This window comes from Arachis ipaensis, chromosome B2 (assembly GCF_059453495.1).
Source record: "Arachis ipaensis isolate K30076 ecotype BB chromosome B2, ASM5945349v1, whole genome shotgun sequence".
Classification (NCBI taxonomy): domain Eukaryota; kingdom Viridiplantae; phylum Streptophyta; class Magnoliopsida; order Fabales; family Fabaceae; genus Arachis; species Arachis ipaensis.
Genome location: NC_142437.1, coordinates 100324656 through 100396744, shown reverse-complemented (window position 1 = coordinate 100396744; position 72089 = coordinate 100324656). Strand labels below are relative to the sequence as shown.

At 35.0% G+C, this 72089-nt stretch overlaps 4 protein-coding genes, 1 long non-coding RNA gene and 1 other non-coding gene across 10 annotated transcripts; 3 read left to right on the top strand and 3 right to left on the bottom strand.

Moving 5' to 3' along the window:
- Positions 1–9535: 9535 nt before the first annotated feature.
- Positions 9536–9643, bottom strand: LOC148575007 (small nucleolar RNA R71). Its single transcript, XR_015905734.1, has one exon. It is a non-coding gene; the product is annotated as a small nucleolar RNA R71 (small nucleolar RNA).
- Positions 9644–19469: 9826 nt separating this feature from the next.
- On the top strand, positions 19470–22889 carry LOC110268938 (uncharacterized). Its single transcript, XR_002357717.2, has 2 exons — positions 19470–20008; positions 21689–22889. It is a non-coding gene; the product is annotated as an uncharacterized LOC110268938 (long non-coding RNA).
- A 13765-nt stretch (positions 22890–36654) lies between these two features.
- Positions 36655–44478, top strand: LOC107627521 (uncharacterized). Its single transcript, XM_016330351.1, has 5 exons — positions 36655–37423; positions 37853–37976; positions 38076–38325; positions 38416–38532; positions 44236–44478. Exons 1-5 carry the CDS (start codon positions 36655–36657, stop codon positions 44476–44478), a joined length of 1503 nt encoding a protein of 500 aa, XP_016185837.1.
- On the top strand, positions 39317–49016 carry LOC107625564 (protein WHAT'S THIS FACTOR 1, chloroplastic). 2 transcript variants are annotated; one of them, XM_016328235.3, is made up of 3 exons: positions 39317–39748; positions 45719–45822; positions 47318–49016. In XM_016328235.3, the coding sequence occupies exon 3, from the start codon at positions 47347–47349 to the stop codon at positions 48829–48831; it is 1485 nt and encodes a 494-aa protein (XP_016183721.1). In that variant the 5' UTR covers positions 39317–39748; positions 45719–45822; positions 47318–47346; the 3' UTR covers positions 48832–49016. The 2 variants fall into 2 exon arrangements, with proteins under 2 accessions (XP_016183721.1, XP_016183722.1); XM_016328236.3 differs by lacking the exon at positions 39317–39748 and adding an exon at positions 42721–44843.
- An 8915-nt stretch (positions 49017–57931) lies between these two features.
- LOC107625563 (autophagy-related protein 13a) lies at positions 57932–61544 on the bottom strand. Of its 4 annotated transcripts, none has more exons than XM_088503615.1 (5): positions 61258–61544; positions 60835–60913; positions 59384–60705; positions 59116–59297; positions 57932–58555 (listed from the first exon to the last, which is right to left on the bottom strand). In XM_088503615.1, exons 3-5 carry the CDS (start codon positions 60698–60700, stop codon positions 58252–58254), a joined length of 1803 nt encoding a protein of 600 aa, XP_088359741.1. In that variant the 5' UTR covers positions 60701–60705; positions 60835–60913; positions 61258–61544; the 3' UTR covers positions 57932–58251. The 4 variants fall into 4 exon arrangements, with proteins under 4 accessions (XP_088359741.1, XP_088359740.1, XP_016183718.1 ...); XM_088503614.1 differs by having other exon boundaries at positions 60835–60997; positions 61258–61515; XM_016328232.3 differs by having other exon boundaries at positions 59384–60997; positions 61258–61515.
- Positions 61545–63816: 2272 nt separating this feature from the next.
- Positions 63817–69990, bottom strand: LOC148575006 (uncharacterized). The gene is made up of 5 exons (XM_088506011.1): positions 69920–69990; positions 66966–67396; positions 66721–66868; positions 65104–65206; positions 63817–64070 (listed from the first exon to the last, which is right to left on the bottom strand). Exons 1-5 carry the CDS (start codon positions 69988–69990, stop codon positions 64041–64043), a joined length of 783 nt encoding a protein of 260 aa, XP_088362137.1. The 3' UTR covers positions 63817–64040.
- Between the last annotated feature and the right edge of the window lie 2099 nt (positions 69991–72089).

Below are 72089 nucleotides of genomic sequence, written 5' to 3'. Positions count from 1 at the left end.
AGTGTAACATTTGGTAACAAGTCTAGCCTTATACCTTTTAGTATTGCCTTGTGAGTCATGTTTGACCTTAAATACCTATTTACAACCAATTCATTTTAAACCTTTAGAGAACTTGACTAGATCTCAAACTTTATTGTCATCCATTGATTTCAACTCTTCTTTCATAGCATTAAACTATTTTTCAGGATTGTGAGATTTTATGGCTTGCTTAAAAGATAATGGATCCTTATCAATGCTTAAGTCACACTCTTTCTCAAGTGAATAAACCATAAAATCATCTAAAATTGTTAGTCTTTTTTGCCTTACTGACATTCTTAATATTTCTTGTGGTTTATCTATCACTTATTTATTTTGGACTTGTACATCATTATTAGGCTTAACATTTATATGTTCATCTAGTGGGGTTTCGAATATTATATTATTGTCTTGGCATGTTATGTGGTTGTGACACAACAATATGAACAACAACTTGAGAAGAACTATTATGTGTAGGAGTTATTATATGGTTCACTCGAATATCCACCTTTCGTGATTTCTCACTCCCACTAAATTACCATTTTCAAGAAACCTAGCATTTTCAGATTTAATTATTCTCATACTGTGATTAGGACAATAAAATATGTACCCTTTTGATTTATCCGGATAGCCGATGAAGGTAACCACTAATAGTTCTTGCATCAGGCTTTTTTCATATGGATTATATGCTCTTACTTATGTTGGACAGCCCCAAACATAAAGATGCCTTAAGCTGGGTTTCTTTCCTGTCCATAGTTCATATGTGTCTTAAGAACTGCTTTACCAGGAACCCTATTCAGTAGATACACGGCAAATTTTAATGCATACATCCATAAGGATAAAGATAAATTGCTATAATTTATTATGCTCTTAACCATTTTCATAAGAGTACAATTTCGCATTTTAGCTACACCATTTTGCTTTGGTGTACCAGACATTGTATACTGTGCACATATGCGTCGACTTTCAAGAAGCTTTGCAAATGGACCTTGACATTGTCCATTTTCAGTAAATTTTTCATAATATTCTCCACCTCTATCGGACCTCACAACCTTTATTTTTCTATCTAATTTCATGTCTACCTCATTCATGAATATTTCAAGAACATTCACATATTGAAACTTTTCATGCAAAAGATATAAATAATAATAATAATACCAAGAGAAGTCATCAATAAAGTGATAAAATACTTTTCACCATCCCAAGAAGGAAGATCAAATAGACCATAAAGAGTAGTGTGTATCAACTAAAGCAGTTGGCTGCTTCTTGTGGCATGATTTTGGTTTGCTTTCTTTTAATGCAATCTACACATACATTCCAATTAGAAAAATTTAATTTAGGTAAAATCTTATTTTTCATTAACCTTAACATCCTTTCTTTGGATATATGACCAAATCTTTTATGCTATAAGAAAGAAGAATTTTTAATAAGTGCATCACATTAACTACTGGTATTGTTCTCAAGATTAAATAGGAATTCAATAAAACTAACATCAAGATTGAAACGATATAAACCATCTAATAAAGTACCAGAACCATAATAGAAAGCAAGTTTATACAATGAAAAAGTGCCATCTCCAATTTTAAAGTTAACTTACATTGTCCAAATTCGAAAAAGAAGCTAAATTCTAGCACATTCAGAAACATGATGCATTCGCATCTTTAGTAGTTTTTCTTGCATTATTATCTTATTTTCGTAAGTTTAATCACAGTTTCTTCTTCTAATTTAATCACTTTTAAGTATCATTTGCTACTAAGGTGTTCTCTAAGTGTTTTTCAAGATAATACAGGATTAAGAAAGGAAAATCAAGTAGCAAGTGAAGCATAATCAAAGGGCAAGGCCATGGGGAAAAGCATGCAAGACAAGTATGTATCATTCGGAATCATGCAAACCATGTAGCAAGCTAGGCATTTAACACCAGGGGTAGGGTGTTTAATGCCCTATAGCAAGAAGCAGGGGCATGCAACGCCATACATAAGACGTGCAATGCCTTGCATTGAAGCTAGAGTGGCATGCAACACCATAAGAGGGGCGTGCAACACCCTTGGAGGGAAGCAAAGCTAGCGTGCCATGCCAAGTGTAATACCCCGTTAGCCTAAGCCTTACGTCACCCCGTAAAGCGAAGGATAACAAGGTGTCACGATAATTTTAAGGCTCATATAGTAATATATGTGTCACGATAATATATATAGAAAGAAATAGTAATACTAGAAGCCCGATGAAAGAATAAAGCTCAAAGTCGCATAAAGCGGAATTACAATACGTGAAGCGTTCACACACAAAAACTAAAACGCTTAGGCACGGACAGAATAAGACATATATATATATATATAGAACCTTGTAGCTAGCTCCAGGATACACAAGGTAATAATTAAATTAAAAAAGATGTATATGTATAAGTAAGGTGTACCGAAAAAGAGGACTAGTCACAGCCTGCATAATTTAGGCCGGCTAATCAAGCTGAAATACAAAAGAGTTTTGGAAATTTAAAACAGCTTATACAATTTATCTCTCAATTCAAGCCTCTAAGGCCATAAAGTCTAAAATAAAAATGTGAGAGAAAATACTACAACAAATAATCAAAATACAGAGACAACAAAAGATCCTCCGCTCTGTCACCATCCGCAAACTCACCGAGGTGGGTTGCGACCTGCATCTGAAAAACAACAACAATATATGGTATGAGAACTAGAGGTTCTCAGTATGGTAACAATGCCATATATAAGATGTAAGGTTCCGGGATGCCAAAGGCAATCCTTGAACTTCACATCGAAAATTGATATTCAAGCTTAACAAAAATAAATAACTTAAACCATAAACCGTAAACAGGGTTATCTAAACTTAGGGGATTTCTAACTAATACTAATCACACCGTTGTATCCCACAGCCTTTGCCAACCTAACCTCCGTGCGATCCCATCGCCACCGCCTACCGAGCCCCTCAATCCCAGCATAAAACACAAGTAATGCAAACAAGTAAAGTACAAGTAAGATACATGTACAACAAATAGAACAATTAGCAAGTAAACATGTAATTCATTTAGACATAACAGAAATTAAGCAAAGCAATTAAATAGGTAGAAGATGCATATGATGAATGCCTGTCCTATTGGCTCGTGATATCACTTGTTGGTTCATGAATACCAACCCAACACATCCTTTCGGATGTCACCTTTCTGCCACATCTGAGGATATAGCACTTGGCACGCTTTTGTATTGTTCTGAGGATATAGTGCCTGGCACACTCTTGCGGCGGAGAAGGAAAACAACAACAACAACATCTGTTTCATCATAAATCATTCCAGGGATATAGTGCCTAGCACACTTTCAACATCCAACAAGTCCATCAACCTCAAATCATCATTAGTCATCACCATTTTCTCATCTCAATCCACTTTCAATCCTCAAGTCTCAACATTCCAAGGATATAGTGTCTGGAACACTCTCCTTCAATATCCATCAAGCTCATCATAACCATCATCAGTTCTTAATTCCACAAGTTACCATCCATTCACAAGTTCTCAAGCCATTGCCAATAAAACACTTCGCTAGTTCACCCACAACTTCAGAAACCTAAGTCGCCGTCTTCTAAACTCATACAGAAAGTTACCAATTTAGCTCACTAACCTATCTCTATTAGTCTTAATGTCTCATTACTAGTTAGCAATCTTAAATAGTAGATAATGAAGTTTGGAAAGCTAGAAAACCCTTGAAAAGTGAAGAAAAACCATTTTTCAGCAAAATAGGGTGTATGCGTACGCATGCCAAATGTATGCATACGCATACTTAAAATTTTGCCCATCTCGCATACGCATACAAGATTTCGCGTACACATAGGTGCCAAACAGAATGGTACGCTCGCGTATAGGGTGCTCGCATACGCATACCTTCTCAGAATTGCAAAATTCTATAAAGTTGCAGAAATCAGTTTTGAACACCAAACTTCAAACGTTCATAACTTTCTCTCCAAAAATCTATTTTCATCAAACTTTATACCAATTTAAAGATCTTTAAATGAACTTTAGTTGGAGATAAATTTCAATCAATTTCGAAAACAGAGGCTCAAGATATGATCCGTCAAAGTTTACCAAAAACTGGTTTTTACCAAAAGTGACAATTCTCTAGTTTTCCAAAACCAAAACAACTCAAAACATATAAAAACATCATAAAACACTACCTCCTACATAAATTCACCATTTCATAGCATTTCCATCAATTTCAACACCTATTACACTCATTCTCTTCCAACTCTTCCCACCAAAATTCCAACACAATTCCCAACTTCCAAATCAAAATATCAATATTAACCAATTTGCACAATTTAACCATTCATAAACCTCATCCATCCTATGACATCTACAATGCTCATAAGTTACATAATTCAACACCAATATCAATCCTCAACATCATTCATTAATAATAACATCATAATATCATCAAAATCATCATATTCGTCAAAATCATCATACATCATCAATCCACAATTTCAACAATCAATTCAATCCTATCCTAAGGTCTACTAGCCTAACTGTCCAGAAATATTATATATTACATAAAGGAAACTGAAACCATACATTGGCCATTTCTCACATAACTCAAAACACCAAGCTCAAAACCACCAAGCGTCACTCCAACAAACTCCAAAACTCAATCTAACATCATACAACATATCACATCAAACCTAGGGTTCACAAAAATAACTAAACACAAGGGTTTAACGAAACATTACCTTACCCAAAGAGATTAGGGGCAAAACTCAACAATATTCCAATGTTAGATCACCCCTAAACAAATAAAATCACAAAACTTACTCAAAAATCAAACCCAAAAATGCAGAATTATTAGGGCTGGAAACTGGAGCTTGAGTTTCAATTTCTTACCAACAAAGCTTAGCTAGAAACAAAGAGCTCGACAAGAGTTTTGCGTGGCCGCAAATGGCTTGTCAATCGGTGCACCGGAGCTCAAGTTATGGTCACCGGAAGGTTGTTGTGAATAGTGACCAAACCCTCACCTCTCCTCTCTTCTCAATCAGTGCCCCTTTCTTTGTTTTAGGGCAAAATTGAGCTAAAAGGTCATTAAACATACATATATATGTTGGGCCTTGGACCCGATTTGGGTCCGGTCTAACCCGTTAGCGTTTTAGGTCCGTTTGGCCCACTTTGGGCCATGACTTTTAAGATTAGCGCCCGGTTTTCGATTATAAATTATTTTCGTCTTTTCAAAATAATAAATTCAATTTTTTAAAATACGCAGTACCGGACAGACTATAGCCGGTATTGCCTGCTTAAGCACCGGTACGCATTTTTATAAAAATTTTCCGCAAAAGATACATTTTCCAATTTAGAAAAATTCATTGAAATCAAATTTCATCTTTATATTTAAAAAAAAAACATTTCTATATTTTCGAACCTATTCGGGATAATTAAATTATTATTTTATTGAAGCGATGTTATGTGAAAACTCCGGTTCTTACACCATGGAGGGCATGCAACTCCCTGGCAGACACAAAGCTTGGTGTGTAATACCATGATGAGGGCGTGCCACACTGATGAGCGGATAATTTATAAGCTTTTTGACACTGTTTTTAGTATGTTTTTAGTAGGATCTAGCTACTTTTAGGGATGTTTTCATTAGTTTTTATGTTAAATTCACATTTCTGGACTTTACTATGAGTTTGTGTGTTTTACCGTGATTTCAGGTATTTTCTGGCTGAAATTGAGGGACTTGAGCAAAAATCAGATTCAGAGGTTGAAAAAGGACTGCTGATGCTGTTGGATTCTGACCTCCCTGCACTCAAAGTGGATTTTCTGGAGCTACAGAACTCAAAATGGCGCGCTTCCAATTGCGTTGGAAAGTAGACATCCAGGGCTTTCCAGCAATGTATAATAGTCCATACTTTGGCCAAGAATTGACGACGTAAACTGGCGTTCAACGCCAGCCTTCTGCCCAAATCTGGCGTCCAGCGCCAGAAAAGGATACAAAACCAGAGTTGAACGCCCAAACTGGCACAAAAACTGGCGTTCAACTCCACAAATGGTCTCTGCACGTGCAACACTTAAGCTCAACCCAAACACACACCAAGTGGGCCCCGAAAGTGGATTTATACATCAAATACTTACTCATGTAAACCCTAGTAGCTAGTTTATTATAAATAGGACCTCTTACTATTGTATTAGGCATCTTTGAACGCATTGTTCTTAGACCATAGGGGCTGGCCACACGGCCATGCCTGGACCTTCACTTATGTATTTTCATACGGTAGAGTTTCTACACTCCATAGATTAAGGTGTGGAGCTCTGCTGTTCCTCAAAGATTAATGCAAAGTACTACTGTTTTCTATTCAACTCTTCTTACTTCTCTTCTAAGATATCCATTCGCACCCAAGAACGTGATGAAGGTGATGATTATGTGTGACGCTCATCATCCTTCTCCTTTATGAACGCGTGTCTGACAAACACTTCTGTTCTACATGAATTAAGCTAGAATGAATATCTCTTAGATCTCTTAATCAGAATCTTCGTGGCGTAAGCTAGAATGATGGCGGCATTCAAGAGAATCCGAAAAGTCTAAACCTTGTCTGTGGTATTCCGAGTAGGATTCAATGATTGAATGACTGTGACGAGCTCCTAACTCGCGATTGCAGGGCGTTAGTGACAGACGCAAAAGGATAGTAAATCCTATTCCAGCATGATCGAGAACCGACAGATGAATAGCCGTGCCGTGACAGGGTGCGTGAGCATATTATTCACTGAGAGGATAAGATGAAGCCATTGACAAGGGTGATGCCTCCAGACGATTAGCCGTGCCGTGACAGGGCATTGGATCATTTTCCCGAGAGATGACCAAAAGTAGCCATTGACAGTGGTGATGTATCACATAAAGCCAGCCATGGAAAGGAGTAAGACTGATTGGATGAAGATAGCAGGAAAGCAGAGGTTCAGAGGAACGAAAAGCATCTCCATTCGCTTATCTGAAATTCCTACCAACGATTTACATAAGTACCTCTATCCCTATTTTATTATTAATATTCGAAAACCACATAACTGTTTTATATCCGCCTGACTGAGATTTACAAGGTGACCATAGCTTGCTTCATACCAACAATCTCTGTGGGATTCGACCCTTACTCACGTAAGGTATTACTTGGACGACCCAGTGCACTTGCTGGTTAGTTGTATCGAAGTTGTGACAATTATGAATTAAGATCAGAGCACCAAGCTTTGGAGCCATTACCAGGATTTGTTTGAGCCTGGAGATCACAATTTCGTGCACCAAGTTTTTGGCGCCGTTGCCGGGGATTGTTCGAGTTTGGACAACTGACGGTTCATCTTGTTGCTCAGATTAGGTAATTTTCTTTTTGTTTTATTTTCAAAAATTTTTCAAAAATCTTTCAAAAATCTTCTCACCTGTTTTCGAAAAAAAAAATGTTTTCAAAAATATATTTTTCTTCAAAAATTTTAAGAATGAATTCTAGTGTTTCATATAACATGTTTTAGAGCTTGACTGGCCATGAAGCCATGTCTAATTCCCAGGATTTTGATTGAGGACTATGAATTCATTACTTCCTTTTTCCCAAATGTTTTCAAAAAAATTATACAAAAAAATCCAAAAAAATTAGAAAATCATAAAAATCAAAAAAATATTTTTTGTGTTCTTGTTTGAGTCTTGAGTCATGTTATAAGTTTGGTGTCAATTGCATGTGCATCTTGCATTTTTTCGAAAATTTCATGCATTCATGGTGTTCTTCATGATCTTCAAGTTGTTCTTGGTAAGTCTTCTTGTTTGATCTTGATGATTTTTTGTTTTGTGTCCTTTCATGTTTATCATATGCATTCTTGAATTCTTAGTGCGTAAGCATTAAAGAATTCTAAGTTTGGTGTCTTGCATGTTTTCTTTGCATTAAAAATTTTTTCAAAATTGTGTCTATGATGTTCATCTTGACATTCAAAGTGTTCTTGGTGTTCATCTTGACATTCATGGCATTCTTGCATACATTCATGTTTTGATCTAAAAATTTCATGCATTGCATAATTTTCATGTTTTCATAAAAATTCAAAAAATCAAAAAAATATCTTTCCCTTTTTCTCTCATCAAATTCGAAAATTGAGTTGACTTTTTCAAAAATTTTTAAAAATCAAAGTTGTTTCTTATGAGTCAAATCAAATTTTCAATTTGAAAATCTTATCTTTTTCAAAATCTTTTTCAAAAATCAAATCTTTTTCAAATTTCTTAGTTATTTTCGAAAATTCCAAAAATCTTTTTCTTATTTTTATATAAAATTTTCGAAAATAACTAATCAATTAATGTTTTGATTCAAAAATTTGAAGTTTGTTACTTGCTTGTTAAGAAAGATTCAAACTTTAAGTTCTAGAATCATATCTTGTGATTTCTTGTGAATCAAGTCATTAATTGTGATTTTAAAAATCAAATCTTTTTCAAAAACTAATTTCTATCATATCTTTTCAAAAATATCTTCTCATCTTATCTTTTTCAAAAAATTGATTTCAAAATATCTTTTCTAACTTCCTAACTTCTTATCTTTTCAAAATTTGTTTCAACTAACTAACTAACTTTTTGTTTGTTTCTTAACCTTTTCAAAACTACCTAACTAACTCTCTCTCTCCAATTTTCGAAAATATCTTCCCTCTTTTTCAAAAATTTCTTTTTTATTAACTAATTATTTTTATTTTTGATTTAAAAAAAAATTTCGAAAAAAAATACTAACCTTTTTCAAAAACTATTTTCGAAAATCACTAACTCATTTTCAAAAATTGTTTTCGAAAATTCACTTCCCCCTCTCATCTTCTTCTATTTGTTTATTGATATACTAACATCTTTCCTTCAACTCACCAAAAATCCGAACCCCCTCTCTCTCTGAGTTCAGATTTTCTTTTCTTCTCTTCTTCTACTCACACAGGGATCTCTATATTGTGGTATAAAGGATCTCTATTATTATTATTATTTTTCTGTGCCTTCTTCTTTGTCATATGAGCAGGAGCAAGGATAAGAACATTCTTGTGGAAGCAGATCCAGAACCTGAAAGGACTCTGAAGAGAAAATTAAGAGAAGCTAAAATACAACAATCCAGAGATAACCTTTCAGAAATTTTTGAACAGGCAGAGGAGATGGCAGCCGAAAATAATAATAATGTAAGGAAGATGCTTGGTGACTTTACTGCACCTAATTCCAATTTACATGGAAGAAGCATCTCCATTCCTGCCATTGGAGCAAACAACTTTGAGCTGAAACCTCAATTAGTTTCTCTGATGCAGCAGAACTGCAAGTTTCATGGACTTCCATCTGAAGATCCTTTTCAGTTCTTAACTGAATTCTTGTAGATATGTGATACTGTTAAGACTAATGGAGTAGATCCTGAAGTCTACAGGCTCATGCTTTTCCCTTTTGCTGTAAGAGACAGAGCTAGATTATGGTTGGAGTCTCAACCCAAAGACAGCATGAACTCTTGGGATAAGCTGGTCACGGCTTTCTTAGCCAAGTACTTTCCTCCTCAAAAGCTGAGCAAGCTTAGAGCTGATGTTCAAACCTTCAGACAGAAAGAAGGTGAATCCCTCTATGAAGCTTGGGAAAGATACAAACAGTTGACCAAAAAGTGTCCTTCTGACATGCTTTCAGAATGGACCATCCTGGATATATTCTATGATGGTTTATCTGAGCTATCAAAAATGTCACTGGACACTTCTGCAGGTGGATCCATTCACCTAAAGAAAACGCCTGCAGAAGCTCAAGAACTCATTGACATGGTTGCTAATAACTAGTTCATGTACACTTCTGAAAGGAATTCTGTGAGTAATGGGACGCCTATGAAGAAGGGAGTTCTTGAAGTTGATACTCTGAATGCCATATTGGCTCAGAACAAAATATTGACTCAGCAAGTCAATATGATTTCTCAGAGTCTGCATGGAATGCAAGCTGCATCCAACAGTACTCAAGAGGCATCTTCTGAAGAAGAAGCCTATGATCCTGAGAACCCTGCAATAGCAGAGGTAAATTACTTAGGTGAACCTTATGGAAACACCTATAACTCAACATGGAGAAATCATCCAAATTTCTCATGGAAGGATCAAAAGCCCCAACAAGGCTTTAATAATGGTGGAAGAAACAGGTTTAGCAATAGCAAGCCTTTTCCATCATCAACTCAGCAACAGACAGAGAACTCTGAACAAAATGCTTCTAATTTAGCAAATCTAGTCTCTGATCTATCTAAGGCCACTGTAAGTTTCATGAATGAAACAAGGTCTTCCATTAGAAATCTGGAAGCACAAGTGGGCCAGCTGAGTAAAAGGATCACTGAAATCCCTCTTAGTATTCTCCCAAGCAATACAGAAGAGAATCCAAAAGGAGAGTGCAAGGCCATTGACATAAGCGCCATGGCCGAACCTGTGAGGAGAGGAGAGGACGTGAATCCCAAGGAGGAAGACCTCCTGGGACGTCTAGTGATCAATAAGGAGCTTCCCTCTGAGGAACCAAAAGACTCTGAGGCTCATCTAGAGACCATAGAGATTCCATTGAACCTCCTTATGCCCTTCATGAGCTCTGATGAGTATTCCTCTTCTGAAGAGAATGAGGATGTCACTGAAGAGCAAACTGCCAAGTTTCTTGGTGCAATCATGAAGCTGAATGCCAAATTATTTGGCATTGATACTTGGGAAGTTGAACCTCCCTTGTTCATCAATGAACTAAGTGATCTGGATCAACTGACATTGCCTCAGAAGAAACAGGATCCTGAAAAGTTCATAATACCCTGCACCATAGGCACCATGATCTTTAAGGCTCTGTGTGACCTTGGTTCAGGAATAAACCTCATGCCCCTCTCTGTAATAGAGAAACTGGGAATCTATGGGGTGCAAGCTGCTAAAATCTCACTAGAGATGGCAGACAGCTCAAGAAGACAGGCTTATGGACAAGTAGAAGATGTATTAGTAAAGGTTGAGGGCCTTTACATACCTACTGATTTCATAGTCCTGGATACTGGAAAGGAAGAGGATGAATCCATCATCCTAGGAAGACCTTTTCTGGCCACAGCAAGAGCTATGATTGATGTTGACAGAGGTGAAATATTCCTTCAATGGAATGAGAACTTCCTTGTGTTTAAAACTCAAGGATCTCCCTCTGCAACCATGGAGAGGAAGCAGAAAAAGCTTCTCTCCAAGCAGAGTCAACCAGAGCCCCCACAGTCAAACTCTAAGTTTGGTGTTGGGAGGCCACAACCAAACTCTAAGTTTGGTGTTGAACTCCCATATCCAAACTCTAAGTTTGGTATTGGAGAGTCTCAACAAAGCTCTGCACATCTGTGAGGCTCCATGAGAGCCCATTGTCAAGCTATTGACATTAAAGAAGCGCTTGTTGGGAGGAAACCCAATGTTTATCTAATTCTTATTTTTATTGTTTTTCAGGTTTTCTTAGGTTCATGATCATGTGGAGTCACAAAATAAACAAAAAAAATCAAAAACGGAATCAAAAACAGCAGAAGAAAAATCACACCCTGGAGGAGCATCTGTCTGGCGTTCAAACGCCAGAACAGAGCATAGTTCTGGCGCTGAACGCCCAGAATGGGAGCATCCTGGCGCTGAACGCCCAGAACAAGCATGGTTCTGGCGTTCAACGCCAGAAATGGCAGCAAAGGGGCGTTGAACGCCCAAAATGGGCACCAACCTGGCGCTGAACGCCCAGAGTTGTGTGCAAGGGCATTTTGCATGCCTAAATTGGTGCAGGGATGTAAATGCCTTGACACCTCAGGATCTGTGGACCCCACAGGATCCCCACCTACCTCATCATCTCTCTTCCCATTCATGATCATCCCTTCTGTTTTCCATTTACCACTCACATCCATACAACCACTACCTTCAAAATTCAACATCTCTCTCCCACCCAATCCCACCCATATGGCCGAATACACACTCCCATCCATCTCCTCCATATCTTCTTCTTATTCTTCTATTCTTTCTTCTTTTGCTCGAGGGCGAGCAACATTCTAAGTTTGGTGTGGTAAAAGCATAGCTTTTTGTTTTTTCCATAACCATTGATGGCACCTAAGGCCAGAGAAACCTCTAGAAAGAAGAAAAGGAAGACAAAAGCTTCCATCAAGGGTCTATAGCTCAGTGGTAGAACATTTGACTGCAAATCAAGAGATCCCTGAGATACCTTAGGGGTTACATTTTCTTCCACACAATTATTGGAAGCAACTAAGGGTGGAACATCAAGAGCACTCCATCATGCTCCATGAAATAAGAGAAGATCTAAAAGCAATGAAGGAGGAGCAACAAAGGCAAGGAAGAGACATAGAAGAGCTCAAGGACATCACTAAGGTGGACTCATTCCTTGTTCTTACTTTCTCTGTTTTTCATCTTCTATGTTATGTGCTTATCTATGTTTGTGTCTTCATTACATGATCATTAGTAGTTAGTAACTCTGTCTTAAAGTTATGAATGTCCTATGAATCCATCACCTCTCTTAAAATAAAAACTGTTTTAATTCAAAAGAACAAGAAGTACATGAGTTTTGAATTTATCCTTGAACTTAGTTTAATTATATTGATGTGGTGATAATGCTTCTTGTTTTCTGAATGTATGCTTGAATAGTGCATATGTCTTTTGAAGTTGTTGTTTAAGAATGTTAAATATGTTGGCTCTTGAAAGAATGATGACTAGGAGACATGTTATTTGATAATCTGAAAAATCATAAAAATGATTCTTGAAGCAAGAAAAAGCAGCAAAGAGCAAAGCTTGCAAAAAAAAAAAAAAAAGGCGAAAAAAAAAATATAGAAAGAAAAAGCAAGCAGAAAAAGCCAAAAGCTCTTAAAACCAAGAGGCAAGAGCAAAAAGCCAATAACCCTTAAAACCAAAAGGCAAGGGCAAATAAAAAGGATCCCAAGGCTTTGAGCATCAGTGGATAGGAGGGCCTAAAGGAATAAAATCCTGGTCTAAGCGGCTAAACCAAGCTGTCCCTAACCATGTGCTTGTGGCGTGTAGGTGTCAAGTGAAAACTTGAGACTGAGCGGTTAAAGTCAAGGTCCAAAGCAAAAAAAAAAAAAAAAAAGAGTGTGCTTAAGAACCCTGGACACCTCTAATTGGGGACTTTAGCAAAGCTGAGTCACAATCTGAAAAGGTTCACCCAACTATGTGTCTGTGGCATTTATGTATCCGGTGGTAATACTGGAAAACAAAATGCTTAGGGCCACGGCCAAGACTCATAAAGAAGCTGTGTTCAAGAATCATCATGCTGAACTAAGAGAGTCAATAACATTATTCGAAATCTGAAGTTCCTATAGATGCCAATCATTCTGAACCTCAATGGATAAAGTGAGATGCCAAAACTATTCAAGAGGCAAAAAGCTATAAGTCCCGCTCATATGATTGAAGCTCTGTTTCATTGATAGTTTGGAATTTATAGTATATTCTATTCTTTTTATCCTATTTTGATTTTCAGTTGCTTGGGGACAAGCAACAATTTAAGTTTGGTGTTGTGATGAGCGGATAATTTATAAGCTTTTTGACACTGTTTTTAGTATGTTTTTAGTAGGATCTAGCTACTTTTAGGGATTTTTTCATTAGTTTTTATGTTAAATTCACATTTCTGGACTTTACTATAAGTTTGTGTGTTTTTCCGTGATTTCAGGTATTTTCTGGCTGAAATTGAGGGACTTGAGCAAAAATCAGATTCAGAGGTTGAAAAAGGACTGCTGATGCTGTTGGATTCTGACCTCCCTGCACTCAAAGTGGATTTTCTGGAGCTACAGAACTCGAAATGGCGCACTTCCAATTGCGTTGGAAAGTAGACATCCAGGGCTTTCCAGAAATGTATAATAGTCCATACTTTGGCCAAGAATTGACGATGTAAACTGGCGTTCAACGCCAGCCTTCTGCCCAAATCTGGCGTCCAGCGCCAGAAAAGGATACAAAACCAGAGTTGAACGCCCAAACTGGCACAAAAACTGGCGTTCAACTCCACAAATGGTCTCTGCACGTGCAACACTTAAGCTCAGCCCAAACACACACCAAGTGGGCCCCGGAAGTGGATTTATACATCAAATACTTACTCATGTAAACCCTAGTAGCTAGTTTATTATAAATAGGACCTCTTACTATTGTATTAGGCATCTTTGAACGCATTGTTCTTAGACCATAGGGGCTGGCCACACGGCCATGCCTGGACCTTCACTTATGTATTTTCATACGGTAGAGTTTCTACACTCCATAGATTAAGGTGTGGAGCTCTGCTGTTCCTCAAAGATTAATGCAAAGTACTACTGTTTTCTATTCAACTCTTCTTACTTCTCTTCTAAGATATCCATTCGCACCCAAGAACGTGATGAAGGTGATGATTATGTGTGACGCTCATCATCCTTCTCCTTTATGAACGCGTGTCTGACAAACACTTCTGTTCTACATGAATTAAGCTAGAATGAATATCTCTTAGATCTCTTAATCAGAATCTTCGTGGCGTAAGCTAGAATGATGGCGGCATTCAAGAGAATCCGGAAAGTCTAAACCTTGTCTGTGGTATTCCGAGTAGGATTCAATGATTGAATGACTGTGACGAGCTCCTAACTCGCGATTGCAGGGCGTTAGTGACAGACGCAAAAGGATAGTAAATCCTATTCCAGCATGATCGAGAACCGACAGATGAATAGCCGTGCCGTGACAGGGTGCGTGAGCATATTATTCACTGAGAGGATAATATGAAGCCATTGACAAGGGTGATGCCTCCAGACGATTAGCCGTGCCGTGACAGGGCATTGGATCATTTTCCCGAGAGATGACCGAAAGTAGCCATTGACAGTGGTGATGTATCACATAAAGCCAGCCATGGAAAGGAGTGAGACTGATTGGATGAAGATAGCAGGAAAGCAGAGGTTCAGAGGAACGAAAAGCATCTCCATTCGCTTATCTGAAATTCCTACCAACGATTTACATAAGTACCTCTATCCCTATTTTATTATTAATATTCGAAAACCACATAACTGTTTTATATCCGCCTGACTGAGATTTACAAGGTGACTATAGCTTGCTTCATACCAACAATCTCCGTGGGATTCGACCCTTACTCACGTAAGGTATTACTTGGACGACCCAGTGCACTTGCTGGTTAGTTGTATCGAAGTTGTGACAATTATGAATTAAGATCAGAGCACCAAGCTTTGGAGCCATTACCAGGATTTGTTTGAGCCTGGAGATCACAATTTCGTGCACCACACACCCTGAAGGAATTCACTCCCTGGAAGCTGAGACACATGTGAGATGCAACGCCATATAAAGGGTGTGCAACGCCTTGGATGCTTTTGGAAGTAGCGTGTAACGCCCTAATAGGTGTGTAACACTGTCCCATCAAATGAAGGTGGTGTTTAATGCCACTACTTAGCGTTAAATGCCCAAGCCCAAGATCATGCTCAAGTTACATGCCAGTAAGTCCACGTGCAACACCAATGATAATTAACAAGGCCCATTCTAATTTTTGTTTGAAGATTGAAGAAGATTCTGTTGTGATTTTATTTTGACTTGATTTTGTTTTAGAATTTGAATTATTAGAAGTTATCTTAATTATTCTGATTAAGATAAGATTTAGTTTTTGAATTAGAAGAAATCCTAGATTTAAATAAGTAAAGATTCTTCATAGAAAGGACATCAGTTTTTCCTCTGCACAATTTCTTTTAATTATTGTTTTCCATTCTCCATGAGTAACTAATCCTTTTTTCAAAGGGTTAGTAGCTCTGTTTATGTTTCTATGGATTATTAATATAAGTTTTTGTTTATTTTAAAGTATTGCATTGATCTGTTTGATGATTGAGTTATTCGTTTTTCATCCTTAGAGGATTAATAGTATTTAAAGGAATGTTAATCCCATTTTAAATTTATTTATTACTTCGACAGAACTAATATCCAAATTATGCTTGAAAACACTTTCACATGACTTTTTGAATTCAACTAGACATAGTGTTTCAATTAGTGTGCGATAATAAATAATTTTCAATTACTCTAATTTTGAATATGTGACATATAATTCGGATTAGAACGAATTTTGAAAATTGTGTCTTCTCATAAGATTCAATCGGACAGGACTAGCTTGGATACATGACATATAATCTGACCTAAGGACTACTTTTGAATCTTATGAGGAACTGAATCAGATTTGTACTTAATTGATTGATTGACCAAGACATTGGCGGTTGGTTAATTGAGAAGAAACTAAGGAACCAAGACATTGGAAATCAGTTAATTAAAGTTCGTAGTGAAAAGATCTTTGCATGCTTTAGAATAGGTAAACAAGATTTGATTTTTCTAGGGTATAAACATCTCCGAAGCCCTTGATATTCTCTATTATTATTCTTTTTCAATCAACATTTCTACCTCAGAAGCACTGAACTTCTAAGATTCCAAGAAAGACACAACTTTGCCCTCATCAATACCAGGTTTTATCTGATGTAATTAGAAATTTAACTTGATATTTGCATGTTCAATCCTTTAATCCTCGTGAGAATGATATCCACTCACCGTGGTATTACTTGAATGATCCAGTGTACTTGTTAATATCTGTGAGCTTCAATTTTTGCTCATCAAGTTTTTGGCGTCGTTGCCGGGAATTAACTGAGATTGACAAATTTTGGCTTGAATTGAGTAGATTTCATTATATAAACTCACATTTATACACTTAAATAGCATACTTTTGTGATTTCTCTCTAAATTGCACCTAAGTGTGAAAACATGCTATTTTATGCTTGATTTGATTAATTTAATTCTACTTTTATTCCATTCGATGTCGTAATATATTTTGTTGAGTGATTTCAGGTCAATTAGGCAAGAATGGCTTGAGAAAAGTGGAAGGAAAGTATGCAAAATGGGAGAACACAAAAAGAAACAAGGGAGATACACACACTGAAATGTGCGTACGCACAACATTCAGTGCATACGCACAAGTCTGGGAGCATGACTTCATTAAAAAGTCACGTGGCTCGCGATTTGCGGGGGTCTTTTGGCCCAATTTTGGATGCCCAGAGGCTGAATAGAAGCTCTTTCAAGGGGGAAACATTCCAAACCAACACACAATGCATTTTATTTAGTTTTTAGCTTGTTTTGAGTGAGATTTCTAGAGAGATAGGCTCTCTCCTCTCTCTAGGAATTAGGGTTTTAGGTTTAGGTTTCTTCTTAGTTTAGAATTTGATTCTTGCTTTCATTTAGTTTTATCTACAATTCTTGTTATAACTTTATAGTTCTTGTAGTTTTCTTTTATTATTACTCTCTATTTTGATACTTTTTATGTTAATGCACTTTTGTTAATTTAGAGTTTCTTTAATGCAATTTTGATGTTTTATATTTCTTGATGTTTATTTGAGTGATTGTTATTATTTTTTTTGCAATTGGTAGCTATAGATTATTATCATTATTGCAATTTACATTACTTTTCTTTTATGCATATTAGGTGTTTGATAAAATGCCACTTTCAATTTTAGAGTAGAATTTTATATTCTTGGCTTGGGTTGAGTAATTGGAGACTCTTAAATTGTCAAATTCTTTTGTTGATTGGTGATTGAGGACTGCTAGTTGACTTGAATTCCACTAAAGCGAATCTTTGATTAGGACTTACTAGCGTTAATTTTGCTCACTTGACTTTTCTTCATTTGTTAAAGGTTAACTAAGTGAGAGCAAAAGATAACTACCATCACAATTAAGGATGATAATGAAGATAGGAATTTGAATTCTCACTCTTTGCCAAGACCTTTCTTAGTTGTTAGTTTACTTTGTTGCAATATACATTTCTTGTTCATCATTCTCAAAAACACCAAAAATATCTCATAACCAATAATATGGACACTTCCTTGCAATTCCTTGAGAGATGACCCGAGGTTTAAATACTCTCGGTTTTTATTGGTTTGACTTAAGTGACAAACAAAATTAAACTTTGATTGAGGGTTATCTATCGGTTTGGATCTATACTTGCGATGAGATTATTTTGTGAAAATTCCTAACCGACGATTTTCCTATCGTCAAGTTTTTAGCGCCGTTGCCGGGGAATTGTAAATGTGCGCTTTTTATTGGTTATTGTATATATGTTGATATTGTGAATAACTTAATTTTTTGTTCTTTGCTAGTTTTTGTTAGTTTTAGGAGTTTGTTTTCATTATTTCTTATTAGCTTTTGTTTTTATTTTCTCTTGCTATTATGAATTCTCACCACTTTGGATATGAGTTTGGTTCTAACTATGTTGTAGAAAATGGGAATTACAATGAGGATATGCATCAAGAATGGGACAATCAAAGGTGGGAGGAGCCATATGCTTATGATCAACCCTCTTGGCAACAACCTCCTCCGGTTTCATATAGTTACAACCCACCCCCAATGCATACCCATATGACCCCCCTCTTCAACTTTGTTCTCAGCCACCATACTCACAAGTCTCATACCACCAAACACCTCCATATGATCCTAACCCATATCCACCATACCAACAACCATATAAGCCATATGAACCATACATAGAATCACCCCAATTCCAATATTAATACTCCCAAGAACCACCACCTCTATATACACCATCTCTATATTCTCACCAAGATGAACCACCTCCTTATTATGAACCATTTATCCCAAACAATGAATTCTTCTCTCCACCTCAAACACTCATGGATACCACTCTCATTTCAATTCTCCAAGAGCAAAGGAAATTTCATAGCATTCTTCAAGAGCGACATGAAGCTCAAAAGAGGCAAGTAGAATTCATGGCTACCTTGACTAAGGTAATAAGCAACTTAGCCTCACAACGCTTAAGCACTCAAGGCACTCTCATGGTCACATGTAGAGAATCAAATGAAGAACGGAGTATGAAAGAAAGGTTAGAAACTCCGATGGAGAACAAGGAGTGAGATTTTGTATTGAAACAAGTGGAGGAAGCCGAAATAGTTGAAGAGGAAGAAGTAGTTGAAGACTTAGGAGAGTTAAAAGTCCATGGGAATCTAAAGTTGTAGAGCCCTCTGAAGTTGGAGAGGTTGATCAAGAAATTGATTCAATCATTGATGAGTTTTTATCTACACTAATTAATCCCCTAAATGATTTTGTTGAATCCTCTCCCATTGGACATGAAATAGATGTCATAGAAAAATGTACACAACCTCTCATACCCTTGGTAAGTAATGAGGAAAAGATTGGATTGGAAGAGAATTGCCAAGAGGTGGAGGTCATCAAAGAAGAGTATAAGGGAATGGAACTTGTAAGACCATTAGAAACACTTCTCTCCAAGTCATCACCATCCATTCTTTCATTCAAGTGGGTAAATCTCTTATTCTTAAGCTTTATCTTTTCGCTTGAATATGGTTGAAACGGATGATCAACTTAAAACTCTTTGTGGATTTAAGAGCAAAAGAAAAATGGTTAGTGATTAGAAATACAATTTTGGATTCATTGTGGTTGAATGCTAAAAGTCTAATTGCAAGGATAGTGTATTGCTAAATTAGAAGGATCAAGAAAGTTGTTTGGATGAGTGTGAACCCTAAGCACACTCGCACCATCACACCCTTCTAACGTCTCTTCCTTCTCTAACGTCCTTCTTCCTTCTTCCCCTTCCCTCCATTGCTGAACACCGCAACCCATCGCGCCAGTCCACCACCGGCGATCCACCCGGCGCCGCCGTCACCCTTTCTTCTTCTACCTTCTATCTTCTTTCCCTCTCTTTCGTCCCTTCTTGCCCCTTCTCTCTCTGGTCCTATATCTTCCATCCTTCCATCTCTGTCCCAACAGCCGCCGTCACCACCAACCACAACACTCACACTACGATTCTTCTCCCACTTACTCCAATCGAGCTTCACATTCCTTCACCGTTCCATTTCCTCCATTGTCTTTGGAAAATATGAACAGGGCGTGACCCCTGTTTCTTTCACCGTCGCTCCTGCCTCAACCCTGCATCAGCCAGCTTGGCCGGCCGTTCTGCTGTGGCTACACCCCGTCACCCTTCCCCTTCCATCTTTTTGTTCCTTTCTACATTTTCAGGTTTCTCCATTTTTTCCTTTGTTTATTTCTGTTTCGTTAATTATATTACTGCTAGTTAGTTAATTTTGTTTAGCTTAGCTTAGTTAGATTATGCATGTTTAGTTGAATTAGGTGGTTAGGTATTTTGAACTTAGTTGTAGTGGATTTACTAGGTCTGTTGTTGCTACTGCCGGTGTTTGGGAGTGGATTTCCCTTTTATCTGCAATGCAACATTGGCTGATGCCACTTTTTTTTCTCTGATGTGGATTGTTCATTGCTGCTGTATTTTTGTTTCAATTTGAAATTCATTGTTAGATTCAGTTATGTGTAATTGTTGAATTCATATTGCTTGCTTGTTGAATGGTTGTTGAATTCGATGAAAAGGAATGCTGACTGGGTCAATTGTCATTTCCAGTAGAATTGTTGCTGAATTGTTCATTGTGGCTATTTTGGTGCTGTGCTAAGAGTGATGTTAGGCTATTGAGTGCTCATTGCTGTTTTGTTGCTGAATGATGCTGCTTTTCTTGATTTTAACTTGAATTGTCAACTGCTCAAGTTCGTTTATCCACTGTGTTCTTGTTTTAAGTTTGACTACTGCTGATTGCTCAATCAATGTTGGCTTATTTGCTTAATTCATATAAGTTCATATGTAGCTTATGTGTGTTTCATTATTAATGCATTCATATGGAATTTGAATTGATTGATTGAAATTGGAAATTAGGCCAATTTACTGCTGAAATGTTGCCGAATTTTTCCTAACCTTATTTCATTAAGTGACATCGTATTATTTGGTGCAACAAGATTCTATTTAATGGACTTCTGTGTCAATAGAATCCTGTTTGCTAAACGGTTTTGAAAATTTCCTCAAGAACGTCTTTGCAAGTTTTGGTCATGCTTCTAACATTCTTTGCTAGTTTTTAATGCTAATTTACTCCTAACCATTGAGTAGTTTAAATTGACTTTCAAAATTGACCAAAAACTTGGAGTGGAGCCTCTTTGCATGAATTCGCAAATTGAGAAATTTAAACTATGTAGCTAGTGTTATCTATTTTTGTCATGCTTGTTTGCTTCTAGTTACATAGAATCTGAATTTTCTGGTTCTTATTTCAATTTTGCGAATTTCATGCTCAATTGCATTTTGGTGTTTGAATCTTCCTTGATTATTTTGTTCATCAATGCCTTAAACTTTTTAAATGCCAATTGCTTAAATTCTTACCAAGTGACTGTGACTATTATTCTCTTGATTAGTGTGCTCTACATCTAGTTGCATTAATCACTTTGGCATAAGGCATATTCTTGTGTGAAGTTGAATGTGACTTGTTGTTTGTTTTGGAAATTGTTTGAAGTTTTTAGAATTAAGGATCATTCTTCCTATACACTTAACCTTTAACTTTTCTTTTCTTTTTTCAACTAACTATTTTCTTTTTATACGTACATAGCAATAATGCTTCTTTCTTCTCTTTATCTTAGATAAACAAGCAAGTCAAGTGGCTTTTATGTGTTTTATTGATTTGGAGGTTGCTCTTATTTACTTTTACTTGGAATTTCATGCATGCTTCCATCCAATTTTATGTTTCTGCTCACTTCACATATATGCTGTTTTATGACTCAGTTTTTGCTTCTTGCCTGTTTGTTATGTCTCCTTGCTTTGAGTGCCTTTAGATTATGTTCATCTCCCCCATTTCCTTTCTTGTTTTTCAGATGGCTGACAGAAAGGGAAAGGGCAAGGCCACAGGGTCTGAAAAGAGGAAATAGACCTCAGAGTCCACTGAGACATCTGATGCAGTGATGCACCGCTACTTGGTGGGTGCATCCTATGCTGAATTTAGGGGATTTTATCACCCTTTTCCCACATTTACCCACTAAAATAGTATGGTTTCGTGATTGTCTCCTAATTTGTGCTTAAGTGTGAAAACATGTTTTTTAAGCCTTAATTAGCTAAATTTAATTCACCTTTGATTCCATTAGATGCCTTGATGTGTGTGTTAGTAATTTCAGGTTGAAAAGGCTAGGAATTGATCAAAAGAATGAAGAGAAAAGCACGCAAAGCGGAGAAATCATAGAAAATCAAGGATTGGGAGAAATTCACTCCACGCGCACGCGCAGCAGACGCGCACGCGTGGATTGTGACGTCGCATGGCGACGCGTACGCGTACATGGCGCGTACGCGTGGATGGAAAATTGTCAAGCGACGCGTACGCATGACCTACGCGTACGCGTCGATGTTCGCACGTGACCCACTTAAAGTGAATCCGCTGGGGGCGATTTCTGGGCTTCCCAGGCCAAGATCCAACTCATTTCTGATGCTATTTAACCCAAGGAATGAAAAACTAAGATGCTACCCGATCCTAATTGATCCTTGAATTCAAATCCGCATCAGAAATTGACTTAACTAGATACTATATAAATGGGCTCGACAAAAACCTTGTATAGCTTCTTCGATTTCTCGATAAAAAGAAATATGACCAACAGTAGTTCGAATGTATATGCAACGAATTTGTTTTTTTATACTTCTTACTACTATATAATGACCATAAATCTCATGATAGATACCCAACGGTTCATAATGAACTTCGATAGGAGCTTCTCTTGAAGAGGGATCAAGACAGAAGTCACACTAGTTTAGTTTAGTTTAGTTTTAGAGGGAAAGTTAGTTTTAGAGAGAGAAGCTCTTACTTCTCTCTAGAATTAAGATTAGGTTAGATCTAGATTAGAATTTCTTAGATCTAGGTTTAATTCATGCTTTGATTTACTTTTTCTTTTGTAATTCTTCTTCTTCTACCTTTTCTCTCTTTAATTTTGTATTTCATTCTTGTCATTGTTTACTTTTATGTTGATGAACTCTTGCTTCCTCCACTTTCCTTTTAATGCAATTTATGATTCATGTTCCTTTATTGTTGAATTGCTTTGTTGTTGTTTAATTCTTTTACTTTCCTTTTATGCCTTCCAAGTGTTTGATGAAATGTTTGGTTGGATTTTAGTATAGATTTTTCTCCTCTTGGCCTAGGTAGAGTAATTAGTGACTCTTGAGTTATCTAATTCTTTTGTTGATTGATAATTAGAAGTTGCTAATTGATTTGAATTCCACTAAAACTAGTCTTTCCTTTAGGATTTGGTTAGGACTTGTGGAATTAAGTTAATCCATCCACTTGACTTTTCTCCATGGTTAAAGGTTAACTAAGTGGGAGTAATGGACAATTTTCATCACAATTGAGGAGGATAACTAGGATATGATTTTCAATTCTCATACCTTGCCAAGAGCTTTGTTAGTTGTTAGTTTATTTCCTTTACCATTTATATTTCTTGTCTATTATCTCAAAAATTCCAAACATACCTCATAACCAATAACAAGAACACTTTATCGCAATTCATAGGGAGAACGACCCGATGTTTGAATACTTCGGTTTATAATTTTAGGAGTTTGTACTTGTGACAAACAAATTTTTGTATGAAAGGATTATTGTTGGTTTAGAAACTATATTGCAACGAGATTTCATTTGTGAAATTCTAGACCACACAAAAATTCATCCATCAAAATGGCGCCGTTGCCGGGGAGTTGTACATGAGTGCCATGTTGTTGGTTAGTGTAGATATGTGAATATGTACATACTTGCATTTTGCTTGATTGTTTGTGTTAGTTAGGATTACTCTTTGTTTTGTACACTTGATTGTCATGAGCTCTTTGTCTCTTTCCTTGAATGACGCGTTTTTTATCCGATCCGAGTTTAGCTAGATATGATCCGAAAATAGAAAGAACTTTGCTTCATCTTAGAAAAGCTCGGAGACGGTTAGCCTTTGGAGGTGGTGAAAAGGTTTCTACCAATTCACCTACCATATCCAAAGTTGATTCTGAATCGGCATTCGAGGAAGGCACTGTTTACTCTTCCAAAGATACCACTAATAACTCTTCCATTGATCTAGGTACGGACACCATGGCCGCCCCAAGGCGAGTCACTCTCAAGGAAGCCGGTGCTCCAGATTTTGTTCTTCAACCCACTCACATTCGTCATCCGGTCTTGAATGCTAACTTTGACCTTAAAACGGCTTTAATCAATCTTCTTCCCAAATATCAAGGACTTTCAAGGTGTATGCTCTATTACTAGGCGGAAAGGCTCTAGTGAAGTTGCGGTTCGGTTGTATGCTTTTCCTTTCTCTCTTTAAGGTAGAGCTAAGGAGTGGTTCTATTCTTTGCCAAGTGAGATTGTTGGTGATTGGGACTTGCCTAGAAGAGAGTTCTTAGACAAATTCTTTCCTGCGGCGGTGACCGATAAGTTGCGGAAAGAAATCTCATGCATCGTCCAAGGTGAATTGGAAACTTTATATGAATATTGGGAGCAGTTCCGAAAGCTTCTTGACTCATGCCCCAACCATATGATTGATACTCTTGTGTTAATAAGCTATTTTTGTCAAGGGATGAAACTACAAGACAAGATCTTCCTAGATGCTTCAAGCAATGGATCTTTAACAAAATATAGAACGGCGGAGGAGGCTTGGCAATTGATCTCCGACTTGGCCGAGTCCACCTTGCATGCTAGACAAAGGAGCAATCACCCTAGAGCCGTTTATGAGGTCTCTTCTAGTGGTGAAACCGCCACCCTTACCAAAACCTTGTGTGAGATGACAAGTCTTCTAAAGCAACTCCAAGTGAATCAACAACAACCTCCATCCCATCAACAACCGCCACCACCTCCTCAACACCAACAAAGTCAACAATTAGTCCCCCAAAGAGTATGCGGTATTTGCTCATGCTACTCCCACTATACGGATGAATGCCCAAACCTCCAAGATGATAACACCTTGGCGGCTACCCATAACTTTTATGATCGCCCCTTCTATGACCGCCCTAATCAAGGATACTATTCACAAGGAGGCAATTACAACCAAGGGAGTAACAACTTTAATCAAAGTTGGAAGGACAATTCCAACCAAGGTTGGCGGGACAATTATCAACAAGGAGGTAGGGACAATGGAGGAAACCAAAAGTGGGAGCAATGCACAATTCTCATCACAATTGAGGAGGATAACTAGGATAGGATTTCCAATTCTCATACCTTGCCAGGAGTTTTGTTAGTTGTTAGTTTATTTCCTTTGCCATATATATTTCTTGTCTATTATCTCAAAAACCCCAAATATACCTCATAACAAATGACAAGAACAATTTATTGCAATTCCTAGGGAGAACGACCCGAGGTTTGAATACTTCGGTTTATAATTTTAGGGGTTTATACTTGTAACAAACAAATTTTTGTATGAAAGGATTATTGTTGGTTTAGAAACTATATTGCAACGAGATTTCATTTGTGAAATTCTAGACCACACAAAAATTCATCCATTAAAATGACACCGTTGTCGGGGAGTTGTACATGAGTGCCATGCTGTTGGTTAGTGTAGATATGTGAATATGTACATACTTGAATTTCGCTAGATTGTTTGTGTTAGTTAGGATTACTCTTTGTTTTGTACACTTGATTGTCATGAACTCTTTTTCTCTTTCCTTGAATGATGCGTTCTTTACCCGATCCGAGTTTAGCTAGATATGATCCGGAAATAGAAAGAACTTTACTTCATCTTAGACAAGCTCGGAGACGGTTAGCCTTTGGAGGTGGTGAAAAGGTTCCTACCAATTCACCTACCATATCCGAAGTTGATTCCGAATCGTCATTCGAGGAAGGCACTGTTTACTCTTCCTTAGATACCACTAATAACTCTTCCATTGATCTAGGTACGGACACCATGGCCGCCCCAAGGTGAATCACTATCAAGGAAGCTGGTGCTCCAGATTTTGTTCTTCAACCCACTCACATTCGTCATCCGGACTTGAATGCTAACTTTGAGCTTAAAACGGCTTTAATCAATCTTCTTCTCAAATATCAAGGACTTCCCGCTCAAGATCCTATTAGACATCTTAAGGACTTTCAAGGTGTATGCTCTACTACTAGGCGGGAAGGCTCTAGTGAAGTTGCGGTTTGGTTGTATGCTTTTCCTTTCTCTCTTGAAGGGAGAGCTAAGGAGTGGTTCTATTCTTTGCCAAGTGAGATTGTTGGTGATTGGGACTTGCTTAGAAGAGAGTTCTTAGACAATTTTTTTTCCTGCGGCGGTGACCGATAAGTTGCAAAAAGAAATCCCATGCATCGTCCAAGGTGAATTGGAAACTTTATATGAATATTGGGAGCGGTTCTGAAAGCTTCTTGACTCATGCCCCAACCATATGATTGACACTCTTGTGTTAATAAGCTATTTTTGTCAAGGGATGAAACCACAAGACAAGATCCTCCTAGATGCTTCAAGCAATGGATCTTTAACAAAATATAGAACGGCGGAGGAGGCTTGGCAATTGATCCCCGACTTGGCCGAGTCCACCTTGCATACTAGACGAAGAAGCAATCACCCTAGAGCCGTTGATGAGGTCTCTTCTAGTGGTGAGACCGCCACCCTTACCAAAACCTTGTGTGAGATGACAAGTCTTCTAAAGCAACTCCAAGTGAATCAACAACAACCTTCATCCCATCAACAACCGCCACCACCTCCTCAACACCAACAAAGTCAACAATTAGTCCCCCAAAGAGTATGCAGTATTTGCTCATGCTACTCCTACTACACGGATGAATGCCCAAACCTCCAAGAAGATAACACCTTGGCGGCTACCCATAACTTTTATGATCGCCCCTTCTATGACCGCCCTAATCAAGGATACTATTCACAAGGAGGCAATTACAACCAAGGGAGTAACAACTTTAATCAAGGTTGGAAGGACAATTCCAACCAAGGTTGGCGGGACAATTATCAACAAGGAGGTAGGGACAATGGAGGAAACCAAAAGTGGGAGTAATGGACAATTTCCATCACAATTGAGGAGGATAACTAGGATAGGATTTCCAATTCTCATACCTTGTCAAGAGCTTTGTTAGTTATTAGTTTATTTTCTTTGCCATTTATATTTCTTGTCTATTATCTCAAAAACCCCAAACATACCTCATAACCAATAACAAGAACACTTTATCGCAATTCCTAGGGAGAACGACCCGAGTTTTGAATACTTCGGTTTATAATTTTAGGAGATTGTACTTGTGACAAACAAATTTTTGTATGAAAGGATTATTGTTGGTTTAGAAACTATATTGTAACGAGATTTCATTTGTGAAATTCTAGACCACACAAAAATCTATCCATCAAAATGGCACCATTGCCAGGGAGTTGTACATGAGTGCCATGTTGTTGCTTAGTGTAGATATGTGAATATGTACATACTTGCATTTTGCTTGATTTTTGTGTTAGTTAGAATTACTTTGTTTTGTACACTTGATTGTCATGAGCTCTTTGTCTCTTTCCTTGAATGACGCGTTCTTTACCCGATCCGAGTTTAGCTAGATATGATCCGGAAATAGAAAGAACTTTGCTTCATCTTAGACAAGCTCGGAGACGGTTAGCCTTTGGAGGTGGTGAAAAGGTTCCAACCAATTCACCTATCATATCCGAAGTTGATTCCGAATCGTCATTCGAGGAAGGCATTGTTTAATCTTCCTTAGATACCATTAATAACTCTTCCATTGATCTAGGTATGGACACCATGGCCGCCCCAAGGCGAGTTACTCTGAAAGAAGCCGGTGCTCCGGATTTTGTTCTTCAACCCACTCACATTCGTCATCCGGACTTGAATGCTAACTTTGAGCTTAAAACGGCTTTAATCAATCTTCTTCCCAGATATCAAGGACTTCCCGCTCAAGATCCTTTTAGACACCTTAAGGACTTTCAAGGTGTATGCTCTACTACTAGGCGGGAAGGCTCTAGTGAAGTTGCGGTTTGGTTGTATGCTTTTCCTTTCTCTCTTGAAGGGAGAGCTAAGGAGTGGTTCTATTCTTTGCCAAGTGAGATTGTTGGTGATTTGGACTTGCTTAGAAGAGAGTTCTTAGACAAATTCTTTCCTGCGGCGGTTACCGATAAGTTGCGGAAAGAAATCTCATGCATCGTCCAAGGTGAATTGGAAACTTTATATGAATATTGGGAGCGGTTCCGAAAGCTTCTTAACTCATGCCCCAACCATATGATTGACACTCTTGTGTTAATAAGCTATTTTTGTCAAGGGATGAAACCACAAGACAAGATCCTCCTAGATGCTTCAAGCAATGGATCTTTAACAAAATATAGAACGGCGAAGGAGGCTTGGCAATTGATCTCCGACTTGACCGAGTCCACCTTGCATGCTAGACAAAGGAGCAATCACCTTAGAGCCGTTAATGAGGTCTCTTCTAGTGGTGAGACCGCCACCCTTACCAAAACCTTGTGTGAGATGACAAGTCTTCTAAAGTAACTCCAAGTGAATCAACAACAACATCCATCCCATCAACAACCGCCACCACCTCCTCAACACCAACAAAGTCAACAATTAGTCCCCAAAGAGTATGCGGTATTTGCTCATGCTACTCCTACTACACGGATGAATGCCCAAACCTCCAAGAAGATAACACCTTGGCGGCTACCCATAACTTTTATGATCGCCCCTTCTATGACCGCCCTAATCAAGGATACTATTCACAAGGAGGCAATTACAACCAAGGGAGTAACAACTTTAATCAAGGTTGGAAGGACAATTCCAACCAAGGTTGGCGGGACAATTATCAACAAGGAGGTAGGGACGATAGAGGAAACCAAAAGTGGGAGCAATGGACAATTCTCATCACAATTGAAGAGGACAACTAGGATAGGATTTCCAATTCTCATACATTGTCAAGAGCTTTGTTAGTTGTTAGTTTATTTCCTTTGCCATTTATATTTCTTGTCTATTATCTCAAAAACCCCAAACATACCTCATAACCAATAACAAGAACACTTTATCGCAATTCCTAGGGAGAACGACCCGAGGTTTGAATACTTCGATTTATAATTTTAGGGGTTTGTACTTGTGACAAACAAATTTTTGTATGAAAGGACTATTGTTGGTTTAGAAGCTATATTGAAACGAGATTTCATTTGTGAAATTCTAGACTACACAAAAATCCATTCATCATGCAGCATTTTATGAGAGGCAGATAGGTGGGAGAGACAGACTGGACCAGAGTACACCTCCCACCGACACATAAAAGTTCAACAACCTATATTCAGAGCAGAAATTTAAAATTTTCCTAAAGAGGAACTTGCATGTTGAGAGGATACTCCAAATCCCGGAGGAGCTAAGCATATATACTGATGACAGAATTATTCAGCAGGGTTGGAGGTTCCTAGGTCGGGAACTCCCGACAGTGAATTCATCGTGAGTCAAGGAATTTTATGCTAACTATTACACTGGGGCCCTCGATGCAGTTCACTTGAGAGGCAAGAAGATTTTGGTTACTGAGGAGGCTATTAAGTATGCCCTCTACTTTCTGCCTGGACCGAGCGGGAAAGATGCATTTGAAGAGGCAGAAAGTGAGAGGAAGATGAAGACTTTTGATTGGGATAGAGTACTGGCAGCGATTGCCAAGCTTGAGATTCAATGGATATTTGGTTCTGACAAGACGACTCCTCAGGGGATTCTTATTCGCTCTTTGACCAATGAGGCCCGTATTTGGCAGCAGCTTCTGTCCAACTACGTGATGTCGAGCACTCATGAGACCAGGATTACTGCGGATATGGCGGTCATGGTCTAGTGTGTCTTGGATGGTAGAGAGCTGTACCTTCCAAGACATATCAGACGATACATGGGGCGGGGTCACTATGTTGGCAACCTTGCCTTTCCGTGCTTGATCACTCAGCTAGCCACGGAGGCTAAGGTTATTTGGATGGCCACAGATGAGAGACCGATAGTCGCCGGCCACAAGAAGGAAATTCCACATGGCGACTAGGCTAGACTTGAGTTTACACTTAGACGATGAGGCAGACAGTAGCCAGCACCTTCTACAGAGGCAGGACCTTTAGCCTCAGCTCCTTCAGCTTCAGCACCTTCAGACTCAGCAGCACCACCAGCATTCTTACAACCACTCTACCGCCTGATCCACCAGCTATCTGACAACATATCCCATTCGGAGCGCCGCTCCATACGACACTATGAGCACTTGAGAAGGATCATCCTCTCCGATGGTACTGACATCCCACCTGAGCCGAACACTCCATCTGAGCATTCTGATGTGGAGGAGGCCCAACATGATGAGCTGGAGGAGGCACGAGACCCACCAGCTGGCGGTGGAGGTGATGCTAGTGATGACTCTTTCCATTTTGCCTAATTCTAAGTATCGAGGACGGTGCTGATTTTAAGCGTGGGGAGGTCGTCTGACTTCAGCAATATATTTTAGGTGAAAACTTTCATTTCCAAACACTTGCAGTCTAGTTTTATTATTGTGCTTTTTAGTTGCTTTGTACATATTTTATCCTTTTGAAAACTTTGTACTTAGTTTATTGCACTTTCTTAGTTCGTTACATCTTTTAACTTTGCTTGTACATAACCTAGTATTATATTATAATGATGCATGTCTTTACATTTTCTTTCAATTTTGGCTTGTATATATGCTCTCTAGCTTTAGTTATGATTGTAACTTGGATGATGTGATGATTGTACCTAATTGATTTCCTATATATTTGATGATTTGGGTTGACTTAAATTAAAAAATGAACTTAGGATTTTTTTTACTTTTTCAATCCAATCACATTATATATATATAGAATAAGTGTAATAAAATTTCCAAGAAACTTCCTTTTATATAGGACATTGAAATTCAAATTAATTTGAGTTGAAATTCTTCATGGAAACTTTTCATGATTTATACATTGTGGAATATAGTTTTTGAGCAAAAAATACACAATATGTGAGTTTTGAGCCTAATTGTTTGGTTATATCATATTAACTACTATTTCATTCTTGTGTGTGCTATTCTCTTTCTATGATTTCAATCTTTGATTTGTTTGATTCTTTATGTCCATTATTTTGTGCATGAATGCATTTATATGATTGAGATCTTTATTTCATTTGAGCTCACTTACCCAAATGACTTTACCCTTTTATCCACCATTGTTAGCAAATTTTGAGCCTATTTTAATCATCCTTTGTTCTTTATTTTAGCACATTACTACCCCTAAGTAGAAAACAATAAATGTCCTTAATTTAGATTTTTTTTTATTAGCTTAAACTAGTGAGAGTGTGTATCATTTAAGTGTGGAGAAGTTTGGAGACATTGGTAGAGATAAAAGTGTATTTTGAGTTTTCATTGAAGATCTTGGGAATTGGGTACATACTCATGCATTGAATGTTTAAACCATATGCATTAATGCTCTTGTGTATATTTTATTTTGAGAAAAAAAAGAAAAAAAAAGAAAAAGAAAAAGAAAAAAAAAGTAATAAAAAGGGGACAAAATGCCTAAAGTAAAGTAACAATAACAATGCATATGTGTTGTGATTAAAAATGGAATGTATGAGTGTGTGAAAAAGTGAATAATGGGTAGCTAGTTTTGAATGAGAGTTAAATAGGTTGTCATAGGTTAGGTGGGAAGTTTAAGTTAATCGAAGATTCAAATTCTAGTCCACTTGACCAAATACAATCTTACCTTGACCCTAACTCCATTACAACCTTTGAAAAGTCCTCATGATATTTGTATACATGCATTGAATAATTGTTGATTGTTAGATAAAAAACAAATCTTGAAAAATATGATTAGAAGAGAATTGAGTGGATTGACCTTAAACACTTGAGTGACTAGAGTATATATACACATCTGGTGAGGGTTCAATTGCTCAATTCCATATTTTCATCTATGACCATGATTATCTTGTAAGTTTGTAAATTCTTTTGGATGACTCAATTCAATTGTGAATTTGGTTTGGTTATGATTATTTTGGCCCTTGATTGTATATATATGTTTTCTTGGAATTGGATTTATTTTGACTAAACTTATATATAGATAGATGGTTAGTGTTAACTAGATTAGTTGCATTTAGGTAGATAGTTTGCATTTAGATATATTGCATTGAATAATTATACACCTTTCTTATATCTTTCTTGAGTTTAGTATGAGAACATGCTATTGTTTAAGTGTGCGTGTGGGGTTGCGATAAATCCACATTTCATGATATTTATTTGCTTCAATTGGGTGGATTTTATTACATTTTTCTACATTTATTCAATAAAATAGCATGGTTTTATAAATTCATCCTAAAATGTGCTTAAGAGTAAAAATATACTTTTTAGGTCTTAAATTTGCTAATTTTAATTCACTTTAATTCCATTCATGCCTTGATGTGTTTGATGAAGTGATTTTAGGTTTCCAAGGCAAGTATGGATTGAAAGAGTGAAGAGAAAGCATGCAAAAGTGAAGAATTCATGAAGAAATTAAGTTTGGAGTGTTTTACAGCCATGTGTATGCACAAGCTTTGATGTGTGAGCACGCTCGTATTTTTCTACAACCATGCGTACGCATGATCAGGCATGCGTATGCACGAATGTGATCACGTGCCTCATTAAAGAAAACACGTTGGGGGCGATTTCTGGACCTGCCAAAGACCAATCCAACTCATTTATGAAGCTATTAGAGACCAAATTCAAGAAGGATGAAGGGAGGGCAATTAATTTTAGTTTAGAACATGTTTTAGGTCATATTCTAGAGAGAGAAGTTCTCTCTCTTCTCTCTAGAATTAGGGTAGATTAGATTAAATTCCTCTTAGGTTTAGGTTTTAATTCTTGTCTTGATTTAGTTTTTCTTGCAATTTCTTGTTACTACATTTTTGTTCTCTTAGTTTTACTTGCTATTTCCTTTATTTAGTCATTTTTAGTTTATGAACACTCTTGTTAATTTCAATCTCCATTTAATGCAATTTGATGTTTCTTTATTTATTGTTGCTTAATTGATTCGCTATTATTGTTATTTTGCATTTGGTAGTTTTGGATTTTATATTTCTTGCTATTTTAATATGCTTTTCTTTTATACCTTCCAAGTATTTGATAAAATACTTGGTTGAATTTTAGAGTAGAATTTTGTGTTCTTAGTTTGGGTTGAGTAATTGGAGACTCTTGAATTGTCAAATTAAAGCTAATCTTTGATTAGGACTTGTGGCCTTGAGTTAATTTTGCTCGCTTGACTTTTCTTCAATCGTTAGAGGATGACTAAGTGACAGCAAAAGATAATTACCATCACAATTGAGGATGATAATGAGGATAGGAATTCCAATTCTTACCTCTTGCCAAGACCTTTCTTAGTTGTTAGCTTACTTTCTTGTTATTTACATTTCTTATTCATCACTCTAAAAACCCCCCCGAAAATTCTCATAACCAATAATATGCACACTTCCCTGCAATTCCTTGAGAGACAACTCGAGGTATAAATACTCTCAGTTTTTATTAGTTTGCATTGTGACAAAAAAATTAAACTTTGATTAAGGGTTGATTGTTGGTTTGGATTAATACTTGCAACGTGATTATTTTGTGAAAATTCCTAACCGACGAATTCTCTATCGTCAAGTTTTTGGCCCCTAAATTGCGAGCCACGTGACTTTTTAATAAAGTCACGCTCTCAGCCTTGTGCACACGCACAGGGTTGTGCGCATACGCATACTTTAGTGTGTGTATCTCCCTTGTTTCTTCTTGTGTAATCCCATTTTGTATGCTTTCCTTCGACTTTTTCCAAGCCATTCTTGCCTAATTGACTTGAAATCACTCAACAAAATATATCATGGCATCAAATGCAATAAAATGGAATTAAATTAATCAAATCAAGTACAAAATAACATGTTTTCACATTTAGCTGCAATTTAGAGAGAAATCACAAAAGTATGCTATTTAAGTTTATAAATGTGAGTTTATATAATGAAATCCACTCAATTCAAGGCAAAATTTACCATCAAATATGAATTCATCAATTTTATTCATTAAATTTTGTGTCTCACAGTTAGCTTGGTTTAGTTGGATTTCTTGGCTTGTTTTGTAGCTTGGTTTGTTTGAATTTTAGTGTCAATTGTATATTTTTGAGGTATAATAAATTTTGGGGTTGGAATATTATGTTAAATGTCCTGTTTGGTACCCTCAAAGTCCTTAAAATTTTGTGCACATTGTGTCCTGTGAGTGCGCACACTTTGCTCCATTGACCCGTGCGTACGCACGCACCTGTGCCTATGCACACATGCAAAAATTGGGCCAGCCTGAGTACACGGCTAAACTGCTGCATACGCATCATTCAATTATTGGACCAAGATACGTGCGTGGTCCATTTCTGCGTACGTGAATGGCCAAGGCAGAGAGCACCCCTCGCGTACTTATAGTTCGCGTACATGAGCCTTTTGAAAAAAAAAGATATGTGTGCATACTGTCACGGTAAATTTTAGAAGGTTAGATTTAACAGTGTTTGTATAATTTTTTGGAGTATTTGAGAATGCTCTAGATGGTTTCAAAATATTCTAGAATGTCCTAAAAGGTCTCGGGATACTCTAGAAGGTTCTAGAAGACTCTTGAAGGTCATAGAGTATTCTAGAAGAGTGTGGATGTCTATAAGAGTATGAAGAGTAGTATGGAAGAATCTAGAAGTATTTAGAAAGTTGTAGTAGGATAGATATTTGTAATGAAGGTTCTAGATAATTAATCTGGACCGATTAGATTTAACCCTAACCATCCATTAAGGAGGTGGATGGTTATAAATAGGAGGTGAGAGTTAGTGTGAGTATGTGTGAATCATTTGTAACAAACACTTGAGTAATAAAGTGTTCTTTCCACCAAAGCTTCCTTTCTCTTGTGTGTTCTTTTGTATTCTTAGCTTTCTTGCTAAGTATTGAGGGTTAGACTGACTTGGTCTTAACTCAAGAGGTTGAGTAAGTCCGAGTGCCGGCACAGTTGCATTGGAGTATGTCCAAGGCCGTGACAGTTTGGCATCAGAGGCTGGTTCGAGAGGGAGCACAAGTGGTTTGTGGGCATGGCTTCTAGTGTAACCATGGAGCATGTTGAGTCTCAAAGGGGAAGGAATGCTATTCCTTCTCAATGGGGAAGCAAGAAGGTCTGTTCTTCAAGTGAGCCTAGAGGTAAAGACTCTAACTTCTTAGAAGAGAGAGTTTCTGTGTTGGAGAATGTTCTATCCTCTATGGATGAGCATTTCCAAAGGATAGAACATGATAAGGAGACCCTCGAGGCTCACGTGTTAGGAGAACTAGCTGCTTTCAAAGAAAGCATGCTTCAAATTGAAGAGAAGCTTGAGAATGCCTTGAAACTATTTGAGGAAGTTCCAGTTTGGTTTGAGGAGGCAAAATCTCGACCAACCATTATATGGGAGACGACAAAGATTGATCTCCCCAAGCCAAAGGAGTTCAAGGGCGTGAGGGACGCTTGAGAGGTGTAGAACTTCCTATGGCAAATAGAGAGGTACTTTGAAGGCCAAGGGGTGGTCGAAGAAGCAATAAAGGTACGCACTGCAGCTCTCTACCTTTCTGATAATGCAACTTTGTGGTGGAGGAAAAAATGCGTAGATATAGAGAAGGGTACTTGCAACATAGCCACATGGGAAGATTTCAAAAGGGAATTGAAAAGACAATTCTTCCCTGAGAATGTGGTTTATGAAGCAAGGAAGAAGTTGAGGGAGTTGAAGCATAAGAGTACAATTAGCGAATACGTAAAGGAGTTCACTACTCTCACGCTTCAAATCCCCAACTTAGCATCAGAGGATGCATTGTTCTTCTTCATTGATGGACTCCAACCATGGGCAAAGCAAGAACTACAAAGAAGAAATGTTAAGGATGTCGATGAGGCCATCGTGGTGGCCGAATCACTCACTGAGTATCATAAGAGAGACTCTAAACCCAAGTCTTCCTCTAAGCCTAGTTCTACTAAAGGTGGCAGAGACAAGGGGAAGAGTTTCTCAACCAAGAAGGAAGGAAAATACTCTTCAAAAAAAGAGTACGAGGAAAAGAAGAAGGCTTTTGTGCCCAAAGGAGGATGCTTCGTGTGCAAGGGACCACACCAAATGAAGGACTGTCCCAAGCTAGGGACTCTGGCATCTATCGCCGATGAACGAGAGGCCCAAACTCAAGTAAATGAGTGTGTTGGATCTATCCAACTCATGAATGTTGTGAAGGGCAAAGAGGCAAGCACCACAGAAAAGAAAGGCTTGATGTATGTCAAGGCCTTTATCAATGAAAAACCCATCATGGCTATGATCGACATTGGTGCTACATACAACTTCATCACGCCTGATCAAGCAAAGAGGTTTGGGTTGAAGATCACCGAAAAGAATGGTTGGTTCAAACCCGTGAATACTAAGGGTGAACCCCTTAAGGGAGTAGCGAAAGGGGTTGAGATGACTATTGGTTCTTGGAAGGGTCTTGTAGATTTCTCAGTAGCACCCATGGACGATTTCAAAATAGTCATTGGGCTTGATGTGCAAAGGAAGGAAAATATAATACATATGTCATACTATGACATAGTATGCGTCATGGAGAAAGGGTTTCCATGCATGGTCCCTACAGTCTCTAAAGCTGAAGGACCACCGATGCTTTCTGCTATGCAACTCAAGAAAGGGTTTAAGAAAGGAGAGATTACATATTTGACTCTATTACAAGAGGAGTCAACATCTGGAAGAGAAGACGTTCCTCCCGAAATCAAGGAAGTCCTTGAAGAAAATAAGGATGTGATACCTCCCAAGTTGCCAAAATAACTACCACCTAGGAGGAAGGTAGACCACAAGATTGAGTTGGAGTCAGGAGCAAAGTCACCTGCCTCAACACCTTATAGATGGCACCGCCAGAACTTGAGGAGTTAAAGAAGCAACTCAAGGATTTGCTAGATGCTGGGTTCATCCGTCCATCGAAGACACCTTATGGCGCACCAGTCTTGTTCCAAAAGAAGCATGATTGTTCGTTGAGACTATGCATCGAATATCGAGCACTTAACAAGGGATACTCCGCCAAGGCTACACCATTAACTGATCTTCTCAAGAAAAATCACTCTTGGGAATGGTCAAAGGAGTGTCAAAAGGCTTTTGATGAGTTGAAGGCTGCTATCACAGAAGGACCAGTACTAGCACTACCCGACTACTCAAAGGTGTTTGAAGTCCACACTAATGCTTCTGACTACGCTATTGGAGGAGTTTTGATGCAAGAAGGACATCCTATTGCCTTTGAGAGTCGCAAGTTGAATGATACAGAGAGGCGATACACTGTCCAAGAGAAAGAGATGACCGCAATGGTACATTGTCTGAGAACTTGGCGTCACTACTTGCTTAGTTCACACTTCATCGTCAAGACAGACAATGTGGCTACAAGCTACTTCCAAACTCAAAAGAATTTAAGCCCCAAACAAGCTAGGTGGCAAGATTTCTTAGCTGAGTTTGATTTCGAATTTGAATACAAGGCTGGCAAGACAAATGTGGTAGCAGATGCGCTGAGCCGCAAGGCTGAGTTGGTAGGCATTTCCATGGTCGAAGGAGATATTGTGCATACCATCAAGAAAGGGTTGCATCATGATCCATTAGCCAAGAAGTTGGTGGAGTTGGCTAGAGAAGGTAAGACCAAAAGATTTTGGCTAGAAGACGACCTTCTTTACACTAAAGGGAGAAAATTATATGTCCCTAAATGGAAACATCTAAGAAGAAAATTAGTAAGAGAATGCCACAACACCAAGTGGGCTGGTCATTAAGGTCAGCGAAGGACCTTGGCACTCATTGAGTCTTCTTATTATTGGCCTCAAATGAGAGATGAAGTGGAGAGCTATGTGAAGACTTGTCTTGTGTGCCAACAAGATAAGATTGAAAACAAGACACCAAGTGGGTTGTTGGAACCTCTGCCTCCATCAGAGCGACCGTGGGAAAGTGTCTCTCTAGATTTCATCTCTGCCTTACCGAAGTCCGAGGGGTTTGGATCTATTCTCGTGGTAGTGAATCGATTTTCACAGTATGCTACTTTTATACATGCCCCTACTGACTGCACTGCAGAGGAAGCAACACGACTATTCTTCAAGAATGTGGTGAAGTACTGGGGATTGCCTAAGAGCCTCATTAGTGATCGAGATCCACGCTTCACAGGACGACTATGGATAGAGATGTTCAAACTCCTTGGGTCAGAGCTTCATTTTTCAACAAGCTTCCATCCTCAAACCGATGGGCAGACTGAGAGAGTGAATGCCTTACTCTAGTGTTACTTGAGGCATTTTGTAAGCGCTAATGAGAAGGACTGGACAAAAATTCTCGACATTGCTCAGTTCTCATACAATTTGCAAAGGAGCGAGTCCACGGAGAAGAGTCCATTCGAGATTGTGATTGGACAACAGCCACTTACACCTCACTCTCTTTCTTCCTCTTACTCAGGGAAGAGCCCTGGAGCTTATCATATGATTAAGTCTTGGGAAGAACAAGCAGATGTCACTCGTTCTTACCTTGACAAAGCTGAAAAGAGGATGAAGAAATGGGCAGATAAGAAGAGGAGGCATGCAAGCTATCAAGTGGGAGACAAGGTAATGATTAAACTTCTTTCACAACAATTCAAAGCTTTTCGCAAGGTTCATAAGGGCTTAATCCGCAAATACGAAGGGCCATTTGAGATCATTGGACGTGTTGGGGAGGTTGCTTACAAAGTACAACTCCCTCCCTCTATGAAGATCCACCCGGTCTTCCATGTGAGTATGCTTAAACCATATCATGAAGACCAAGATGAACCGAGTAGAGGTGACTCGAGTCATGCTCCGCCTGTTGTGATTAGATCCTTTGATAAAGAAATCGAAAAGATCTTAGCTAATCGCGTCGTGCGACGAAGAGGGGTACCACCAAGTATCCAATACTTGATCAAGTGGAAAGGGCTCCCGATAACTGAATCTAGTTGGGAAGCTCGTGAAGATCTGTGACAATTTCAAGAACACCTAGAGCGCTATCATGAACATAACACAACGAGGACGTTTGCGCATTAGGTGGGGGAGAATGTCACGGTGAATTTTAGAAGGTTAGATTTAACAGTGTTTGTATAATTTTCTGGAGTTTTTGAGAATGTTCTAGATGATTCTGGAACGTTCTAGAATGTCCTAGAAGGTCTCGAAATACTTTAGAAGGTTTTAGAAGACTCTGAAAGGTCATAGAGTATTCTAGAAGAGTGTGGATGTATATAGGAGTATGAAGAGTAGTATAGAAGAATCTAGAAGTATTTAGAAAGTTGTAGTAGAATAGATATTTGTAATGAAGGTTCTAGATAATTAATCTAGACCGTTGAATAGATTTAATCCTAACCATCTATTAAGGAGGTGAATGACTATAAATAGGAGGTGAGAGTTAGTGTGAGTATGTGTGAATCATTTGTAACAAACACTTGAGTAATAAAGGGGTTCTTTTCACCAAAACTTCCTTTTTTCTGTGTGTTCTCTTATATTTTTAACTTTCTTGCTAAGTATTGAGAGTTATAATGACTTAGTTTTAACTCAAAATGTTCGAGTGCCGACACAGTAACATTAGAGTGTGTCCTAGACCGTAACAACACGCACATAGCTCTGTGCGCATGCATACATTTCAAATTATCCTCCTATTGTGCGTACGCACAGAGTTCGTACTGAGCGTGGATTTTGAAACAGAGCCTAACGCGCGTTCAGCCCTTATCACTCTTTTTGGCTTCTTCGTCTATCATAACGACCACAACACCACCCTCCATCCAGTCCCGCCCGGCAACCCTGCTGCCGCCGGCGACCACCGCACCACCCACCATTTCTCCTTTCTCCTTCCCTTTCTTCCATTACCGCGTCTTCGTGCCTCTACTCTGCGCCCGGCCCCAGCTCGCGTTCTTAACTGCTCCGGCAACACAGCGCCGCCACAACCTCACCCACCTTCCCCTATCCCAACCCTTCAACGCAGGTTCCAGTTTCTCTCCCCTGCAACCCGTTCTTTCTTTAATTGCATTTTAATTGCATCTTAATTTTAATTTTAGCAATTAGGATAGGTTTAGATTGATCAATTGTTAGTTAATTGGATTGCAATTGTCTGCTTTCTGATTTTTCTGGGTATTGGCTGCTTAGGCTGAGCTCAATTTCTCTGTTTGCATATTGTGCACGCCACGTGTTCAATAAAATGTCTGAGTGAGTTTTTTTGTTTAATTCATATATTTGGCCACCATTTGTCTTAAATTCTGTCCTCTAATTTGCTTATCAGATATGCACTAACTAAAATATTTATTATCTTTGGATATTTAAATATTTTAAATACTATATATACACTAACAATCTTGCTAATTTAATATAAGAACAATTAATCCATCTTTGGATGTGATTCTTAAATTTCTTACAGAAACAAACACTATATTTTTACATTATCGGATTTGACTTTTTTGTTGGTTAATAAATCTACTCTAAATACACGAAAACGAATTGCACCGCTAGAATAGTCAGACAATATTTATTTGATTTATACAAACTTGAATAAATTAATTTATGAATAATCATAAATTTCATAACAATTTAAAACAGTAATAGAAGATTTTGAAATTTATAATTATTACAACATAAGAGCATAACTCAAAACATACTTGAATCCATGTTAGAGTTTTCAGATATTGTTCTTGGTTTATTGTTCTTTGATGTGGTTCTGATTCAGGGACCCGTAGGTTATGGACACACCACGCTTCCACGGTTGACTTTTGTATTATGGACACACCACGCTTAATAACAAATTGAACTATTTTGCCATCTCCCAATAAGTTTCTGTTTCTGAGTATTTTCTCCTCTTTTCTTTCTACCTTTTCACTTTTTTATTGATGGCACCAAAAAAAATTATTGTTGTTGAGCAGAGATGTTTTTCTTCTTTTGTCACGTCTTTCTTCAAAAAAAATATATAACTTCTATTTTTTTTGTTCTGAAAAGAAAGGGGAAGGACACTTTTTATTATATTATTTAAAAATTTCACTAATTCTATTTTTTATTGAGTAACAACCATAGTATTTAACTCATTATAATAAAAATTAATTTTATTAATTACACGAACCACATTATTATTTTAGTAAAATAACTTATACCTTACACAACCAGATCTGCTACTGAATTGTCTACGGTTATATAATATTTGGGATGGGTTGACATAGGTTGAATAAGATCTCCAGCGAGGTCCTTGCATTACTCCTCAATATGGTGCATTCTTCTACTGTGTTAGTTTTATACTTTTATTAAGGCTTGGGCTCAAGTTGGCTTACTGGACTTCTGTGGAGAAACTTTTTATCGTTTAGGACTTTAGGATTTGATTGTTTGGCTGGATTAGGCATCGGAACTGAACCTGTCTCCGTCTCTGGGATGTTCCTCCAAGAAAAGAGGGGATTAGTCACGCCCCGTATGTTTTTTTTTTGGTCAGTGGATTGGACAACTCTTAATCTTAGGTACACAATACACCCACACACTCCTCACACTTTTACCATATTTTTTTCCTCAATTGCAACCTCTAGGGTTTGAACCCTAGACCTTTGAAGTGGAGAGGGGGAGATATGCCATGTGAGCTAAAGCTCATTAGCCATGCCTCGTATGGTTAGGTGTTAATTTTCGTTTTTCATTTTTTGATTTGTTGTCTTTCCCTCTGGGCCTCAGGCCCTCCATCATATCACAAAAAAGAAAGCTAGGTCTATACATTTGACTCAAAAGAGAAATAAGCAAGGGTCCGAGGTTTCAATCTCGCCTTGTGCATGCACCAACTTATTGACCAGCGACAAATCTTTAAATGAAGTTTAGTATCGCGACGGATTAGTCCTTGATTTGTCGAGTTGGAAAATACTGTGAAAAACTAAAAAAAAAGATACAATACATGATTAATATACTAGTGCATAACTAATCTTTTGCACGGTTTAAATTATCTTAATCAGCAAAAATAATTAAATTTGAAGAAAAATATTAAAAGAATAAAAAATATATATAAAGTTATAAACCTTATTTTCATATGGTACCATGTAAATAATCTTTTTAGAAAGCTTTTTAATAATATTTCACGCTAAAAATTTTCAAAATCCATACCAGAAACAAACTAAAAGAAAAATAAAAAATAAGTTGTATTTCCTGTTATTGTCTCTGTGTCCTTCTTATCAGGAGAGACATAAAATACACTAATTTAATATCTTTGGACACAAAATCTCTGTTCATGTTTTATTCTGCCAAACATAATTTTATATCTCAGTGTTCCGTGTCTGTAAACAAACGCAGCCCTAGTGATGCGGCGAACTACGGGGATTCGCCCAATTATAAAAGGCTCCCCTTTTTCATTTCACTTTCGCTCCTTTTCCATTTCACTTTTATCATTCTTTGTCTAACTTCTCTCTCAATTCAACGTCTCTCCACTCTCCATCTCTCAACTCTTCCAATTTCATCAACATGTAATTCTTCTTTGTTTTTAGTTTTATTTAGTATTTATGTTATGTTTATTTATTTATTCAGTTTATAAAATATTATTAATTAAATAATTAGATTAGTTTATTAATTATTATAAAAGTAAATATTAGAACTAGTTAGATTAGTATTATATGAATAGTTAGATTATTGTTTTGTGAATCGTTAGATTAGTGTTATAATATTAATTATTATAGAAATAAATATTTTAAAATACTTTATAATTTTAGAGTTAATAGTAATATATATAGTAATTTTTAATTACTATAGAAATAGATATTTTTAGAGTAGATTATAATATATAGAAATAGACATTTATAATAAAATTATTTGTGATTTTAAATTAAATTTAGAGTGTATTTAGAGTAGTATTTGCATATTATTAGCATTATTATTATGTATGTGATCTTTGTTATTAATGTAATATGATAATAGATTATAAATTAAGTATATTAATAAATTATTAATTATGGCATATTATATTAGAATATGTTATAAATAAATTATGCATTGACAAGATTATTTTTATATTTCTAAAGTTTTATATAGATTGTACGGATGAAGCAGAACTTGCTAAGAGATTATGAGCAGAACATGTATAGGCTAGATGGAGATAATCATATTGTTGGGAGGTTTTGACACATGGTATAAAATTGAGTCCTGAAAAAAGTGATGAATTTTTGTCCACTTTAAGCTTGAATTTGGAGTGCTTTTAGCATGCCTCATTAATATCTTCAAGAGTAATTTTCTAGACATGGAAGAGAGCAACATAATCCCTTAGATTCAAGTTAAAAACCTAAAAAAAAGGTGAAGAGTGATGGTTACCTTTGCTGGTATTTGTATGTAAGAACAAGAAAAACCAAGAAAGAACAAGGAATTGGACTTAGAAGGCTTGAATCCTTAGAGAACCAACCAAGAACTATGGAAGAACACCTTGAATGCTTGCTGGAAAATATATGAACTTAGCTGAAATGCACTCTTTCTTCTCTCTTAATTCTCACTAAACTTGTCAAATTTTACTTAGTGAGTTTGCTTAAATAAAAGGCTGAAGTAAACATGCAATTATGATGGTAAAAGAGTGCTGAAAATTTCATAGTCAAGGGATGAAGAATGAGAGAAGAAGGGGAATGAAAATAAGGAAGTTTAGTCAGCACTTGCGTGTTTAGTTTATATATCCACAGTTAGTTACTCAAGGTTAAAGAGAGGGATTTGGCCACTCTAGGGAGAGAGTGGACCGTGTTACTTGGAAAAGAAGAAAGAGAATTTGGAGTCTCTAGGAAGTGTTTGCAGAATACTAGGCTGGGGTTCGCCTTGAATTAAATTTTATCACGTGGTAAAATAATGAATAGTTGAGATTTATTCTTGAAAGAATAAATCAAGGAGTGCCTAAGTTTAGTCCTAGAATATAATTACCAAGGTGGTAATTATATTTATTACTGATTTCATGGTCTTCGGGGCGTTGACTTTTTTCAACGCGCGCAAAGCCGTCACTAAAAGCAAATCCCGGCTAAAAAACTATCTAGTGAGAAAAAAACGGACAAAAAATGAGTAAGAACAGGTCTCTACTAAATCAAATTTGACCAGAGGGATTTATTGTCCTAGTAAAGCAAATTTGACTCATTTATGACCATATTTTATTTATTTTTGTTTTTTTTTTTTACCTGGACCCGCCTCACTAAATCATGATGAGCTATGGTTTTGGGTTTCGTGGAATAAGTCGCAAAATAGCCGAAAATTCTAATTTACCAAAAGTCGGGTCTTTACATTCTACCATCGTTAAAAAAAATTTTGCCATCAAAATTTCAGCTATATCTAAGGAGTTAAAGGGACATCTAGGCCATACAGTATAGTTAAAGGTTCTTAGTTATTATACACTCACCTTGAGATCCGGTCTTAGAGACATTGGCAGTAGTTGCGGTAAAACTTTTCGCTGTTGTTGGGCCTAGAGGTCCTATCTACAATTCTCTTATAGCAATCTTTTGTTAGGTGTCCTTCCTTGCTGCAGTAGTAACAGATATTTGGGCTAAACCGGCAAGGCCTATCGCCATGATCTTTTCCACACTTTGGGCAGATGAGGCCATCCCGATTTTGGTGAGGTTGTTCTCCTTGTTCATGCCCCAAGTCATGATTATTGTTGCTGCCATTGAAATGAGCAGAAAAGTCATCGCCTTGTTGGTTCCAGTGCTGTTGCTGACCGTTAGCTTTGAAGTCCTTACCTTGAGGAGATAAACTCGATCGAAACTTGGTTGTGTAGCCTCTCGACGACTTGCTCATGTCACCGTTAACTTCTTCGAAGATTCATTTACTAGCTGACTCTTATTGACTAGTTTAGCGAAGTTCCTGATCTCAATTGGACCGACAAAAGCCAGAAGCTCCTCTCTGAATCTCCCTTCAAACTTAATACACTTCCATTCTTCAAGTTCGGTGGGGACTCCCGGACGGGCCTTAGAGAAGCGACACAGATCCTTAGACTCGCGAGTGTACTCAGCAACCAATATATTCCCTGTCTTAGCTGCAGCAGCTCAAGCTCGTTTGCACTACGGGCCGATTGAGGAAAATATTTCTTATAGAATGCTGTCCTAAAGTAGGCCCAGGTAACCTCAGCATCTCCTTATCTTGGTAATTGTTGCGCTCTGTGCCACAAGTACTGCGTGTCTCCTTTCAACAAGTATGTTGCAACTCCACATATTGTCCTTCGGAAACTTGTTGTTCCCGAAGAGACATCTCCATGTCTCAGAACCAATCGTCAGCTTTAGTAGGACTAGTAGTCCCAGTGAATTGAGGTGGATTGACTTTTAAAAAAGTAGTCAGGGTCATAGGTCTATCTTTTTCAGATGCTTCAGTGCCATGTCTATTATCATTACTATTGCCAGTGCCAGTACCATTTCCATTCTGACATTCAAGACGCTCTACAGCCCGGTTTGTTTCGGCTATTGAGTCATGCATGGTCATAGCCATAGAATTCATGGTTTCTAACAGAGCAGCCGGATCTAACGCCGGCTTGGTATTCGGACTTATTCGCCGATGGTCACGTCTGTTTGCAGCCATTAGGGTCCTATTAGCATAAAACAATTAAGTTTAGGTGTTAGTATTCTAAAAAATGAATACTCACAGACTATCATGCAAAATGTATTATCAGAGATATCCTAATAACATAGAAAAACACAAATAGAGAATGCAGTGAAACATGGTCAATTTATTTCAGGATCTATCAAAGACGAACTACTATGATACTATTTATAATGACCCAACTTCTAGCACATGACTTTGACAAATAATAGTTTGGCAAAATTAGTTCATATTCTATGCATGAAGGACTTATGATATTATGCTTTTGAAAGTTCTAGTTATAATTATCTTTTATGGAAAGTTTTAAAAACAAGTTTCAAATTAGTTATTTTTAGAAATTAAGAGTCTTAACTAATGTTATCCTTAAGCTTTAGCTAACGTAATTTTTATTCGTCATTAGTCCCAGACAAAAAGGAACACATGAAGAAAGGAAGGAAGACAAGCATGGCGAGGGAGATGAGAAAGCAAATGTCGCGGTGATGATACCCAAAGGAACTTTGCAAGGTTCTTTCTTGTTCACTTCCATTATTATCTTTTGCATATGATGCTTTGGTCTTCTGAAGTCTCTGTCTTTGTCATTAACTTGTCTGTTTCTAATTCTCCATAATAGCCACCGTACGGTTATGAAGTAGCTTATGATTATCCACTCTTGTTTGTCGATAGTTCCTCAATTATGAATTTGATTGCTTTGAAATCATTCCTGGTAGTTCATTCGTTAATGAATTTATTCCAAACCATAAATTAGGCCACTCTGAGAATCATTTTCCACTATCATTTGCTTCACTCCTTCCCTAGTTCCGCATTGACCGGGAGATTGGGGATCTTCTTGCAGCACCCAATCCTGTGGGGAAAGCTGAGTTTCTTTTTGCTGTTCTCTTTGATTCTCTTTTTCCTAAACACTTTTCATATTTTATTCTTTTAAACTCTTCAAATATTAATTCGAAAGAATCTTTTGATGTTCCATTCCTGTGATTTCCATTCATGCGGCAGCTGCTGTCTGATGCAGTTTCAGACCGTTTAAGAAGATAGTGCAATGATACATTGAAGCTCTGCAATTTGAAACCCTAAGTCTTGAGTATCCAACCGTGCTAAGTTCATACTAAAAAAAAGCCACCCGTGGAGAACACATGAAATACAAAATACACATAAAAAATGAGTTAAACAACACATGTATTCATACACAAATACATGGCGGTCGATTTGGTAACTGATGTTTATTGTGCACATAGCATTTTTTGTCGAGTATTTTGAGTTCGATCATTCTTATGTGTTTGATGTAAAGTTATTTGCATTTTATCTTTTCATTTTGGTATAGTAGCTATCCTGTTCTTCACTGTGCTACCACAGTACTTTTTGCTGGCTTGGATTGATGAATTCTTGGTTTTATGTGAGTCCTTCTCTATTTGATGCATTCCTGACTAGTATATTGCATATATTGATTTTTAACTTCTTGGTAATTATAAGATTACCAGAAAAGTTGAATGGCCATAGGATTATTGCATAAGATTTCCACTTCAAATGTCAGAATTTCTAATAGCAAGTTTCTTGAGGCAGTTATGCAAAAGCATAATATCATTGGAAAGAAACTAGTCTCTATGTTAATAAGGATTTCTACTTAGAAGAGCCCTGAAATGTAAAACTTTACTCTTAATCTGCAGAATTGACAGGTTGTGCTTTTAGGATATGATTGATTGATTATTCACCAAAGATTTGCCAATGTTATGATCCTTCATGTTACTGTAACTCTGAATTTAAGGAGTGAAGTCCTTACTTTATGTATTTCTAATTTCTGTTGTCAAATCCTTGTTAAGTAGAAATACATTTCATTCTAATTAAGTATTCTGTGCCAAATTGTCAAGAAGCCTCCAAGAAGTTAAAGATTTTAGGAAACCAAGGGTCGTTTTGTGTAAATTAGTTCAGTCAAACACTTGGACCTTGGTATTTTATCTCAGGAAGTTTTTTCTTCTTGGTTCTTATTTGATTTTTTTCTCATTTTCAGGTTAAGTGTGAGTGGTTGAAACAATAAAAATGGCATTGTGCCTTCCTTGTCAATTCAGTAATAACAAACTAGTCAGTGACTTAGGTTCCAGCTTTCTTTCCGGGACATCTTCTTTGTCCTGTTCCACCTTCAGAAAACAAAAGGAACATAATAATGACCTCAGCAACATCTCGATTTCGATTTATTGCTCCTCAGTCAAACATGTACGTGACACTGGTCTTGATAGGCGTGTTCTTTTGAAGAATAAAACTCGGTTTGTTCAAAAGCTGAAAACCTTACTTCTTTCTAAACCAAAACATTATCTTCCTGTTCACATTCTCTCTAAATGCTGGTCTTATCTTACTCTTTCTACGCCTCACTCCATACTTGCTATGATCCATCGGTACCCTTCTATATTTGAACTCTTCACTATACCATGGCCACCTAAGCCACTCAATGCAACAAAGTTATATCCTCAACTATGTGTGCGTCTAACTCCAGCTGCTGCTGCTCTTTCTGCTGAGGAACTCACTCTTCAATCCTCCATTTCCACCACTTTGGCAACCAAACTCCAGAAGCTTCTTATGTTATCATCTCACTACCGGTTACTCCTATCAAAGTTGGTTCACCTTGCTCCAGATCTTGGTCTTCCTCCTAATTTTAGATCCCGTTTGTGCAACGATTTTCCAGATAAATTCAAGACTGTTGAAACTTCCTATGGCCGTGCACTTGAGCTTGTATCTTGGGACTCAAACTTGGCAAAGCCTTTACCACCTCTTGCATTTCGTTCTCCTGATTTAATAGTTGATCGGCCTTTAAAGTTCAAACAACTAAGACTTAGAAAAGGGCTTAACATAAAGAGACGTCACCAGAGTTTCTTGCTAAAATTTGAAGAAATTCCGGAATTGTGCCCTTATAGGAACCCTGTTGATTCTTTAGCTAAGGTATCATTGGAAGCAGAAAAGAGATCTTGTTCTGTAGTAAGAGAGGTTCTTGGGATGATGATTGAAAAGAGTACTTTAATAGACCACTTGACCCATTTCAGAAAGGAATTCGGTCTCCCAAACAAGTTGAGAGCAATGATTATAAGACATCCGGAATTGTTTTATGTGAGTTTGAAAGGGCAGCGGCACTCCGTTTTCTTGGTAGAGGGGTTTGGTGAGAAGGGTGAGTTATTGGAGAAGGATGAGATATTGTTCTTACGCAATAAATGGAGGGACTTAGTTAGGGAATCAAAGAGAATGAGACGAGAACGAAGAAGGGGCAGGATTGACAAGTTTCTTGGTGGTTTCAGTGATACTGATGAAAATAGTGAGGACGACATTGATGTTGATTATGATGACAATTTTGATATTGATAATTTTGAAGATGGTTATGATGATGGTTTTGAGGAAATATTTGAAGACTTGGATTTTGAGGCTAAGCATGATGACCATAGTGGTTTGCTTGCCCAAAATATGAATGGTGAATTTTGGACGGCAGGACATTTTCCTATTCAAACTGGGGTCGATGAAGAACAAGTGCAACCTTGGTAGGAATATTTAAGTTATAAAAGGCTATGGTCCATGGATTCTACCTTGCATGTCCCATATTACAATTGGAAGTACCTGCTTTGTACTTGACTTTTCGCTTTAGTTTTTACAGTATCATTCACTGTAAAATTATGGATATAATACAAATCAAATCAAAGCAAATCAAATATTGGTTCCAAGCTTTTATACATGCCTTTGTTTCTACTGCTAGAAGTAGGTAATAGAATGGCTTTTATAAGTATTGGGTTTTGGACTACTTTTTCAGTCTGATTCTGTTTCTCAATTCTGATAATTTTGATAGTTGTTCAAACCGGACAAGCCTTCGGTTAGCAGTTGAACTGATTATTGAAATTGGTCATTGAGTACCAAAAAGTAGCGATATATATCATTAAAAAGTGATTGTTGGCGTGCCTGCACTTGCAATGTACCAATGAATGTAATATTCAAAATAAATAAATAAATAAATCAATGCAATGTTAGTATGTTACGATTAATAATGTTTGTTCATTTATGTATGATACTAGTGTTTTTACCTGAATAAGAAAATTTTAAAATTATGTCGTTTTTGTCATGACATTATAAATTATAAACAATTTATAAAATTGAACTATTTTTACAAAAAGGTCATAAAAGATAAAAGTTTTCGTCGACTAAATTTTAAAAGAACAGGATTTCAGTAGATCAAAAAAATTAAATAATAAATTTTTCAGTTATTATTTTTATGTGAAAGAGTTTATTTTTTTATTAATAATTAATTTTAACACTTATTATGAAAAAATTTAATGTATATACTTTTACATTTAATTAGGTGTTAAGTATATTACATAAATAAAAATAATTAATTTTAATACTTGTTATTTAAAAATAATATTTTTTATATAAAAATATAATTAGATATTAGTATAAAAAATTTTATATTAATAATTATAAAATTAACTCAAAATTAATTTTTTTTTGAAACATTTGAATCTTGATTCTAATTAATCACAACATTAGTATTCTCTATAAATTATATGTAATAAATATTTAAAGGAAGAAAAGTGAAAATTCAATTAGAAAGATAAATGGTAAAAATTTAAAATTAAATAAAAAATATATATAATAATATATATTTTAATGTGAATAATATTGTGTGATTATTTTTTAATTATATTTAATTATAAATTTATTGTATTCTTTATAGTTTTATAAATTTATTTGAATGATATTATTTTATTAATTTTATTTTTCTGTAACACAGAAAGAAATAAAAAATAAAAGAAAAAAGAGAAAGATAAAAAAGAAGAGAGAGGGAATTTCTTAGTTTTAAAGAAAAAATTTTATTTTAATTGTAATGAAAGAATATTTTATGACACATTTTGGTTTGTCAAATTAATAATATAAAGGTGGAAATTCGAGTGTAGTTAACTTCATGTGAAATTGATAGTTGAGAGTCGTTAAATAATTTGACAGATTTGACTAAATTATCATCTAATGACTCTTAACTATCAACCTCACATGAAGTTAACTGTACCTGAATTTTTGCCTAATATAAAATATAAGTTTTATGTAGAGTGGAAAAGATAAAGAAAAATAGAGAAGGAAATAGAGGTAGATAAGAGAATGGAAAAAAGAATTTATTAATTTTGAAAAAAAATATTTTATCTCAATTTTAATGAAAGTATTATGGAATATATTTTGAAAGTTAAATAATTAGTAATATAATAATATAATTATATTTTAATTTTAATTAAAATTAGAGAATATTATATTATATATTTTAATTATTAAATTTATAATTAGTTATTAATAATGATATAAAAAAGAGATAGAGTAAGTGAGTGAAGGAATGAGAGAAATAGAAAAAATGAAAAGAAAGGAGGAGAGATGAGAACTCTTTAATTTTAGAAAGAAAAATTTGATTTCAATTGTAATGAGAAAGAGACATGTAATATATTTTAATTGTAAGATTAGTAATATATAATAGATTATAAAATTGATACCATTGGAGTTGGGAGGATGGAACTAATGAATGGCAGAAAGGGCAAATGGATGAAGAATCCATTGTTGGTTTATGAGAAGCTGAAAAGATGCAAATGGCGGAAAGACCACCCGTTTGTCCTTTCAATTTGAATTTATGATTGTTGGACGGTAGTAATTACAACATTATTAATTTATTATTATTATTTTTATTTTTTAAAATTATTTTATGCCATTGACAAAAAAAAAACAAAAAAATCCACTTGGTTTAAAGTTATTAAATTTTAAGTATAAAAATATGTTATTTTTTCTGATTATATTAGCAAAAAAAAAAATTAAATCGAATCTTTAAAATTATTTTTGAGAATATATATTTAACAATGGAATAATTTTGTCTAATTTTAAAATATTTTTAAGATATTTTTGTCATTTGATAATGCGAAAAACACGAGTCTTTACTTTAATATTAAATATTTGATTAACATTTCAATTACAAAAAGAAAGAAAAGGTCATTTTGGACAAGCTAATTAAATTGGTAAAGTAATTAAGAGCAAGTGGCAATAGCCACTTTTTTTAAATAAAGACAGACAAAAAAGTGTTGTGATAAGATTTTATGTGGATGTCCATTTTTAATATAGCTTAGTTTATCAATGATGACTTTATTTATTGTAGTTTGAAAAATGTCATCATGTACACCTATAAATAGACGCTTATATAGAGGCTTAAACCTCTGAATAAAAACACACAGCAACAATAAACATTCTCTTCTTTCTTTCTACACTATTAATATCTCTCTCTTTATATTTCTTTATTTTATTTGTTACCTCTTCCTTATTTATTTATTTAGTTATTTTATAACACGTTATCAGTACGAAACTCTAACGAAATTTTAGCAAGATTCTAGGTAACAAATTTTTATTATGTCGAAACTCTCTCATCTTGAATATAATGCTTTTGATATATTTGAAAATAATTATTTATCATGGATGTTAGATGCTAAAATCCATCTTGATTCAATGGATCTTGGAGATACCATTAAGGCTGAAAATAATACATCCCAGAAGGATATAGCCAAAGCCATGATTTTTCTTTGCCGTCGTCTTGACGTATGATTGAAAAATGAATATATCACATTAAAAGATCTTGCAGATCTATGGAAAGACTTTAAAGAAAGGTATAATCATCAAAAGACGGTGATACTTCCTCAAGCCCGATATGTTAGAGAAAACTTTCTCGATCTTCCATGTCTTGAATGTGCTCCTGTAGCAACAGTATCGAGAAAAAGAAATTAAAAATATTTTGAGTTAATTTCTTGCCCTCTTGTTGCTGAACGCAACAATGAGCTACTTTTGAGAAATCATGAAGCGCGTCCAATTGGCGCCGCCCCATTTCCTGAAGCAAATGCGGCAAATTATAACCCCAAAAGAGGTAAATGGCAAGATTTTGATAACAAGAAAAATTATGGAAGGAAAAGAAATTATGTTCATAAGAAAGGATCTCACCAGAAGTGGGATAAAGAAAGAAACACTAGGCAAAGTAAATCAATTGAGGATAAATGCTTCCGTTGTGGTGGAAAGGGCCATTGGTCACGTACCTGTCGTACCAAGGCACCTTGTTGATCTTTATTAAGCATCCTTGAAAAAGGATGACAAAGAAAAGGAAACAAATTTTGTTTCAAATTATGAAAATTTCACCACTCATTATGATGTATCTAATTTCTTTGAGGATCTTGAAGGAAATATTGGCCATTTGATCAATGATGGAGTTTAATGTGTGTTTGTTAAGTATTCATGTGAATAATTTTTACTGTGCATGTACTTTTGCTCATTTTATTATTATTATTATTATTTGTTTTTAAAGAAAAATGGCAAGGACATATTGTGAAGATATTTGCCTTGCGGATAGTGCAAGTTCGCACACTATTCTTAAAAGTAATATATATTTTACCCATCTTGTGCCAAAAGAAGAGTATGTTAATACTATTATTGGCTCAGACAATGTGATTGAAGGCTCCGGAAAAGCTATAATTTTGTTTTCCGGAGGAACAAAATTCATAATAAATAATACACTATTGTCTACTAAGTCTCTGAGGAACTTATTGAGTTTCAAAGATATTCGCCGAAATGGATATCATGTTGAGACAATGAATGAGGAAAATCATGAGTATTTATGTATCACAATGATTTAAATAAAAAGATTATATTAGAAAAGTTATCCTCACTTTCATCTGGGTTGTATTATACCAAGATTAGTACAATTGAATCACATGCCATTGTAAACCAGAAGTTTACTAGTCCAAATGAATTCATAACTTGACACGACCGATTGGGTCATCCGGGAACAACCATGATGCGGAGAATTATTGAAAACTCCCATGGACATTCACTAAAGAACCAGAAGATTCTTAAATCTAGTGAATTTTGTTGTGCTGCATGTTCTCAAAGGAAGTTAATTTTAAAGTCATCACCAGTAAAGATTGGATTTGAGTCCCCTGAATTCCTAGAAAAGATTCAAGGTGATATATGTGGACCTATTCATCCACCATGTGGATCTTTTAGATATTTTATGGTCCTAATAAACGCATCTTCAAGATGGTCACATGTGTGCTTATTATCTTCTCGCAACCTGGCGTTTGCGAGATTACTGGCTCAAATTATTCGATTAAAAGCACAATTTCCAGAAAATCCAATCAAAGTAATTCGTCTTGATAATGCTGGTGAATTTACTTCCCAAGCCTTTGATGCTTATTGTATGGCTAATGGAATAAGTGTTGAACATCCAGTAGCTTATGTTCACACACAAAATGGGTTAGCAGAATCACTTATTAAACGCCTCCAATTAATTGCTAGACCCTTACTTATGAGAACAAATCTCCCAACCTCGGTTTGGGGGCATGCTATTTTACATGCCGCAGCACTTATTCGGTTAAGGCCAACGAGTTACCATCAATTCTCCCCTATACAATTGGCTTTTGGCCAGCAGCCAAATATTTTCCATTAAAGAATATTTAGATGTGCGATATATGTTCCCATTGCACCACCTAATTGCACCAAAATGGGACCCCAAAGAAAATTGGGGATATATGTTGGATATGATTCTCCCTTTATAGTGAGGTATCTTGAGATACAAACTGGAGATGTATTTAAAGCCCGGTTTGCGGATTGTCATTTTGATGAATCAAAATTTTCAACATTAGGGGGAGAGAATAAGCTTCCTGAAAAGGAACTTAATTGGAATGCATCATCGTTGATGCATTTAGATCCTCGATCAGGGCAATGTGAACTAGAAGTTCAAAAGATTATACATTTGCAAAGAATAGCAAATGAATTGCCTAATGCATTTTCTGATACAAAGAGGATAACTAAGTCTTATATACCAGCGAAAAATACTCCAATTCGAATTGATGTCCCAGTTGGACAAATTGCCACCGAAGCAAATATACGCCAGAAGTGTGGCAGGCCTGTCGGTTCCAAAGACAAAAATCCTCGATAGCGAAAAGAGGTAAATACTATTCCTGTTGAAAAAGACATAGTAGAGACATCTGCAGTTGTTCAAAATTCTGATATAATTTTAACGCCAGAAGACGTTTAGGTACTTGAAAATTGTGAAAATGACGAGATCTCGATAAATTATGTCTTTACAGGAGAGAAATGGGACCGAAATAAGACAATTATTAATGAAATATTTGCATAAATTGTGGCATTAAATATCATGCATGAAAGTAAGGATCTTGAGTCAAGATCAGTCGAAGAATGTCAACAAAGAAATGATTGGCCAAAATGGAAAGAAGCCATGAAGGCTGAATTAGACTCACTTGCAAAACGTGAAGTCTTCGGACCTGTAGTCCGTACACCAGAAGATGTAAAACCTGTTGGATACCGATGTGTATTTGTGAGAAAACGAAATGAAAAAAATGAAGTTGTGCGCTACAAAGCCCGACTTGTGGCACAAGGTTTTTCACAAAGGCCCGGTATAGATTATGAAAAAACGTATTCCCCTGTAGTGGAGGCGATAACATTGCGTTATTTGGTCAGTTTATCTGCATATCATAAACTGCATATGCATTTAATGGATGTGGTAACAGCTTATTTATACGGCTCATTAGATCGGAATATCTATATGAAAGTCCCTGAAGAACTAAAGATATCTAAACCATCTAATGAATATTCGCAAGGGTTATACTCAGTTAAATTGTAAAGATCTTTATATGGTCTAAAGCAATCTGGTATAATCGTCTTACTGAGTATCTGGCCAAAAATAGATTCAAGAATGATGATATCTGTCCATGTGTTTTCATAAAGAAATCCGCATCTAGATTCATTATAATTGCTGTGTACGTTGATGATTTAAATATCATTGAGACTCCTGAAGAGATTCCAACAATTATAAAAACTCTAAAAGAAGAGTTTGAGATGAAAGATCTTGGAAAAACTAAATTTTGTCTCGGCCTGCAAATCGAGCATACAAAACGTTAGATCTTTATTCATCAAACAACATACACAGAGAAGATCTTGAAGAGATTTTATATGTATAAGTCACATCCATTAAATATTCCAATGATCGTAAGATCTTTGGATGTGAAAAATGATCAATTTTGTCCTAAATAAGAAAATGAAGATATCATTGGTCCTGAAGTACCATATCTTAGTGCCATTGGAGCGCTAATATATCTTGCTAATAATACACGACCTGATATATCATTTGTTGTGAATTTACTAGCAAGATATAGTTCCTCTCCAACCAGAAGACATTGGAGTGGAATCAAACAAATCTTTCGATATTTTCATGGAATGGTTGATATGGGATTGTTTTATCCATATGAATCCAAGTCACAATTAGTTGCTATGCAGATGTTGGATACTTGTCTGATCCACATAAAGGGAGATCTCAAATAGGATATCTGTTCACATATGGAGGTACAGCTATATCATGGAGATCTACGAAACAGACGATTGCTGCAACATCCTCTAATCATGCCGAAATACTAGTGATTCATGAAGCTAGTCGCGAGTGTTTTTGGCTCAGAAGTCTGATCCAATATATTCTGCCATCATGTGGACTGATTGATCATAAGATAGCTCCAACTGTCCTGTTTGAAGATAATACAGCATGCATTGCTCAACTTAAAGGCGGATACATCAAAGGTGATAAAACAAAGCATATTTCTCCCAAATTCTTCTTCACTCATGATCTTCAAAATCAAGGGACAATTGATATCCAACATCTTCGCTCAAGTGACAATCTGGCAGATTTATTTACAAAGTCACTCCCAAAATTCTCCTTTGAAAGATTGGTACATAAGATTGGGATGCGCCGATTTCAAGACATTAAATGGTGTCGACAAGAGGGGGGAGACTGTACTCTTTTTTCCTTGGTCAGGTTTTTTCCCATTGGGTTTTTCTTGATAAGTTTTTAATGAGACAGTCTCTATCACTAAAGGATATTGTACTATTTTTCCTTCACTAAAGTTTTTTTCCACTGGGTTTTTCTTTAGTAAGGTTTTAACAAGGCAATAATTCTAAATGGTTATCCAAGGGAGAGTGTTGTGATAAGATCTTATGTGGATGCTCATTTCTAATATAGCTTGGTTTATCAAGGATGACTCCATTTATTGTAGTTTGAAAAATGTCATCATGTGCACCTATAAATAGAGGCTTATATAAAGGCTTAAGCATCTGAATAAAAATACACAGCAACAATAAACATTCTCTTCTTTCTTTTTACATTATTAATATCTCTCTTTATATTTCTTTATTTTATTTGTTACCTCTTTCTTATTTATTTATTTAGTTATTTTATAACAGAAAGAAAGAACCTGTTTGCTTTATATAATATAATATAATTTGCTATATAGAAGATCGATATATTTATTAAATTTCGGTTGCAAATTTTTAATCATTTGGATAGATGGTTGGAGTGGCTTTCATAGTTAACATAGAGAATTACATGATAACTTGTTTCTAAAATTAGGTCTGCAACATTCCTAATCTATGCCTCAAATTTGTTTAGAAAAAGAAAGATTGTATTGAAAAAAAATAAAATAAAAAAAAAATCCATATTACTAGTGACTCCTTTAAGGCATGTTTAGAAAGTTTTAAAGGTGATTTTTTTGAGCTTTTGACTTATGAAGAGTAATAGCATTAATATTTAGGCCAGTTTGCCTAAACTTCTTAAATAAGTTCTTTTGAAAAAAGAACTTAAAATATAAGGACTTTTATTAATAACAACTTTTAAATAAGTTATTTTGTGTTTGGAAAGTTATTATAGAAGTCATTGTTTTAAAGTTGTGCATTAAATACGAGTGATAAAATAGCTTTTGAAAATAGGAGAAATCACATTTTTTAACTTTTTCAAAAGCTCTTAAATAACTTTTTAAAAAGTTAAAAGTTTATCTAAAAAATTATACCAAACACTATTAGGGCTCGTTTCGATAAGTTCATAAGTGACTTTTTTTTTTTTACTTTTAACTTATGAAAAGGTATAGTAGTAATGTCTGGTATAATTTTCAAAACAAAATTGCAACTTTCTAAAAAGCTATTTTAGTGCTTATGGAGAAGTTAAAAAAAATGACTTCTCTTATAATAAAAAGCTTTTTATCACTTTTCTCTTAAAATAAGTACTTTTAGAACTAAAAAACCAAACACAAAATAACTTATTTATAAGTTACTTTTAATATAAGCATTTATTATTTAAGCTATTTCTTCAAAAGTAACTTAATTAAGTTGTTTACCCAAACTGGGCCTTAATGTAACTTTTTATAAGTCAAAAGTTTAAAAAAGTAGCTTTTGGAGTTTCCCAAATAAACAGTGCAATTTTTAAAACTAAATTGCAGCTTTCTAAGAAACTATTTAGGAACTTATAGAGAAGTAAAAAAAAATGACTTCTCTTATAATAAACTTTTTATTACATTTCTTTTAAAATAAGCATTTTAGAACTAAAAACTCACACAAAATAACTTATTTATAAGCTACTTTTAATATAATAATTTATTGTTTAAAGTATTTTTTCAAAAGAAACTTAATTAAACTATTTACCCAAACTAGCCTAAGTCAACCAGCATTAAATTCAAGATTATAACATACAGCAATAGTTCAAGAAGTTAATCCATCAGTAGAATCATTTAATCAGTGTGACTTACAATCATAAAAGAAAATAAACACAATGTACATTTCAACCATAGAATATGTTTTCAGTTCAGTGTTTGCACCTTTACAATGAAATTCATCAACCACCATTCCAAAATATACCATCCTAATTTCAGAACTATAACTGTCTACAAACATTGATAGCAAATTAGACATATCTTGGTCATGATAAAAGCTAAAAAAAAAATCAAAACAAAATTTTTGGTGTTTCTAGCCAACGTTTGAGTCAGGATATGTACATAGATCTATTGCATCGTTTTTCTTTCTCTAAAGAAGTTGTGTTATGTCTTGAACCACTTTATCAGCATTGCTTAAGATTCATTCTTTGTTTAGGATCTGAGTTCCGCTCTTGGAAAGGAGGTCCCTCATCTCTTTGTAATTCCAGAGCTCTTCAAGTGCATCGGCAGTCTTCCGGGGCATGAAGAATCCAGAAGCAGTAGTAACTCCTCCCTCGGGTTCAGGCTTCACAAAATGGGATGAATAGCAACTTGAGTCTTGGCGCAAAGGTGGTGCAGTTCTAAGCATGTGCACAAGAACACCAACAGCGGCGTCTTGTGATTTTTTGCTCATTGGAAGTGATGTTGAACCGATCTCTGACACATTCTGTCCATCCTTACTCTGACTATTTACCCAGAAAACCACAAAAAGGAAAAAATAAATATCAGAATAAGATGGAAAACATAATATTATATCAAAATTACATGCTAAACAGAATCTCTAAGCATCTATATTATCAACCTTCCCGTTCTCCATCATCTAAGATTTCGAGCGTAAGTAATGGATGCCATGGAGACTCGCCTTTGACCTAGTTCTAATATATGAAAAAGTAAAGGCATCCAAGAGATCTAGAAAAACATCGGGAAATGGAACCAAAGATATTTGATAGTTTCTTTTTTTTTTTAAAAAAAGGAAAGAAACTTAACCATTATTCTGAACCAACTTAGGAAATACTTCAGAATTCAGAGAGGAACATCCTTTTCCCCCAGTCAACAAAATTCAGGCATAGATGCGAAGAAAATAAATATATATCCTGCAACTGATTATGCCTATATCTGATTAAGATTAGATGGCTTTGCAGTTATAAAACATTGTAGTTCCACTAAAACAAAAACGTGTTCGTTTCTCTTTGACAGTAAGCTTAACATGTTTATGACTTAGTTGTGGATAAGTCTATCAAGGTACCTGGGTTGGACATCAGGTGTATCAACATCATCAACATCGAAGGGACACGAAAAGTCACCATTCTCCAAGTCATCCTGAAAAGATAGTCTACTAGAGCTTCTGGAAAATCCAATCCGTGGTGAGTCACTTGAAGATAACAACCCTGAGAACCGCCCCGAATTTTCCTTGTTATCTCTAGCAATCTATGTAACAATAAAAGACTCATCAAACATTTTCAGAAATACAATTAATTTGAACTTCAAGAGCAGGTATGTATGGTCAAGGTTACCTTTTGACCGGCATAATTTGTGACCCCTGTATGTAACTCTCCAATCCTCGAAGACTCTAGTTTCCTAAATGACCTGATTCCAGATGGAGATTCTTGTGATGAAGCATAATTCCTTTTGGGGGACATTGGTGGCAAAGAATTTCTACTATGATCTGACAAATTAGGAGAAAGTGTTCTTGAGCTTTTGCCCATCATTGGGTAAGGTATAGTTACAGGGGCAGTTTCAGAACGTACACTTGTTTGAATTGGAATGCCACTATTGAAAAATGTTGGTGGTGACGGAGACAGTGAAGGTGAGAACGGGGGAGACAGTTGATACTCATCATAACTTGACCTGTGTCGATTGTGCATTCTATAGTTGTGAATTCTGATACCGTGGCTATCAGTAGGTGAAGATGGGATATCATATGGCTTGGAAGGAGCACAATTCACTGGTGGGGATCCAACATAGTGCTGGTTCTGTACCATAGGTGCTGCCTTATGGAAGCCACTAGTCCAACTATGCGGCCGCTCGAGTGGTGCAGAAGATGGAGGTGCTATCCCTCTCAGCGGAAATGAAGTGGCACGAACACCCTTTTCTGAGACAGGGAAAGGCCTCAAAGGGTCAGCAAGAGGACTTCCAACATAATCTGTAATTATTTGCGTTGGTAACGATGTTGAACACTCAAGGTTGAAGTCAGACAGCTTGGTCCGGTAGGTCACAGATATTGATAGGCGGCCTGGAATTGCCTCAATGGGAGTGAAACTGTATTCTTCCAGCACTACATCCTCCACCCGAGAGAATGGATCTCTAAACGAAGAGACCTTGTAAATAATATCAAAATTACATGTATGACTCGACAAACTAAGCTTCCTAAATATCTTATAAGCCGGTAGAAGCCTCATATGAGAATAAAGAGCACGAAACAATACTATTGACTTCTTGTATGTCTTCTTATAAGAGCCAGTAATGTCACCAGTTTGTGGAGCCATTACCCGGGGACGCTCATACTGAACAACCCACCTCTCTAATACTGTTTCAACAGAAGAACCATTCTCTTCATGAACTAGTATAATGTCAATTACCATCTGATCCATCAAATTCCTGTGCCAGAAACTCAGATTATCTAGAGCAGCAGGACGATCGCCTAATGCTAAGTTAAACCATTTGTCGCTCCTCCTCACACGAGACCCCATCGGCAGGTCCCCACTCCGATCATGTTGGCACAACGAAGGTACCCTCGAGTCCAAAATGACATGTAAGCTCTTCAAAAGAAACTGATGAACTATTTGTTCCAATTTTCCCAATTCAGGCTGCATATTAGCCTGAAAATCCATCCTTCCTTAAAGGAAGTTCCTAATTAAACTCTCCCTCCACTCAAGATCATGACTTAAGAAAAGATCAAAATTCTAGCTCGCTGTCAAACTCACACACATCAATAAAAGATCATAATCACAGTTCAAAGCATCACCTCAGTGATCATCACGAGTCAATATCCACGAACCAAGCACCGGCATCATAATCAAGCAAAACCGAAATCATGGAACACTCTGGATGATGCAAAAAAGCAAACAGTACGTGAGCACATCCATGGAACAACCGCAACAACATCAACAAGGTGCAAAATTTTCCAACTACAATGCAGATTCAAACATGGCCATCATCATAGGATAAAAATAAAAAATTGAAAAACCCAACTGGGGACCCAGATCATGTGGCAATCATCGATAAACTTGATACACAGAAAAATAATAGATTCTTCAATAAAAACAAAACAAGCATCATCATGATCAACATGGGGTTATAAAAGATAAATCTTTTTCACATGGGGTAGTAACAGTGAATCTCTAGACAGAAATAGGAGAGAGAAAGAGAGAGCGTTAAGTTAACTCACATGGGAGAAGAAGCGGAGAAGAATGGGTATGGAAGCATTTGAAGATGGATGAAGATATTGAATTTGGCCAATCCAACAAAAGGAGAGAGATTAGAAGGAAGAACAAGAAACAAAGGTTGCGTATGATTGATTACCCTGTGTTAACATGCACTTAAAGTAATAATGAAACCCATCTTTGGCCCCTCAAATTTACACGCAGCCTCAATTTTGACCTCAACTTTTAATTTACCCAACTAAAACCTTTAAATATTGAATCGTGACTCACATATGTTCTTAGGATTATCTCCAATAATAGAGATTAGCACGTTAACTTGTCAAAGACTGTATTCATATAGGGCTCAATTTGTTATGGTGAATATGTAGCGATTAAGTGATGTGACAAAAGTTAATTCTACTCAATTTAACTCTTTTTAAAAATGTTAAAATCTTAAATTTATAATTCTATTTTTCTAGAATGTTCGATATTTTGCTGCTGGTATAATGAGTTTAGGAAACCAAGTTTTAAGAAGCTCTATACGGTCATATTTTCACGGTGCTTCTGTGAGAACCTGAATCGTAAAAGATTGGAGAACATTTTTTATTGGTGTGAGTGTGTGACTGTAAAATACATCCAGGATTTCGATAGTTTGAGATGGATATCAATCTTGAAAAACTCTTTTATGAATATCCAAATTATAATGTAAGTTCAACGTCTGCTTTAATGTGTTGCTTACTAATATTTTTGTTGATGAATATACTGAAATTTTTTTTTTCTTTTAATTGTTGAGGGATTGACAAAGTTCAAAAAATATAACATAATGACTCAATTCAGTTCAACCATCAAACAACCAAACACAACATTATTTTTTAATTACAAATTTTTTAAATACAATCAATAACACACACATAATAATATTTATTCAAAGACAAAAAAAATATACAAATGTTATTTTTTTTCAGCAACCAAAACAAAAAACAAATCCTAGCAACATTCAAATACAATAACTTACAATACTCTACTCATAGACAACAAATGGCAAAGAAAAATACAATGCAAAACACAAACCAAAATAAAAGCCAAGAACAGAATATCAAAAAATTGAAAAAAAAAACTTCACTTCCTAACCTTATCTTTGTCCTTTCTTTCGGCGCTAATACTACTTGTTCAATAACCTCGCCTAACAGCCCAAGAGACGATGAATATTACTCGCACTTCTGATTTTTTTTTCTCACAATCAAGCATGCGAGAAAAACAAAAACATAGGAAAGAAAAATAGAAGAAGAAGAAAAGGAAGAAGAAGGGTCAAGTTAAGTCTGTGCATCAATTCGTTGACCTAATTTTTTTAACCCATCCAAGCCTTTAAATGATGGCGCATTCAGTGAATATTGGGCGGGAACAAAAACGACGTCGTTTTAGACATTCTTACGTGGCAAGGTAACGTGCCACATCAAATTTTCGTTAACGGAGATAATTCCATGGACAAACGTGAGTCATGATTCAATATTTAGGATCTTAATTGAGTAAATTAAAATTTGGGGATCGAAATTGAGGCCAAATGTAAATTTTCAAGGGCAAAAATGGGTATTAGCTCTACAATAATCTTAAAGATCTATTTTGTGTAAATTTTATTCGAATAACATAGATAAAATACAAATATCTTTAGTACGTTTTAGTAAAAACATTATTCTTCGATTGTATGATGATTTTGTGCGTATTCATACTGAGATCAACATTTGCTGTCAATTCTTTGACCAATAGATATCTGATTTAAATTGAGAAAAACCTAGTTACAACTCTTTGCATAATCATAAAATTCTTCTCCAAAAATTATGCTCACATATATTTGTGTGTATAGAGATAATGAATAAAACTCTTATGTGTTTTTCTCTACTCTTGTCATACATATGAATTTAGATCTACTAAAGTGAGGAAGTTGACAAAGTGGTAAAGTGAAAGGGTAATCACCATACTACAAGAAAAACACCCATTCAGGTAAACTTGAAAAGTGTAGCCAAAAACGAAAAAAAGTAATGCCTTAGGAAAAGGCTACGTTTTTTAGGCTTCGGAGACACTTTTGTAGGCGATGCCTACACTAGTGTTGCCTATTCTCAAAGGCTACGCTTTTCTGTATCAAAGGCTACGCTTCTGGCCTTTGAGAATAGGGTACGCTTTTTAAGAGATGCTGTTCAAGACCTAAAGCTACGCTTTTCAGCACTAATAGTTACCGTAATTCTAAAGAATAGGCTACACTTTTCAGGACTACTGCATCACTTTATAAATGTAGCAAATAGTATACCTATAGCTACTCTACATAAGTGTAGCCTTTTGTCTCTCATTTTTTTTTTAAATTTCTGTTTATATATATATATATATATATATATATATATATATAAACAGAAATTTCTAACAATTTTTTTTATCTAAACTCTAATATTTGAGAATATAATTATATATATAATCCTGTATTTTTAATTAAATTAGTTAATTATTATAAAATAAAAATGAATACATATATAATAATACCATACAATAATCTTTAAATAATAAAAATTATACTGAAACAAAATATAATTATACAATGAACCAAAAATATTGGGATGATCATAATTTTGAGTATTCATACATCTCAAACTAGAATAAAATGTATACTCATATAATGCACTTAGAGTTTACTGCTAATAAACTAGGAAAAACCAAAATATTATATCATATAAATGTATCTTAGCTTCTAATAAAAGATATCATCATCAACCATACATCTTTCAATTTCCATCTTTGTCAATAAACCATCATGATCAGCATCTCAATCTTCACTCACATCTTCAGAATTATCCTGCATAATTATATAGAAAAATAATTATAATTTGAAAAAGTACAACAAGAAAAAAGTAATTAACATATTAATAACATATACAATATCCGAGCGGCATAGGATAATTGAAACTACTCTTCTTTTCATTTCACCAAAAACATAAAATAAGAAACAAAACCATACTATGTTTGAATAAATAATTAAATAAACCAAAGTCTTTTGCTTTAAAATAACAATCATATTCAGGGAATACTATAAATCACCATAAAGGACATAACTAAAAAACAAACTAAAAAACGGAGTAACACGACTTCATACTAAATGGGAACTAAAATCAGAAACTCAAGTGCATTGTGCAAGTGACAAGCAGTGCATAATAACATTTTTCTTTTTTTTTTATTTTAACATTATAAGAAGCTCAAACTTTGCATGAAATTACATAATGAAAAAACAAAACCAGAAAAATCAGAAAAACCAGAAAAATTACAACTTCCACCCTGATAACAACAATAATAAAATTACATAATGAAAAAACAAAACCAAAAAGCCCAAATCACAGCTTTCATCTTCTTCAATTTCAGTTCAAATTAAAAAGATTTGGCATCCTCCTAAGTTCTAACAAATAAAAATTTTAAACTTAACAGTAGATATTCAGAATCCTAATTAACAATTAACAATATATAAACAATAATAATCCTAATTAACAATATATATTAAAAATCATAGATACTGCTACATCACACATCTCAATTTTTTTTCATAATAATTTTATGTCCAAAAGCAACAAGAACAAAAGGAGAATTTTAAGGGGAAAAAATTAAATAAAATACAAAAGGAATTGCAGAAAAAGGAAGCAAATCCAAATGATAGAGAGAGCACCCAAAAAAGAAAAGGATAGAATAGAAAATGTAAAGTGGAATTAAAATTCTGCCTATAAAAGCAGATTAGGGGAAGGGGTTAATTATAACTATAGAAGCAACAGGGTAGGGGTGACTCTGGGCGTCGGGAAAGGGGTCAATTAGGAACATAAGTAAACAAATAAAGATTAATTCACCTTAACGAATTTGGCTTTCAGATTTCCAGTCCAATCACCAAGTATCTTAATATGAACGCTTGGGTAATTATGATCCGGGGTGGAGGTTATGGAAAATGGATGCCTGTGATCACAGTATGTTTTGCTTGAATTTTGCTCAATGGAAATAAATAAAAACTAATTTTGCTCAATTTGAAAATCATATACAAATCATCGCGAGCAAAATATATCATATCACTATGGAATATATGTTTTTAATTTGTGTCTTCATCACTTGAAATGACACTAATTATATTAAATATGTAAAAAGAGAGTTAAAAAGAACACAATTCATTAAATTATTGCAATATAATTATTATGTTGCAACTTTAGATATAATTTCATTCCATGAACATGACCATTAAGATGTCACATTCAGCAAGAGTGATTCCATTATTGCAACTATATAATCTTCAAGTCTAGTTTATACTTTATAGGATACTCAGCCTAGCAACTAGAGCTATTATACCAAAATATTTAGTTTATTTTGTTAAGAACATGAATAAAAATGCATAAGGTTTGCCATAAAAGTGTCTTACATAGGTATGCATCTCTAATATGTCAGTGAGCATGCATAAAAAGATTAGTTACAGAAGCTGTTAATTGGTCATAAACCAATTTAAGAACAAATCATCCAAAGTTTTTCTTCAAACAAATCCAGAGTTATCATAACAAATCAGCCAACAACTGGAACTAGATACTTTCTTTAGCTACCAGAAGTCAGTGTCATAATACTACTTTCTAATACGCATCAAGATTCTCAACTCAACACTACAACACACCCAATATCAGTACAATTTTGTGTATGCTTTTCCAGTTGTCTTATCACAATTCACGACAACATCAAATAAACAATATAATGGAATTCAAAAGCTTAATCAGAATAGAACAGAACTGAATAAACACCAACTAATGATTTCATTTTCAAGCAGCTGAACAAACACGCACGCACAAAATCATAAGAACCAAAATTGAAGGCATGCACAAACCAGAGTAAGCAAAACGCAAGCTGAAGCAAATTCACAGAGTAGCATAGTTGTACACACATGCCATTATAATAGCCCTATTCTTGAGAACACCCCTATCAAATCAAACAATGCAAGCTGATAAGCAAAAAGTGAATCAAATCGGAACCCTAAAATCAGAACTCTCTCAAATTTTAGAACAATTCAGTGGCCATAGAACTAGCTTAATTAAAAGAGATGTCCTAAATGGTGAAGATAAAGGAGAAAACAAGGAGAGTACATTTGATCTTGAGAAACACATTGATGCATATCTACTAGTCAAGTAGCTGATTTTCAGTCTATTTTCAATTTCAGTTTATTGATTGTATCTTTAGTGTTTTTACTACAGAATGCATTATTATCTTAATCTCTTTGCTTGTTAGAATCTTCTTCCCTATCTGTACAGCCGGCACATTTCAGTTCTTACTGTTGCTGGTTATTTAACCTCATTTATGAAGAATATAATGTTTTAAAGAATTGTTTTCTTTATGAGCATTTATCAAAAAATCTTATATCACACCAAGGCACGAAAGCTTTAAAGGAATGCTTGTTTCTGTTTTTACTAAGCTTCTAGTTTAGGTTTCAGGAACATTACCTGAGATGGATGAAACATTTTTCAAAAGAATTGTTCTTGTGATTGCTTCGTTTTGCTAACCCCACCTTAGCTTTATTCTTGTTCTTGTTCTTGTGATTACTTCCTACAATTTTAGCTCTTAATGATGGTCCTCTCCTGTCATCAGTTTCTGAACATTTGGTACCAAGAGTCCAAGAGTATCAATCATCATAGAAGTTATAATAAAATTCTTAAAAGGAGAAATGAGGGTACGAGAATTCACTCACGCCGCAAATGGTCACCAAACCCCCAAATTGAAAACCCTAAAGTCGGAATCCTAACCCTCTGAAATTTTAGAACAAAATGGGCGTGAGTAGATACCTTCTCCACCACGATGGTGAGCGACGGGATCAGAGGACAAAGCTGACGACCGATGTGAGCACGCCGCGAAGACGACTGATGGTGAGCGACGGGATCAGAGGAGCGGTGAGCGACGGGATCAGAGGAGCGGTGAGTGTGGAAGAGGAGTGCCGACACCGATGGTTCTCGAGTGGATGGTGCGACGGCAGAACGTATTTGGGGTTTGATGAGATAGTGACGAAGTGTTGGTGGTGATGAGGACTGAGGAGTTGGGGTTCTCGAGTGAAATAATTCTGAAGTTACTTTTGTGTTGGTGAAAATGAAAAAAAAATTAGTAAGTGTTGAGGGATTTAGTAGTCTTACGTGGATTAGGCAGCGTTTTAGAAGCGCACCCAAAACATAATAAATGGGTTATTTTTTAAAAGCGTTTCTTTTGGTGTAAAAAGTGTCTCCATAGCTATTCAGATACGGCTACACTTTATAAGTGATGTTTAAAATATCTAAGGAGACACTTTTGGAGTGATGCCTCAATAGTGTTTCCTATTCTCTTATAAAAGGGCACCCTGCAAAAAAGCGTAGCCTATTCTAGGAATAGGCTACGCTTTTCAAATGTAGTTTAAAAAAAGTGTGGCTGAATGGGTGTTTTTCTTGTAGTCATTGATTTTATAATTTCTATGAAATGTCTGTCCTATTATTTTAATTTAAGAGTGATTGACTCCTCATTTTACCAATTTACTAACTTCCTTCCTCATTTTAGAGGATTTTGATCACATACATATATATAGTATAAGATTTATTATTGATTTCAAATTTGAATCTCATTTCAAATTTAAATCTTATCTTATCTTACTTTAAATTGAAATTTTATGAATCATATCATATCACAATTCAATTTGAAATAGAATCAATTAGGATCTCATCCAAACTTAAAAATTAAATTTAGAAATAGAATAACTAATTATCCTCAACTCTCATTTAATATTCTCAATTATAATATTATTTTTATATTCTTATTAGTACTAGCAAAAAATATAATAATATTTTATTTGAATTAATATAATTATTTATTTGATCAAATTAAAATATAGGGCAAAAAACCATTATAAGCCAATGCCATCTAGAATTTACGTATATAAGCCAAATCGAAAATGGTTTCAGTAATGCGCCAGAACGTATATTAATATAAATCGAACCAACGTGGTTCGAACTGCATTTGTTAGTAATTCGAACTAGTGCAGTTCGAATTACATGTTGACTGTTGTTAATAAATCGAACCAAGATGGTTCGAATTTCAAGTGTATATAATTCGAACCAGGGTGGTTCGAATTATAGAGAGAGAAAGCTGACAAAGTAATTCGAACCAAGATGGATCGAATTAAACCAACCATAATTCGAGAAAAAATTAATAATTTATTAAAAAAATTATTAAAAAATTTATTAAAAAAATTAATAATTTAAAAATTAAAAAAGATATATTTTTATTTCATACGTTAAAAAAAAGCTAACAAAATATTTAATTACGAGACTTCTTTAAAATATTAATGAGCTATCAATTCGAATTCCATACAATACTTTTCTGTCCATTTTTAATAGTTCATGAATATTTTTTAATAAATTTTTTTAATAATTTTTTTTTAAATTATACTACAAAAAATATTTTATCCTAAGCAAAACAATTTAAAAAAATGGCTTAAAAAATGTTAGGAGTACTATAAAAATTTGTAATGTTATAATAACTTAGGTAAATACATGCATGTACTCAAATTTTAAATAAAATACTCTCCATAGTCAATAATAATTTAGAAATGAAAGAAAATATTTTATTCCATACAAAATAATTAAAAAATATATTTTATTCTATACAAAAAATTTTAAAAAATGGCTTAAAAGATGTTATGAGTACTATAAAAGTTTGTAATATTCTAGTGATTTAGGTAAATACATGATAAAAATATTTTTTCTTTAATTTCTAAATTATTAGTGACTATGTGGAGTATTTCTTTAATGTCCTAAGTCATTAGGACATTACAAATTTTTATAGTACTTCTAACATCTTTTAAGCCATTTTTTAAATTATTTTGCATAGAATAAAATATTTTTTTGTGGTATAATTTAAATAAATTTATTAAAAAATATTCATGAGCTATCAAGAATGGGCAGAAGAGTATTGTATAGAATTCGAATTGCTCACCATATAATTTGAATCAAAGTAATTCGAACTTCCCTATACGTAATTCGAATCATGTAATATCTCACCATATAATTTAAATAATTTTATTAAAAAATTATCATGTATTTACCTAAATCACTGGAATATTACAAACTTTTATAGTACTCATAACATCTTTTAAGTCATTTTTTAAAATTATTTTGTATAGAATAAAATATATTTTTTAATTATTTTGTATGGAATAAAATATTTTCTTTCACTTCTAAATTATTATTGACTATGTAGAGTATTTTATTTAAAATTTGAGTACATGCATGTATTTACCTAAGTTATTATAAGTTATAACATTACAAATTTTTATAGTACTCCTAACATTTTTTTAAGCTATTCTTTTTTAAATTGTTTTGCATAGGATAAAATATTTTTTGTAGTATAATTTAAAAAAATTTATTAAAGAATATTCATGAACTATTAAAAATGGACAGAAAAGTATTGTATGGAATTCGAATTGATAGCTCATTAATATTTTAAAGAAGTCTCGTAATTAAATATTTTGTTAGCTTTTTTTTAACGTATGAAATAAAATATATATTTTTTTAATTTTTAAATTATTAATTTTTTTAATAAATTTTTTAATAATTTTTTTAATAAATTATTAATTTTTTCTCGAATTATGGTTGGTTTAATTCGATCCATCCTGGCTCGAATTACTTTGTCAGCTTTCTCTCTTTATAATTCGAACCACTCTGGTTCGAATTATATGCACTTGAAGTTCGAACCATCTTGGTTTGATTTATTAACAACAGTCAACATGTAATTCGAACTGCACTTGTTCGAATTACTAACAAATGCAGTTCGAACTCCGTTGGCTTATATACGTAAATTCTAGATGGCATTGGCTTATAATGGTTTTTTGCCCAAAATAATATTTAAATAATTCTTTAACAAAAATTAAAATATTTGTTAGTGTGTGACTCATAGGTCCAATATTAAGCAGGTGATAAATTAGTCATACTCAATTTACTAATTAAAGTTAGCATCTAGCAACACTTCTCAACGATCTAATAGTATGAAGTAATATATTTTTACTAAGAATCCGAGAATAACAAAGTATAATTCCTTCCATCTTTCCAACTCTTGATTAATTCTTAGAGTATGGTTTAATTGTCAAACTCTAACTTGTAACCATTATTATTATGAAATGTGAATGGCCTAAGAAACTCATTTTTTCGTTCATTCAATTTTTTTGGCCAAGATTTCATTCATCTCAGACATTATAATCATAGAGTTCAAATTCTTTACCGAGAATTGATGGATTCTTTCTTAACTAATCATTAATTCTACAAGTATTTAAATCATATCCAATATCTATTCAACTAGCACACTAGAATATTAGGTGTCCGGAATCAAAGTATAATAAATACATTATTAATTATTATAATAGTCGCAGGTCAAAGGAACTCTAGTACTACGTTCATCCTGAGAATATCCTATTGACAAATATGTGACAATTATAACCATTAGGAAATCTCAGAGTGAGTCATTCCAATGGTCATATCTCACTACAAGAAAATAGAGTTATTTTAACACTTTATTTTTTAACACCATAATTAAATATCAAAATTAATATATATTTTTGACAAATATCACAAATGTCAAATTTTCTATGTTTTCTTGATGAATAATTTGATCGTAGAAAATTACTCCTCAATTTTGATACTCATTTGTTTTCAATTTACTCCACTATTTTTCTTCTTCTTTGGGCTCTGTTAATTTTGACATCACACTGCTCTCAGTTTAGGATTATACTACTCATTCTTTATCTTCAAAATCTCAATTTATTCTTTAGTTCCAAGATCTCATTTCATTCTTTGTTAAAATTTTTTGTTGAAAATATTTTAAAGTCAATAAGTGTCAAAATAAATAGTATTTTTGACAATTAATAAGTATCACAGAAGAAAATATGTTCTCAAAATTTTCTAACAAATTATTTTTGACAGCCAATATTTATCAAAATAAGATTTAAATTTTTTTCACAATTACTTATATGTTAAAAATACTATTTTTGACAAAATTTTTATTAACATATTTTCATAGTTAAAATAGTGTCAAAATTTGTTTTTTTTGACAAATTTTGATTTTCTTTTACACATTATAACCCTAAAAAATAATCTATATTATTGTAGTGTAATAATTCAAAAAGATTAATTTATAATGATCTTTATTGGATGAAAATTAATAAATTTTATTTATTAAATTATATATATAGACGGTGCATATAGAGAGATTAATGTCTTTTTTAATAATTTTATGACAAAAAATAATTTAAATTAAATTATAAAAAAAATTATCTCTTATTATTATGATCATCGTCGTAATAATAAATTTCTAAATTCAATCAAAAATATTATTATATTAATCCTTTAAATGAATAATATATATAATATTAATAATAAATTATTTGACATATAACTAATTGAATGGTAATGATACTATTTATTCCTAACGGCATAGACAGACACATACACTTCCATCTCTCTCTTCAAACTCCAATTAATATTTTTTTTTATTTTTTTTCTTTCTTTCTTTATTTTTCTCCTTTTTTTGGATTGGATCCAGATTTAATTAATTTAATCATTTTTATTATATAGCATGCAAGTAATTATTATACAGTAGCCATACAGCGGGAAGAATTTAATAGTACGGTATTATCTATTTATTATATAGCAAATGTTTAAAAAAAATACTTATTATGATTTAACAATATAAAAAATAACTTTTTTATATATAAATGATAATATTTGATATTTTTAAGAGTAAATTATTATTTTTATTTATGAATGTTTAGAATGTCAATAAATTTATTCAAAATTTTTAAACT

What these genes read in the sequence shown, in the direction of transcription:
- LOC107627521 (XM_016330351.1), top strand. Translation starts at nt 36,655, where the DNA reads ATGGCACCGCCAGAACTTGAGGAGTTAAAGAAGCAACTCAAGGATTTG. An exon ending in AAAAGAGGATGAAGAAATGG is followed by an intron (nt 38,326 to 38,415) that starts GCAGATAAGAAG and finishes GCTTTTCGCAAG; the next exon opens with GTTCATAAGGGCTTAATCCG. An exon ending in AGATCCACCCGGTCTTCCAT is followed by an intron (nt 38,533 to 44,235) that starts GTGAGTATGCTT and finishes ATCTTTTGTTAG; the next exon opens with GTGTCCTTCCTTGCTGCAGT.
- LOC107625564 (XM_016328235.3), top strand. Translation starts at nt 47,347, where the DNA reads ATGGCATTGTGCCTTCCTTGTCAATTCAGTAATAACAAACTAGTCAGT.
- LOC107625563 (XM_088503615.1), bottom strand. Translation starts at nt 60,700, where the DNA reads ATGGATTTTCAGGCTAATATGCAGCCTGAATTGGGAAAATTGGAACAA. An exon ending in CAAATTATGCCGGTCAAAAG is followed by an intron (nt 59,298 to 59,383) that starts GTAACCTTGACC and finishes ATTGTTACATAG; the next exon opens with ATTGCTAGAGATAACAAGGA. An exon ending in ACACCTGATGTCCAACCCAG is followed by an intron (nt 58,556 to 59,115) that starts GTACCTTGATAG and finishes CTGGGTAAATAG; the next exon opens with TCAGAGTAAGGATGGACAGA.
- LOC148575006 (XM_088506011.1), bottom strand. Translation starts at nt 69,990, where the DNA reads ATGGTTCGAACTTCAAGTGCATATAATTCGAACCAGAGTGGTTCGAAT. An exon ending in GTTTGGTGACCATTTGCGGC is followed by an intron (nt 66,869 to 66,965) that starts GTGAGTGAATTC and finishes CCAAATGTTCAG; the next exon opens with AAACTGATGACAGGAGAGGA. An exon ending in TGAAAGCCAAATTCGTTAAG is followed by an intron (nt 64,071 to 65,103) that starts GTGAATTAATCT and finishes ATAATTATGCAG; the next exon opens with GATAATTCTGAAGATGTGAG.